General features: G+C 43.7%; 2 protein-coding genes across 5 annotated transcripts; both read right to left on the bottom strand.

Moving 5' to 3' along the window:
* Positions 1–2,929: 2,929 nt before the first annotated feature.
* Positions 2,930–8,598, bottom strand: LOC139233615 (twist-related protein 2-like). The gene is made up of 3 exons (XM_070864023.1): positions 8,548–8,598; positions 4,584–5,155; positions 2,930–3,613 (listed from the first exon to the last, which is right to left on the bottom strand). Exon 2 carries the CDS (start codon positions 5,075–5,077, stop codon positions 4,601–4,603), a length of 477 nt encoding a protein of 158 aa, XP_070720124.1. The 5' UTR covers positions 5,078–5,155; positions 8,548–8,598; the 3' UTR covers positions 2,930–3,613; positions 4,584–4,600.
* A 7,872-nt stretch (positions 8,599–16,470) lies between these two features.
* g6pc3 (glucose-6-phosphatase catalytic subunit 3) lies at positions 16,471–55,198 on the bottom strand. 4 transcript variants are annotated; one of them, XM_070864019.1, is made up of 7 exons: positions 54,864–55,198; positions 54,688–54,792; positions 39,868–39,977; positions 33,421–33,511; positions 32,273–32,391; positions 29,976–30,117; positions 16,471–17,301 (listed from the first exon to the last, which is right to left on the bottom strand). In XM_070864019.1, the coding sequence occupies exons 1-7, from the start codon at positions 55,079–55,081 to the stop codon at positions 16,938–16,940; spliced, it is 1,149 nt and encodes a 382-aa protein (XP_070720120.1). In that variant the 5' UTR covers positions 55,082–55,198; the 3' UTR covers positions 16,471–16,937. The 4 variants fall into 4 exon arrangements, with proteins under 4 accessions (XP_070720120.1, XP_070720121.1, XP_070720123.1 ...); XM_070864020.1 differs by having other exon boundaries at positions 54,885–55,198; XM_070864022.1 differs by having other exon boundaries at positions 55,180–55,194.
* Positions 55,199–72,089: the final 16,891 nt, after the last annotated feature.

Genomic DNA, 72,089 nt, shown 5'->3' with positions numbered 1-72,089 from the left:
CATTCCTGCCTACATCTCCCTTCCCTCTCGTCTCCTTCAGTAGCCCTCACTTTCTCATCTTTATCTTTGGATTAACAACTGAGTTTATTTTTCAAACTGTCTCTTCCTTCTGCTATCTACTCTCTCTGGGGTCACTGGTGGTCAAAGTCCAGCGAAAGCTGGCTATCATACTTCATAAAACTCTGAACACAAATATTGCTGTTTTAATGTATTCCCTGGATCGGAAACTGCAGGCTTTGAATTTGAAGATGTGCTGATTCCTCCGGGACATTTGAAGGGACTGAATCGGGTTCGCTCCGTTATAAATCACAACAAAGAGACGATAAAAATAAAATCTTTCCACTTGCCAGAAGGCAGCCACATGTTGGGTGGAAAGTGAAGTTTCAGATAGAACGTGACTGTCCAGTGTTTGGGGAGAATTTCCTCTCATTATCTCAACCGTTAAGAATAAACAAACCTAATCTTCTTGTAATGGCAGTTCAGTGATTCCTGTCCAGATGAATTTGATTTTAATCAGAAAGAATATCAAATCCGATAGTGATTGCAAATATCTAGAATTATACATAAGTCTCGTATACCAAATGCATATAGTGTGTGAATTTCGCGTATTTTGAGCCCGTGTGTGAATTCTGAGGATTTTGAAGTTTGTGTATGATTTCAATCAATTTTAAACCGGTCTGGGGGTTAATGTTATGGTGTATTTTGAGATTTGTGTATGTGTGTGTGTGTGTGTTTTGAAGTCTGTTTGTTTGTGTGTGTGTGTGTGTGAGATGGAATGTTTTGAAGTCTGTGTGTGAGAGAGTTTGTGTATTTTGGGTGTGTGTGTGAGATTGTGTATTTTGAGGTGTGTGTGTGAGAGAGATGGTGTATTTTGAGGTGTGTGTGTGAGAGAGAGATGGTGTATTTTGAGGTGTGTGTGAGAAAGATGGTGTGTTTTGAGGTGTGTGTGTGAGAGAGATGGTGTATTTTGAAGTGTGTGTATGAGAGATTGTGTATTTTGAGGATTGTGTGTGAGAGAGAGATTGTGTATTTTGAAGTGTGTGTGTGAGAGATTGTGTATTTTGAGGTGTGTGTGTGTGAGAGATTGTGTATTTTGAGGTGTGTGTGTGTGAGAGAGATTGTGTATTTTGAGGTGTGTGTGAGAGATTGCGTGTTTTCAGGTATGTGTGAGAAAGATGGTGTGTTTTGAGGTCTGTGTGTGAGAGAGATGGTGTATTTTGAGGTGTGTGTGTGAGAGAGATTGTGTATTGGTGTGTGTGAGAGATTGTGTATTTTGAAGTCTGTGTGTGAGAGAGATGGTGTATTTTGAAGTTTGTGTGTGAGAGAGATTGTGTGTCTTGAGGTGTGTGTGTGTGAGAGAGATGGTGTATTTTGAGGTTTGTGTGTGAGAGAGATGGTGTATTTTGAAGTCTGTGTGTGAGAGAGATTGTGTGTTTTGAGATATATGTGTGTGTGTGAGAGATATGTTGTGTTTTGAAGTCTGTGTGTGTGTTTTGAACTGTTAAGAGGATAGCGTGGTGAAGCTGGAACTACACAAAGAGGGTCAGAGAGAGAAAGCGAATCCTCTCCAGGTGAGGGCTGGGAATTTTAAGCCTTCCCACCTTACACGAAACAGCTGAACACAGAACATTTGATGCTGTCAAAGTATAACCGTTTATTAGCAAAATTGTACAAATCCCATGTTAGAACTGCACATGAGAATTTCGACTGCATTACAGTAGAATCTACTCCGATTTCCAGAACGATCGAACTCTTTATAATCATTGTGTGCAACAATATATTGCTGTAAGATACAGGATCGAGCGGTCCGTAAGCCCCGGTCAGCTGATTAACATTATTTCTGGTTTCTATCAGATAATGTGCTACTCTATTCAAAAGTAGTCATTATAGCGCCTCTTAATGCATAGCGCAATGAGTATAGACTAGAACCTGCAGGAACCGCTGAATGCACAATAAACCAATACCATTGTCCTTGTACTTTTAAAGCACTTTTCAGTTTTATTGTATTTTTAATTGTCTCGTTTCACGTTATTAAAAAACTTGCGACAAAAGTTAATCTGAGCTCCCTGTGAACATGTAAGCAATTTAAAATCGCTCGTGACTCGATTGCACTCGATAAAGCAAACGTTCGATAGGAATTGCAATTGTTTTGTACAAAGTATCCTTGACTATTTTCACGTCGCGATGATTTCAAGGTATGGTTTAATAATCAATCGATCCATAAATCCAGTTGTGTTTGAGAAGAAGATCAATTGGAAACGGGGACAATAAAAGAAACAGCCCAGTTCTCGGAAACAAATCTACCCGGTTTCTATCACTGTCCGTCTCCTTCTCTCACTGGCAAACCAAACCGCTGACTTTCATTTTGTTCTGGGTAATTTCCATTTCATTCTTTCCGCATAGTAATCTCATGTCCTTCCTTCTCTCTCACTGTTTATTCTCTTTAGTGAATTTCAGTGTAAACCCCGTCTACACCTGCACCAGAGAATGGGTACGGGTGTTTTTGAACTATAAATCGACGTGATCTAACTAATGAAGTTTTCTAAAAGTGTGCTTGGAAAAGACAGATTTAGAAAAATGAAAGATGTTCTGATAAAACATCAAGTAATACTTTCAAAGTACACCAGAGTTTCGTAAAACGAATTTCTAACAAAGCCTGGCTTTGTGTTTGCTGAGAACTGCAAATCAGACCTGAACATTCTGCTAACTGTCTGCAGGACTGAAGGGCAGCTAACAGCAAATAGAAATGAAACACTCGACATCCTGCCTGGCTCCTTTGATTAAAGGTGAGATTTTCTGCTCCCGAATATCTAACTTAAATTAACTTTAAAAAAAACCAGACTTAAATTGTTGTAAATGATTCGGAATCTTACTTCCGAAAGTACACAGCATTGCATGTAATATTGTTTATTCAATCAGAACCGGAGCATTTAAAAGCTTTGAAACTACACTTCATGTACAGATTGTTTTAACATATCTTTTAACCGTATAGTATATTTGGCTCTTTATATATAGAGAGGTCACCACGTTAAATATATAGAAAATTGATTTTACTCGAAGGTTATTGTTAAGCATCTGACTTCTGTTTGAGAAGCAGATTATTTATTTTACTATCAAAGGCCTCACTGCTCCCCAGGGAGCTGTAAATTCACCCAAAACACACACAAACTTGGTAAAACTGTACGCAATGTGCGTTTATTACAAAACACAGGACGCCATATAGCTTTTCTTCAAATAATAAGGCGGTTCACAACATTCAGAGCTCAATCTCCAGAAATAAAGTTCAGTTTCCGATTAAAATATCAAAAATAATATTTCACAACAAAGCTCCGTGTTTATAGCTCTGAGTCCGCCGGTTGCTTCCTTTAAAAAAAACATTTTCCCAGTCCCGCCACTCGATATACGGTGGAATCGAAGCTTTGCAGAAGACATGCAAATAAATAGATAACATTGGATCCACAGACTAACGCTGTCTGATGTCCCAGTATATTTCTAGGTATCTCCACAGCCCCAGCCTGATATTTAAGTGCTCTTGACTTTCGGTTACGTTAGTTCATCTTTAAAATGTTCCTGTGGCACTGGTGCAGAGATCCCACGTAGCATATTAATGTGCCTGTAAGTCAAAGGGAGAATGTTTTCAATCATTTGGAAATGGAAAAAAAAATACCTCAAGTAAATTCCAACTTCCAGCCTGTGACTGGGCGCCTTTGAAGAGTTCCAGACCCTTTCAGTAATAAACCCGAATGCGGAAGTTTTGCTTTTACAAGTTCCACGTAAACTTGGAAAAAAAAATGAGCCTGAAACCCAACAACCGGCCGTGACTTGGAGCCATTTCTTGTGGTTAAAGTCAAAAAACAGTTAAACACAAGTATTGTTAAAAATATTTCTTGACGTTTTATTGAACTGGAAGTTTTGTAAGTGAGTGGACGTGTTACTCGGACTCTGGAAGTTTTGAGTTTCGCAGAGTTTGCACGGCAGACTGGTCTGGATCCGCGGTGGCTGTAAAAGTTTACATTTGCTGATGGTTGAAGTCGAGGTGCCAGTCAGAAATGGTTGCATTTCTGCTCTGTGTGTTTGCTTAAACTTTCCTTCACGCTACAGGGCCAGAGCCAATAAATACTCGGGAGCAGGCAAAGGGGGTTACAGCCCAGATCGTGGCCCACTTGTTGACTTTCACAACTTGAAAGTGTTGACGGATCAAACAAGTTATCATTCAAAGCCTGTTCCATACAGACAGGGGGTGGGAATAGAAGAAAGAAAGACACACATACAAAAGGGAGAAATGTTACACAGAAAAGGGAAAAGAAACATTCCAGGGAGCGAAGGAAAATATACAGCTTCCAATGGGATATGAGGGAAATGAAAGAGTAATGCAGCTGAAAAAGTATCATCTGGCAACGCTTGAAGCGGAGATGAAAGAAGCTCATTATTGCGAGGTGTTTGTTTAAGCCCTTTTACATTGCACCATTTATACATGTCGCTGTCTGCCTCTCCGTGCCGCTGCCTATCTCGGTTTATATATTATTGGAAACAAGGGCCTGTTTTGAAAACACCTCGATGACAATAAGCCCCCTCACATTTACCTGATAGCCAGCAGATGCTAGGGTCCAGCAGACAAGGGCCAGGATTCTTCCATCCTCCAGACAGAAAATGCATAACTGAGTCTTTCGTGTGACAGATAACTGCAGCTCGTCACCTTACTATCCATCTCGTCGTTCTGCAGCACCTGGTAGAGGAAGTCGATGTACCTGGTGGCCAGTTTCAGGATCTGGATCTTACTGAGTTTATCTGAAGGCAGGGTGGGGATGATTTTGCGCAGGGTTGCGAAAGCATCATTCAGGGACTGTGTCCTCTGACGCTCCCTCACGTTAGCCACCACTCTCTGGGTCTGAATATCCTCCAAGCTCTGGGCCAGGGGAGAAATCTTCATCCCTTTCTTCCCGGTGCTGGAAGACCTTTGAGACCTTTGGCCTGAGCGCCTCTTTCTGCCATTTCTCTTCTGCTGAGAGTCCGGTTCCTCCTCGCTGTTGCTCGAACTGTCCACAGGAGAAAACGGGGAATTGGAATCCTCCTGCATGTTGCCTTCAGCCAAACTTTTAAGGGCTGTCGTCAGCAAAGAGGGGGGGAAGGGGGAGGATAACAAAATCTCTGCAAACTGAAATAATGAATTTGTGAAAATAAACAAACTTACAGATGTGCCTTAGCAACTTTACTCCCAGTGGTCCCTAATTCTTCTTTCTATCTTTCAGTGTTTTCGTGGGGGTTTTAGCTTTGGAAAACCAGGAGAGGGCCCACATCCTGGGGAAGCTCCGAACTGATTGGGCCACATTCCCTCTAATGAGTGGGAGGATTCTGTTGGCAAACGATGCAGAAAACACCCACTAACATCTGTATAAAATCAGCCTGCGGATCAACTCCCATTTTTTTCCAAAGAGAAAAATTGATCTTAAAGGATATCTAGTGGAATCCAGGCGGATATAAAGCGTTTCATGTAACGAGAATTAACCATACCGGTGCTGGCTAAACCGGGAAGAAATCACGATTTGGCAAAAAAAGGAATGGTTACTTTATCAGTATTCATAAATTCGGATTGTGAAGTATATTTCTAGTTAAATCTTAACCGTTTTAATAGGCTGGTTGCAATAAGAATTTTTTTAAAAGTTTTCAATGATTTCAGGGGCAGTGATCTGAAGATGTGACGTTGAAAGATTTCCAGACAGTCATGAACTGCTCGATTTATAATGTTCCGGTGACTCTAAATATCTGTGTGAGTTATGTTCATAGAGTTAATTGTGCATTATTCCTGAATGAATCTTACATTTGGTCAAAAAGAGGCTCCCACGAAAGTGCTGTATGCTGGACCGGCTCCCTGTTGCAAACTGTGATTTCATGGATTTCATTTTTTTCTGTTGCTCGCTAATCTCTGTGGGCAGCCAACGCAGTCTGAATGGAATATGCAAATTAACACTCAGACCGTGATTTTTTTTTCAGTCACATACTCCAATTATTAAAGTGTACGTAACTCTAAAACTGCAGTTAATCCCGTTTTGCAGTGCTGCAGATTTAGAGTACTAAACGGCTTGTCATTTCTGTGCGCTCTTCTTCACCATCGTACATTCCCGGGCCATCGGGGAATCGGCCCGCGGATGAAGTTAGTGGAGGAGCCGGGAACTGGGTCAAAACTTCTTTAAAAAATATCAATTTAAGTATCCCCCCCCCCTCCATCCGCCTTCGTCTCAATTTGTTTTACTGGAGAAAATCTTCGTTGCAAAAACAAAATGGCAATGATGTTGTTTATGAAATTCTAGAGGAAGGTATGATTTTTTTTAGGCACTGGACGCAGTTTGGGATTGTACAAAGGAAAGTTTAGCCAGCACATTTTGTGATGTGTAACTATTAATGTTTGTCCGTGCCCCCTAGCGTCACTCAGGGGATAAGCTGCATCTGGGAACCAGAAGGTCGAGATCCGAAAGGTGAAGACTTGCATTTATATTGTCTTTATATCACTTCTCAAAGCCGCCTTATACAATTAACAACCTTGCAGTAGTCACTTATATAATCAAACATATCAGCCATGTTGTGCACAGCAAGCTCCCACAAATAGCAAAAGGTAAATTTGTTTTTTTGGTGATGTTGGCTGAGTGAGAACAGCCTGTTCTTCAAATAGTGCCATTGGGATCTTTAATGGTCACTATAGCCACTGGAATAGGCAGGTGGTGTTGGTTTAATGTATTATTACGGGTGAGTAGTGGGTGTTGCCTCACCAGTGTCGCCCACATCCCAGGAACAACTGTAAAAAAATGCTGGGTTCATATAGGCTGCGTGCAAAGTTTTAACTGGTTCCAAAAAAGGCGAGCAATTTCTCTTATCAAAGTAAAGCTCAAGACTTGAGGTGGGTTGGCCAGACCAACTGAGCTTTGTTTAGCAATACCTCCCAAAAGTTTTGCTCGAAAATGTTGTTCGAAGAATTGTTAACTTTACCTCCTGACACTCTGTAAGGATTAACTACACACCTTTTATTGGTTTGAGTTTAAATAATCCATTAATATTTATCCCTCAATCAACATCACTAAAACAGACTATCTGGTCATTATCACATTGCTGTTTGTGGGAGCTTGCTGTGCGTAAATTGGCTGCTGTGTTTCTTACATTACAACAGTGACTGTACTTCAAAAGTACTTCATTGACTGTAATGCATTTTGGGATGTCCTGAAGCCTGAAAGGCATTATATAATTGCATGTCTTTTTATTTGAAGGACAGAAATCCAACAGCACCTCTGATTCTGCTACATCATTACTGCACTGGTGTATCAGCCATGTTTGTGTCTTCAAGTCGAGTAGGGTTTGAATCCACAACCTTCTGACTCACAGATGAAAGGACATAGTGTCTCTTCTTTTCTGAACCTTGAATATTGACGTAGATTCTAGAAATTGAATTCTTTCCCCACTAATTGTTCATTTGCTCCAATTGCAGATTAAAGCTTCTATATGTTGTCTCGAGTGGAGAAAACATAATTAATTAATGGTATGATTAATACCTTTGAGGGCTGCAATTACGTTTCTGAATAGAAAAATGTAATCAAAAATCAAACTTTTAAATATTTCAAGGATATTATAAATTACCCTTATGTTACAGGTAATTGCAGGAAATCTTTGCTTTCCCTACACATCCAGAAACCAAAATATAACATCTAAACAATGAAAATAGAAGTCAGCATGGATTTCAAAAGGGAAGATCATGCTGGACCAACCTTATTGAATTGTTTGAAGAAGTAACAGAAAGAGTAGACAAGGATAATGGAGTAGATGTAATATATTTGGATTTTCAAAAGTCCTTCGATAAATTATTGCATCGTAGAGCATGTGGAGTCAGGAGACAAGTAGCAGATTGGATAGCAACCTGACCACAAAACAAAAACAGAGTAGGAGTTAGGGATAGCTACTCAGCCTTGCAAAAGGTGGGAAATAGTGTGCTGCAGGGATCAGTATTGGGACCACTATTGTTCACAATTTAGGTAAATGAGTTGGACTCTGGGATTGGAAGTAAAATTTCAAAATTGGCGGATGACACCAAAATGGGGGATGTAGGTAATAATTAGGAAGAATGCAACAGAATACAAGAAGACATTAATAAACTTGCAGAATGGGCATGTAATTGGCAATTTTATTTCAATATAGATAAGTGTGAAGTGGTGCATTTTGATAGGAAGAATAAGGAGGTCACTTACTGCTTGGATAATAAGGGTCTAAATGGATAGAGGAGCAATGGGATCTAGGGCTACAGATACACAAATCACTAGAAGTAGTGACGCAGGTTGATAAGGCGATTTAAAAAAAAAGCAAACCAAGAACTGGGGTTCATTTCTGGAGGGATAGAATTGAAAAACAGAGAAGTTATGTTAAACTTGTATCCAACCTTGGTTAGACCACACTTGGAGTACTGAGCACAGTTCTGGTCCCCATATTATAAAAAAAGGATATAGAGGCACTGGAGAAGGTGCAAGAAAGATTCATAAGGATGATACTTACCAGGAAAGATATACTTACCAGGAAAGGATGAACAGCTGTGCTCCTTTCTTTAGAAAAGAGAAGGTTCAATGGTGACCTGATAGAGGTCTTTAAGATTATGAAAGGGTTTGATAGTTAGAAGTAGAGAAAATGTTTCCACCTGTGGGGGGAGTCCAAAACTAGAGGTTATTTGAGATAGTCACGAATAAATCCAATACAGAATTCAGGAGAATCCGCTTTACCTAAAGAGTGGTTAGAATGTGGAACTTACTACCACAAGGAGTAGTTGAGGCAAATAGTATAGCTGTATTAGAACATAAGAAATAGGAGCAGGAGTAGACCATTTGGCCCCTTGAGCCTACTCCGCCATTCAATAAGATCATGGCTGATCTGATCACAGGCTCAGCTCCACTTCCCTGTCCGCTCCCCTTAATACTTTACTCCCTTATCACTCAAAAAACTATCTCCGCTTTAAATATATTCAATGACCCAACCTCCACAGCTTTCTGGGGCAGAGAATTCTACAAATTTACAACCCTCTGAGAGAAGAAATTCCTCATCTCAGTTTTAAATGGGTGACCCCTTATTCTAAAACTATGTCCCCTAGTTCTAGATTCCCCCATGAGTGGATACATCCTCTCTGCATCTACCTTGTCGAGCCCCCTCATTATCTTATATGTCTCTATAAGATCACCTCTCATTCTTCTGAACTCCAATGAGTACAGCCCCAACCTCTCATCATAAGTCATCCCCTTCATCTCAGGATTCAACCTAGTGAACCTTTTCTGAACTGCTTCCAATGCAAGATAAGCACATGAGGTTGAATGAAATAGAAGGATATTCTGATAGGGTTGGATGAAGAGGGGTTGGAGAAGACTTGTGTGGAGCATAAATGCCGGCATAGACCAGAATGACCTGTTTCTGTGCTAGTCTCTATGGCTGGAATTTTAAGTTTTTGACTCCAGGTTTCCCCGCATGCTATAGAGTTTTAACTCCACAGCGGCGTGTGACGTCACGGAGAGGTTCCCTACCAGGAAGTCAGCCTGATTGATAGACTGGCTTCCAGTTGGACGGGGAACGCCAGGCAAGAGGCCGCAACCACAGGTAGGTGTGAGCCTTGATCCAGGGGTGGGGAGCCAATCCAATCCTTGGCGCAGGGGGGGGTTCCAATCCCCAACTCTGGGGGTTCCGATCACAGGGGGTCCGATCGTCAAACCAGGGAGGTGGGGGAGCTTGGAGGGGGGGGGGGACAGGGAGGAAGTGCTCCTGCTCCTCCTTGCCCACAAGGCGTGCTCTCCGAGGCTGTCCTTGCCTTGCCTTGCTGCCAAGAATCCAAAGGCCTGGGAATCCCAGCTGGCCAGTTAAATCAGAGGTTTCCAGCCTCAATGGCCCTGAAATTCCGGTAGAGGTCTTCCCACGGGCAAACGAAAGAAAAAGAGAAAAAAGATGTGCATTTACCTGTTGCTGCGGCGCTTGTTGGAACTTCCGAGCCTGAGGCCTCCGGTGACTGCGTGTCGCAGTGCGTGCACATGCGCAGGCCGGGAGCTGGAGACAGCAGCGAATCAGGTGCAGTATAGATTCTCATTCATAGTAATAGGAGTTCCGTAAGTAATAGGAGAACCCCCACCACCACCACCACCAAACACAATAAAAAATAGAAAATAAACTACATATTTAACATTCATTTAAATTAAAGTTGTTATAAAAAAATATTTTCCCGACTTTCTAAAGTTTTTTTAATTAAGTCTCAAAATAAACTTATCTTAGTGGGGAGGGTTTTTAACAATAAAATGTGTTTTTATAAACTTTATTTTAAAATGTTTCTGTGTATTTTTAAACACTTGCGCCTGTAAAAGTAGGCTATATGCCTGTTTTTTCAGGCGCAAGATTTTAAAGGAGATTTGCTGGGCAAGATATTCGTAAATATCGGAAATCTTGCCCCTGCAAGTGTCCTCGCTCCCGATATGCGCGAGATCTGTCAATCCAGAAAATTGGCAGATCGGAAAAGCCGGTTTTCAGCACATGCGCATTGTGCGCTGAAAACCGGCTTTTCCGATGCCTTCCCGGGTCGGTAGAAACTTCGTACGGACCCGGGACATTGGAATTTGGGGGCCATTATATTTTAAAAATGGCAACTTGCCTCCCGTCCCACCTCCGTTAAACCCGAAAATGGGTGGTTTGGGGTTCATTTTTATTACTGTAACCTCCCACCCGACCCCAACCCACTCGTTTTCTGTGTGTTAAATCTCCCCCCCCCAATGGGTGGCTGCAGTTTTCATCCCACATACTGTAAGAATAAAATAAACCAATATTACAGTAATAAAGCTATTGACAGCCAGGGTAGCTGTACTAGACAATAGACTCTGCTGACTTGCCACAGATGAGGAAAGTGCAAGCCCCCAGACTAGGCAGTTTGAGCACTATTTATTGATCAATTATGAAGTGTTTACATGTTGTTGTTGAAGTTGGAGGCCTTTCACTCACCTCCACCCTCTGGCTGGAGTGAGGAGTTTTATTGTTGGGTGGGGTGGGTGTGGTTCAGTTATAGTGTGTCTCCTGTGGCTGAATTTTCTTGGGAGGAGAGGCTAGAGCCAAGGTTTATCTTTTCATAGAACGCTATTGATCAGAAGTCAATAAAACAGACATTTAGCCAATCAAAAGAAGAAAATTACAGGCACCGGAGATGTTGGGCTCAATTTCCCCAATGACGTTTTTTGCCGTACTTGAAGAGTTATGCCTGTTTTTTTGGGGCCCAACTATGCCAGAAAAATCATCCAACTTTTTCCGTTTGAATTGTTGATTTTGGCGCCGCCTAGCCTATCCTTTAGCTTTGGGGGTGGAGTCTATGATCTGCGCCAAAAAGATCGGGTTGCCAGGGTAACGAGGGACACACTGCGGGCTGAGGCTGGAAAGTGAAACATACAACACATTCTGGTCAGCTCATAACAACCTGCACAAGCACATTGCAGCAACTTACCAACATTAAATTATTAAAGAGTTTATGCCAAAAGTCTATCACCCCCTCCCTCGCGGTGCTGCTCCTAACCCTGGCCGAAAGGCCTCCACCCCTCTCCCGTTCCCCCCTCTCTGCTGCTGCTGTCCGGGCCCTGGAACTGCATCTCCTGAGCTGATTCTCTTACCTGTGCCGATTTTGTTAATTGCCCAGAAGGTTTTTTTCAGAGTGGTCACATACGCCGTCCTAAGAAAAATTGGAGTAAATCGGAGTTGGCCAAACTTGCCAGAATTGAGGTAGAAAAAAATCGTACCCTAAAAAAAATCCTACCTAAGTGAATTACACTGGCGCAGAAACTTTGGGGGATCTTTGAGATTTGAATTTATTCCAAAAAAAAACAGTGCACGCCAAAAAAGGGGCACAGATAATTGGGGAAAATTGAGCCCCTAAACATTTTATTATACAGAGTGCACCTTTCTGTGCTAGTAACCTGATGAAGTTCATCTTGCATTGATGCTGGTCACTTTCTCAATAACCACCTCTTTTCTAAGTGCACATTTTACAATGGGCTTTTGCAGATCATGAAACATAGAAACATAGAAACATAGAAAATAGGTGCAGGAGTAGGCCATTCGGCCCTTCTAGCCTGCACCGCCATTCAATGAGTTCATGGCTGAACATGCAACTTCAGTACCCCATTCCTGCTTTCTCACCATACCCCTTGATTCCCCTAGTAGTAAGGACTTCATCTAACTCCTTTTTGAATATATTTAGTGAATTGGCCTCAACAACTTTCTGTGGTAGAGAATTCCACAGGTTCACCACTCTCTGGATGAAGAAATTCCTCCTCATCTCGGTCCTAAATGGCTTCCCCCTTATCCTTAGACTGTGTCCCCTGGTTCTGGACTTCCCCAACATTGGGAACATTCTTCCTGCATCTAACCTGTCTAACCCCGTCAGAATTTTAAACGTTTCTATGAGGTCCCCTCTCATTCTTCTGAACTCCAGTGAATACAAGCCCAGTTGATCCAGTCTTTCTTGATAGGTCAGTCCCGCCATCCTGGGAATCAGTCTGGTGAACCTTCGCTGCACTCCCTCAATAGCAAGAATGTCCTTCTTCAGGTTAGGAGACCAAAACTGTACACAGTACTCCAGGTGTGGCCTCACCAAGACCCTGTACAACTGTAGCAACACCTCCCTGCCCCTGTACTCAAATCCCCTCGCTATGAAGGCCAACATGCCATTTGCTTTCTTAACCGCCTGCTGTACCTGCATGCCAACCTTCAATGACTGATGTACCATGACACCCAGGTCTCTTTGCACCTCCCCTTTTCCTAATCTGTCACCATTCAGATAATAGTCTGTCTCTGTTTTTACCACCAAAGTGGATAACCTCACATTTATCCACATTATACTTCATCTGTCGTGCATTTGCCCACTCACCTAACCTATCCAAGTCGCTCTGCAGCCTCATAGCATCCTCCTCGCAGCTCACACTGCCACCCAACTTAGTGTCATCCGCAAATTTGGAGATACTACATTTAATCCCCTCGTCTAAATCATTAATGTACAGTGTAAACAGCTGGGGCCCCAGCACAGAACCTTGCGGTACCCCACTAGTCACTGCCTGCCATTCTGAAAAGTACCCATTTACTCCTACTCTTTGCTTCCTGTCTGACAACCAGTTCTCAATCCATGTCAGCACACTACCCCCAATCCCATGTGCTTTAACTTTGCACATTAATCTCTTGTGTGGGACCTTGTCGAAAGCCTTCTGAAAGTCCAAATATACCACATCAACTGGTTCTCCCTTGTCCACTTTACTGGAAACATCCTCAAAAAATTCCAGAAGATTTGTCAAGCATGATTTCCCTTTCACAAATCCATGCTGACTTGGACCTATCATATCACCTCTTTCCAAATGCACTGCTATGACATCCTTAATAATTGATTCCATCATTTTACCCACTACCGATGTCAGGCTGACCGGTCTATAATTCCCTGTTTTCTCTCTCCCTCCTTTTTTAACAAGTGGGGTTACATTGGCTACCCTCCACTCGATAGGAACTGATCCAGAGTCAATGGAATGTTGGAAAATGACTGTCAATGCATCCACTATTTCCAAGGCCACCTCCTTAAGTACTCTGGGATACAGTCCATCAGGCCCTGGGGATTTATCGGCCTTCAATCCCATCAATTTCCCCAACACAATTTCCCGACTAATAAGGATTTCCCTCAGTTCCTCCTCCTTACTAGACCCTCCGACCCCTTTTATATCCGGAAGGTTGTTTGTGTCCTCCTCAGTGAATACCGAAGCAAAGTACTTGTTCAATTGGTCCGCCATTTCTTTGTTCCCCGTTATGACTTCCCCTGATTCTGACTGCAGGGGACCTACGTTTGTCTTTACTAACCTTTTTCTCTTTACATATCTATAGAAACTTTTGCAATCCGTCTTAATGTTCCCTGCAAGCTTCTTCTCGTACTCCATTTTCCCTGCCCTAATCAAACCCTTTGTCCTCCTCTGCTGAGTTCTAAATTTCTCCCAGTCCCCGGGTTCGCTGCTATTTCTGGCCAATTTGTATGCCACTTCCTTGGCTTTAATACTATCCCTGATTTCCCTTGATAGCCACGGTTGAGCCACCTTTCCTGCTGAAGGGTGTTTTACAGATGTAACACATCTCAAGAGGGAGCCTTCTAAGATTATGATGTTTTAAAACAAAATACATGCTTTTCACATGTGACAAGATTTTCACACTACTTTATTATAGTTATGTAACATGTACAAAGTGCAATTCTAGTCACATGAGTTGATCACAGGGGCCTATTGTTGCTATTTGACATGATGTCCCACTGCTAAACAACTGAATATTTCAAAATGGTATAGAATTGTATCCACAAACTCTGCCACTGTATATTCTATAGTCTAAAGCATGCTGAAGGGTGTTTTACAGATGTAACACATCTCAAGATTCAGAGGATATAGATTCTAAAAATGACTAAAGCTGCTGTAAGGATTTGCATCATGTGAGGTCCTTAGTGTGTTACCGCCTTCTAACTCACTCCAATTTGTGTGTTGTTTACTCATCTGCACTGGTTCTCATTTTATGGTCAACCATGATTACAACATAACCATTAACACTGCACTTGGGATATCACCATACATCAGCTACCTGGACTACAATGGACAACAATGACCATCTGATGTTCCAATTTCACAATGTTCTTTTCATTTTCCATAGAATCAAATCTCACTAAGAGATCACAACTTCGAGAGGGGGGGGATTTAATGGTGTTTTTAAAAAAAAGCAGATTTGTTTTGTCATCTTCGTGAAATACCGACAGAACACTTTATGCCAATATTAAAAGGGTTGACATAGTCTAGCTATCAGGCAATGTTTTTAATGTTTGCCAGAATTCTGAATTACATAAAACTTACGGCAATGTAAAGCGATTTTTGCTTCACATCAGCACAAAACATTCAGTGCAACAGGATCACATGACAGGATCTGTAATGTTACCAGTTTATCGATTTGTAGATTGCAGGAAATTCACTTAGAGTATACATTGAATACAACTGTGCTGACTTGCAGATTAAATCACTAATAATCAATGTTAATTGGATTATGACAACCCACTTCAAAATCAGGTACAGGAGATATTCATGAAGTCCTTTCTTCATTAAGCACTGCCAAATGTCATGTTTGCTGTGACCTTGTGCAACATTATTCTGTACTTTGATTCATATCTGGCCTGAGGTCAGCATGCCCTAGCATTTTGCTTGTAGTAATGACAGGTTGACCGTTCCACTGTAAAGCTGAGCAGTTTTACTAAACTCAAGTTTACAGTAATACGTTTACTATGATCTTTTTAAAAAATGGTGTTGCTGGGAGGATGAACTCCTTTGGTTGCATTGAAAAGTGTGTACACCACGTCAGAATCGGAGCAATTCTTCCCTCCCAATTAAAAAAAAAATTCTGATAATACAGAGGCTAAGATACGTCCTCTTGCAAGTAGACTCAAAGTAAATCACAGACTTTAAGGAATACAATGGCAGGGGAATAATGATACGACACAATGAAATCCAGGGACAGCGGCTAAAATAAATAAAACAGAACCTATTAGCGACTGAAGGTAAAACTTGAGCTTGGTTCCCCCAGAACTGACAAACATCTCTACGTGGCTATTGTAAGCCTGAGAGTAAACATTTAGTTTTGTTATACATGGGACAGTAATCGCCATAGGAACAAGAGTAGGCCATTCAGCTCCTAGAGCCTGTTTTGCCATTCAATTAGATCATGGCTGATCTTTAACTCAAATCCATCTACCCGCCCTGGCTCCATAACCCTCAAATACCCCACCACCGAACAAAAATGAAGATATAAACATAATGTGTATGATTGGTATAAAGTTACAAAGGGGTAGGGAAAAAAACAGCTAGAAGTTTTTATTAATTATTCACACTTTTATTTTAAATGTAAACTTCCAGTTGCCTCTTTGCTGGCCAGATTAAATGGGCAAGTGCAGTTTGCATTTCTACAGCACCTTTAATGTAATAAAACATCTCAAGGTGCTTCACCCAGGAACGATAAGATTGAGCAGGAGAGGGTCTCGGAGAGTGAGCCAGTCATCGTCAGAAAGGTCAGTTTTGAAGAGGTTTTTAAAAGTAGAGAAGGAAGTAGGAAGGCATTCAGCGGGGTTGGGGTAGGGAAAAGGGTTAAACAATAGCCAACTGCACCTGACCAGTGGAAGGCCTTCAAACGTGATCTACATTAGCCAACTACGATGACACCCCATATTTAACTCCATGGGAAAGTGCCCAGGTAGGTGCCCCTCTGATGATTTAATTCAGAGCAGGAACTCAAGTGTTGAACTGTGGACACAAACCTGCCTGCTACCACTTTGCAGTACGGCATGTTAGGATATTGTCTGACTAAACCTACCCAGCCACCACCATTCTGTTAAAGGCCGACGCCAGCAAGGCTGCAGGAAAACAAGTATTATTTCAGCGATTCAAACACAAATTGCACTTTATTCACAGCACAGTGACAAACCACGACACAAACAAGCTACAGCTGTCGACATGGTAGCAGTCACAGGACAGTGGAAGGTGAACTTGATGGATCTTGGTCTGTTTTTGTCTGGCAATTCGTGAGTTCCTATAGCACAGAGTTTGTAGAGCAGGTTTGTCCCTGTGTGTGTGTGTTCCTGACACACACAGACAGATCCATATGGATGACACCTTGGAATATAAAAAGTAATTTTGGCAAATTTTAAAGAAGCCAACATGTCTTTATTTTGAAGGATTAAATAGAGATTTAGAGGTATGGGATAGGTTGCTGCTACTTTTCAATGTCTTTGGAGACGGTTCTGGACAGGGAATAGCAATGCAATTACAGTACTTTAGCAGTATGTTGTATTTCTGAATAGTGCCTCAGGATATGATGAAGCCATTTTTAAATACGTACTATCATTGGTGTTACTGTTGCTTCCGAGACGGCTGAGTTACAAAAATGGAATGCACCAGCCAGGGGATAATAGCAATCACCAAAACAGGAACAAATGCATTCTTCAGGTAAAACAGAACATAAAAGAGGATACTGGAGTATTTTGACAGTGGGACTTGATCCATTATCTCAATGATGAGCACAGAGAGCACGATGCAGAGTGTTTTCAGCTTCCATGTCATTTTCCATCCCTGTGTGCTGGCATACATTGGTGAGGACAACCCGAGCCCGAGCCCTAGGACTGTCCCTGCATCCCTGCTTAGTGAAGAAAATGGTGCTGTCTCTGGTCGAATCCATTCAGGCTTAGCACACCACTTTGTAGCAAGGGAAATTGTCCTGGAACATACAATAGTGAATTAGTTTCATATGTAGCAATGTTCCTTTTAAGCTGCATGGCCACACAGCGCTCTGCAGCTCCTGCGCAGCCAGCTCACTGGCTTTTAAATAGGAGAAACCGCGCATGCAAATATTTTGAGGGGCTGCGCAGTCCCTTAAAGGGGCCTCGCACCCAAAAAAAAAATGAAAGGCAACATTGATATGTGCTATAATTGAGGTTGCCAAATTTGGTTGGACATATTCGTGGAGGTTTCATCGCATGACTTCCCCCCTCCAGCTGCCTCATCCAGTCAAATAGCCAAACCCCCCCCCCCTGTAATGTATGCACTACAGGTTTGTAGAGCTGTTACACGCCATGGCGCACCATCTTGCCATCCAGAAGAGGCGGGGGACCCCAATGGAGTGCTATCTATGCGGGAGTCCTCCCCTTATTTATTGGGAACTTGGCTTGGAGGCTGTTGCATGGAGCAGTCCCGTGCAATAAGTTTTTAAGTCGATTCATGGGCTCCCAGGCCGCCTGTAATTTCTGCGGTCAAGAGTCCGTGTTCCACATTTTTATGGAATATGCAAGGTTGCAGCCCCTAATCCATTATTTGAAGGGGCTGCTCCTAAAATTCTGGTTGCACTTCAGTCCCACACTCCTGATCTTTGGGCACCCTGTGCGGAGGGGAGCAGGCAGGTCGGAAGGCCACCTCGCAGAACTGTTGCTGGGCAAGGGCAAGGGGGGCCATCAGCTGGTCCAGGCAGCGGGCGGTCGAGGGGGTTGTTCAGCCCAACTGCCTGCCTCTCTTCCGCAGTTACAGCCGGGCCAGGGTGTCTCTGGAGATGGAGCACACGGTGTCCACGGTACGCTTGCGGTCTTCCGCGAGAGGTGGGCGCCGGAGGGACTGGAGTGCATCATCACTCCCGGCAACCAAATTCTAATTTGATGTTAATGTCCAAAGCTTAATTTGTTTAAGTTTGTCGTTTTTGGTGCCTTCCACCTTTTAGCCAGGGGGCACTTGTATAATTTGTGTTTTGGTGCCCTCAGAAAAAAAAAAGAAAAAAAGAAAAAAAACAAGGGGCACCTGAAAAGCTTTTGGAGTGTGCCCCCGCCCCTCCCCCCTTTAATCAGGGGGCACTTGATTACTGATTACATCAAAATAGTTGTAGAGCTGTTGCACATCAAGGCGCACCTTCTTGCCATCCAGAGGAGGCAGGCGTCCCCAATGGAGTGCTCTCTACGGGGGAGTCCTTCCTTTATTTATTGGGGACTTGTCCTGGAGGGTGTTGCACGGAGCAGTCCCGTGCAATAAGTTTTTAAGTCGGTTCACGGGCTTCCAGGCCACCTGTAATTTCTGCGGGCTAGAGGAGTCCGTGTTCCATGTCGATGTTGAGTGTGCGAGGTTGCAGCCCCCCTTCCATTATTTGAAGGGGCTGCTCCTCAAATTCTGGTTACACTTCTGGCTACACACGCCTGATCTTTGGGCACCCTGTGCGGGGGGGAGCGGGCAGGTCGGAAGGCCTCCTCGTAGGACTGCTCCTGGGCACGGCCAAGGTGGCCATCAACTGGTCCAGGCACCGGGCAGTCGAGAGGATTGTTCAGCCCGACTGCCTGCCTCTCTTCCGTGGTTACATTCGAGCCAGCGTGTCCCTGGAGATGAAGCACGCGGTGTCCACCGGTACGCTCGCGGCCTTCCGTGAGAGGTGGGCACAGGAGGGACTGGAGTGCATCATCACCCCCGGCAACCAAATTTTGATTTGAATTAAGTTTACTGCCAAAAGTTAATTTGTTTATTGTGTCGGTTTTAGTGCTCCCCCCTCCCCTTTTAACCAGGGGGCACTTGATTTACTCGATTTATTTGAGTTACTTGATTTACAGGTGCAACTTAAAATAGTTGTAGAGCTGTTGCATTGTGAATGGCATAACCAGTCACGTAATGTGCACAAGACGCAATAAAACCCCAGTCAGTTTAGTCTAGGTCATCCACAATGAGGAATGCAGTTGTGAGCCTAGTGGATGAATTGTAATGCGTAGTGTGATTGTTAAACCTTTGTTAATAAACTAACTAGTTCTTAATAGCAATGTGTTGCAATGAATTTTTAAGCAAAGGACCCATGAAGCAAATACATTATACCCTCCATCTCTAATATTTTTTATAACTAATGAACAAAAGTGTTCAACTCAACTGGAAAGAAAACACGTTTGTTTTTAAATGCCCGACTGTTTTTCTCGCAGGTTGCTTGCACCAATGACCAGGAGATTGATTGCTAATTCCTGGAGACTCCAGGACATTCCTGGAGAGTTGGCAACACTAACTACAATAATTTGCTCTGCAACAAGGCAATTGTATATATTTGTCAAAAAGAACATCAGACTAACCATCACTTCTGCCTGCATGGAAGGTTTCATTAGATTGGCATCGAACCATATGATAAGAATTTCCAATTATTTTGCAAAGCAAAACCTTGCCCACTCCCAAGGCGTACTGTATGTTCTTAACTGCTAAAACTATGAATGTGTCAACTATTCAAAAGAAAGCATTTCTATCACTGCAGAAAGTATTGTTCTTATTACCACACAGCAAAGGCAATAATGTGTTGGTAAGTTAGCAACTGCAGAAATAAATAGAAAACAAAGTTATTGTGCACTGTGCTCGTGGAGCGTGGTAAACTCAGCCCCAGATCGATAGAAAATACTCGGATTACCTCACAAACCCCCTGTGATTAACCCCTTCACCAAACCTGGTTTGGAAACTTATGCTGTAAAGTAATTTTTCTTTTGATTTCATGAAATATTATACATTTTCACTACTAAAGAAATATTTTTTTTCTTCCTGTCCCTGGCCGAGAAGGTAAGCTGCTGCCTGGCCTGCTCGTGCTTAGTTGCCTAAAGATGTCTTATGTTGCTCCTTCACTGTGGGGCAAGTGCCTAGCACCTATCCCGAGTAAAATAAAGCACTTGGTGTGTGGAATTGTAGGCACAAATCTAATAAACATACGATGATGTATTCATTATAAATTTGAGGGATAAGCCACAACTATTACAGGTACAACCTCCGAAATCCGGAAACCTCGGGACCGAGGCCATTTAGTTTTTTCCGGATTTCGGAACAGAAATCCGACGTCCCGAATCCGGAAACCACTGGGCCGAGTTTCGGGTATTTCTGGATTTCGGAGACGGGGACAATGGCTGTGGGTGATTCAAAATCGGATAATGGCAGGGACAGCGACTGCAGGGGTGATTAAAAATAAATTGTTTTATTATGCTTGTTTTGGATTACTATTGATTCGGAGAAGTCTTGCGGCGGCAGTTTTTAAGTACCGCTGGGGAGCGGACTGCCGGCGTGCAAGACTCGAAATAGCGCTTTCGTCAAAAATTTGGCTCACAGCGCACCCGTAGTTCAGAAGAAAAAAAAACGCCCGAGAAAAACCTGCATTGCAGCCCTTGGAACAGCGGTAGGTATGAAGACCTGCAAAAAAGGTAAGTTAAAGTTTTTATTTTTTAATTCTTTTGTAGCGATTTGATAGTTAAGTGTCTTGTGAATGCTTTGTGATTTTTATTTTTTGTTTTTTTACAATTTTTTTTGATGTGTGTTTATGTCTGTCTGTGCGTGTGTGGGGAGGGCGGGGGGGAGGAAGGTTGGATTATTTACAGAATACTGATCAGAATACCAAATATCCATTTCTGAAATTTTAGTACTTTCATTTTATGCCGTTTATATCGCTGTTGTGAAAAAAATGTCTGGTTTTCTGAACAGATTTCCGGATTCCAGACATCGACCTGTGCGATCTGCACAATGTCCGGTTTTTGGAACTCCGGATTTCGGATGCTCTATCTGTAATTGGTAAGTAGTAGTCAATGTTTTTAGGTGGCTCCATTTCATTCAGTATACTTAACTGACTGGATAATTACTGGCATGTGATTTACTCACAGGCTGGTTCTTCACAAAACCTCTGTGCTGACCTACTTAGGAACTTTGCAGTTGCTTCACTCAATTAGAAATTGCTTTATTCGGATTATCTTATAAACTGAAGTTTTTTTGAGCAAAAAACCAACTTCAAAAAAGGAATTGGATAAATACTTGAAAGAGAAAATAATTGCTGGGATGTGAGGAAAGAGCGGGGACTAACTGGATCGCTTTTCGATCAAGCCGGCGCAGACTCGATGGGCCAAATGGCCCCCTTCTGTGATGTACAGTTCTATGATTCTGTGAACTTTGAATTAACATGAGTGGACTGTCATTTTTCTGCTCCTGCTCCATTTCGTTCTTTTTGTGTATCAGATCGACTGCCTTAAACCAAAATAGTGGCAAAAAATGTCCGGGGGTCGAGAAGTCTGTGAGGGCTCCAGACCCGGAGATCAAAAATGAATTAGTTGCGTTGCAGGTATAATCAATTAAATTGTCTGCGCCAATTCATCTTTTGGCTACATGAACATAAGTAATTACTTGAGTGAGACTACTTGACCTGTTGCTCAAAAATTAAATAAATAAAAATAAATAAATAAATGTACAGTAGTTCATCAAATCCTACAGGCCTTATTCCTTTGTTGGTTGAATGCGTTTCAACGCAGTCTATGTGCAATAAATTAAAATAAATCATTCAGTAAGCCTGCTGGCTGAAAAGTAACTGAAAAGATATGTTGCAGGTACAAGTCAATTCATTAAACCTTCCAGCTTCAATTCACCTGTTAGCTGCAAGCTCTGTTTTATATTCTTTCTGAAATATTTTATTTCTCTCAAAACTAATGAGCTGCTGGACATTTGAGTCTGGCAGGAAATTAATTAACTGAGATTGCCCCCCCTCTACTGATTTAAAGATTGATGTAACTAAATTATGAAGCAGCATCGATGATGCATTTTAAATGAGTATAGCTCTTGACTCACTCTGTGAAATGCTGTTTGCATGCACTTCCTGGCTACAAAACCTTTTTTCCTGTTGCCTTTTTTGTCACATGTGTGTCAACTTTTTCCATTACAGATTTCTATGTCTACATTTAAAATGGAAAATCCCCAAGTCAACTGTTTACTGTCATAACATAATTACAGGTTATGGCCACTAGATGGCACTTTCCCCCAGTAACTGCTCCAAATGCTTTCCGAAATATTTTCATTGGCCCTTTTATTCCTCAGTAACTGAGATTTCTAATGTCCAAACTAAAATGTAATTAAAAAAAACCACATTTCACATATTTGAAAGCCTCAGCCTCCAAAAGCCTGGCCTTTAATTTGACATTTCGGCGCAGGGTTATGATGTTGTTAACAGAATGCATGTCCTGCGGTTTCAGCATGTACGCTGTACGCTGTATACTTTCCCAGGATGCATCACTTAAGATAGCCAAACAATAGAAAAAGGAAAATATTTAGAGAACAGCTGAATACAATTTGTTAAAATCATTTCCAGAAGAGCTTGTGGATAAATTTCAGAAGCTTTACCAGGGTAAATTTTATATTCAGTGTTCCCTCTTAAACTAAAAGGTATGTCAGAGAGCAAGAGATAGAGAGAAAATTATAGTGTACAGATTACATAACTTTTTTAAAAAATTCTTTCCGGGATGTGGGTGCACTGGCAAGGCCAGCATTTATTGCCGACCCCTAATGTGTTCCATAAACTACAGAACGTGTATTAAGCTGAGAGGGAGACACAATGTCTTTCTTTATCGCAATTTTTATTTATTTTCAAAAAAGTATTGCATTTTGAAGCAAGCAGAAAGCTTCTAGTTATTTCACCTTTTTTGGTCGTAGTTAGAAAATGTAGTTCTTCTAATTGCTGACGTGTGTGCGTGTGTGCGCGTCTTAACAAATCCAGAGGCAGACAAGGTGTCTTTCCTCATCCTAATTTGATTTTTTTAAATTTAAAAGTTAGTTGAATTTTGAATGCAAACAAAACCATTTTGAGGAAAATGGATAGCAGAGGAGAAGATAAATAGGGTGAAGGGGCCTCTTGCTACCCATTATTGGGAGTTAATGTAGGATTAAAAGATGGGGTGAGTGAAAGCAGAGTGAGGGAGGGGTTATGATATAATGTTTGAGCGGATAGTCTAAATGGGATGAGGGGATTGGGTTTGCAGCAAGATCAGGTGGTGGTAGTAAGGGGACTGGGTAGTTGAAAAGCAAGGGAATACGAGGGGTTGGGGGGGAAAGCATGTAATAGGAGGAGGAGAGGATGCAAAGGCAGCTACTGAGGCACAGAGAGGGAAGCAAAAAAAACTGCAAAAAAGAGAGAAAGAAGAAGACAGAAGCAGAAGAGGAGAGAGAGAAAAAGAGCAATGCAAAGATAATAGAGACCGGCTAAAAATGTGGGCAGTTTTTGTTTTTCTGTGCTCAAAGGATGTCTATGTCGGGGTTTTATAAATGTCCACCTTTTGCATCCAGCACCAGCAACCACTCTTAAATCAAATATAACACAAAATGTTCATTCAAGAAACACTCCTCTGCGCTGACCGCTTTTTAAAATGAATAAACCAATGTGCCAATGGGTGACTACTGGCTCAGGTTATAGGCATTATTCAGTGTTTCCCAGATCCTGCTGAAGAGTTTTTCCTCCAGATGTTGCATTTTCCCTCATATTTTCCTTTTTGCTCAATGTTCTCCCCATTTATTTTCCTATATGCACACATGGATGAGAATGCATCAAGAAATGGATGGAAATGTTTAAACTGTTGAGATATTTTGTCCTAAGGTGTGTGTGTGTAGAGGAAAGTCACAGGAATACATGTGTCAAGGGATGTGCCAAATACAGTCCATCAATCATCTGCAGTGGTGAGTCCTGGCAATCTAGCCTACAAGGCCAGGCAAGTTCACCTCTATTCATGCTTCTATCTTGTACACGTGGGGTTTTCCTGTTTGAATGTCATGGGCCTGGAGGTTTGTTTGTAAGCGTTTTTGCCTCACTGGTGGCCAGGCCAACATCCCCAGCATTGAAGCACTGACCACACTCGATCAGCTCCACTGGGAAGGCCACATTATTTGCTGGCCTGACGCAAGCCTCTACTCGGAACGCCTTCATGACAAACGAGCCAAAGGTGGGCAGAGGAAACGTTTCAAGGACACCCTCAAAGCCTCCCTGATAAAGTGCAACATCCCCACCGACACCTGTGAGTCCCTGGCCAAAGACCGCTCTAAGTGGAGGAAGTGCATCCGGGAGGGCGCTGAGCACCTCGAGTCTCATTGCCGAGAGCATGCAGAAATCAAGCGCAGGCAGCGGAAAGAGCGTGCGGCAAACCAGTCCCACCCACCCTTTCCCTCAACGACTGTTTGTCCCACCTGTGACAGGGATTGTGGTTCTCGTATTGGACTGTTCAGTCACCTAAGGACTAATTTTTAAAGAGTGGAAGCAAGTCTTTCTTGATTCCAAGGGACTGCCCACGATGATGATGGATAAATCTTAAATCAGAACACCAAGATCTGCTGGAATCCACAGCTTGAGATATATGTAAATTCATGGAACATTGATTAAAACTTTATATGTGGCCCACTGGTGCACACAACAATTTGTATTTATATAGCGCCTTTAACGTAGTAAAACATCCCAGAGCACCTCATAGAAATGTTATTTTAAAAATTGGTTGAAGAGGTAGGCTTTAAGGAGCATCTTAATGGAGGAAAGAGAGGTAAAGAGATGGAGAGGTTTAGGGAGGGTATTCCAAAGCTTTGGGTCCTCCCAGCTAAAGGCACGACCGCTTATGTTGGAACGACTGAAATCGGGGATGCTCAAGAGGCCAGAATTAGAGGAGCGCAGATATCTTGGAGGGTTGTGAGGCTGGAGGAGATTAGAGTTAGGGAGGGGCGAGACCTTGAAGGGATTTGAAAACAAGGATGAGAACTTTAAAATTGAGGCATTGCTCAACGGGGAGCCAATGTAGATCAGCGAGCACAGGGGCAATAGGTGAACGGGACTTGGTGCGAATTAGGACACGGGCTGCCGAGCTTTGAATTACATAAGAACATAAAGATCATAAGATCATGGCTGATCTGGCCGTGGACTCAGCTCCACTTACCCGCCCTCTCCCCGTAACCCTTAATTCCCTTATTGGTTAAAAATCTATCTATCTGTGACTTGAATACATTCAATGAGCTAGCCTCAACTGCTTCCTTGGGCAGAGAATTCCACAGATTCACAGCCCTCTGGGAGAAGAAATTCCTTCTCAACTCTGTTTTAAATTGGCTCCCCCGTATTTTGAGGCTGTGCCCCCTAGTTCTAGTCTCCCCTACCAGTGGAAACAACCTCTCTGCCTCTATCTTGTCTATCCCTTTCATGATTTTAAATGTTTCTACAAGATCACCCCTCATCCTTCTGAACTCTAACAAGTAAAAACCCAGTCTACTCAATCTATCATCATAAGGTAACCCCCCTCATCTCCAGAATCAGCCTAGTGAATCGTCTCTGTACCCCCTCCAAAGCCAGTATATCCTTCCTTAAGTAAGGTGACCAAAACTGCACGCAGTACTCCAGGTGCGGCCTTACCAATACCCTATACAATTGCAGCAGGACCTCCCTGCTTTTGTACTCCATCCCTCTCGCAATGAAGGGCAACATTCCATTCGCCTTCCTGATTACCTGCTGCACCTGCAAACTAACTTTTTGGGATTCATGCACAAGGACCCCCAGGTCCCTCTACACCTCAGCATGTTGTAATCTCTCCCCGTTCAAATAATATTCCCTTTTACTGTTTTTTTCCCCCAAGGTGGATGACCTCACACTTTCCGACATTGTACTCCATCTGCCAAACCTTAGCCCATTCGCTTAACCTATCCAAATCTCTTTGCAGCCTCTCTGTGTCCTCTACACAACCCGCTTTCCCACTAATCTTTGTGTCATCTGCAAATTTTGTTACACTACACTCTGTCCCCTCCTCCAGGTCATCTATGTATATTGTAACAGTTGTGGTCCCAGCACCGATCCCCGTGGCACACCACTAACCACCGATTTCCAACCTAAAAAGGACCCATTTATTCCGACTCTCTGCTTTCTGTTCGCCAGCCAATTCTCTATCTATGCTAATACATTTCCTCTGACTCCGCGTCCCTCTATCTTCTGTAGTAACCTTTTGTGTGGCACCTTATCGAATGCCTTTTGGAAGTCTAAATACACCACATCCATCGGTACACCTCTATCCACCATGCTCGTTATATCCTCAAAGAATTCCAGTAAATTAATTAAACACGATTTCCCCTTCATGAATCCATGCTGCGTCTGCTTGATTGCACTATTCCTATCTAGATGTCCCGCTATTTCTTCCTTAATGATAGTTTCAAGCATTTTCCCCACTACAAATGTTAAACTAACCAGCCTATAGTTACCTGCCTTTTGTCTGCTCCCTTTTTTTAAACAGAGGCGTTACATTAGTTGCTTTTCAATCCGCTGGTACCTCCCCAGAGTCCAGAGAATTTTGGTAGATTATAACGAATGCATCTGCTATAACTTCCGCCATCTCTTTTAATATCCTGGGATGCATTTCATCAGGACCAGGGGACTTGTCTACCTTGAGTCCCATTAGCCTGTCCAGCACTACCCCCCGATTGTCTCAAGGTCCTCCCCACATTCCTATGACCAGCAATTTTTGGCATGGTTTTTGTGTCTTCCACTGTGAAGACCGAAGCAAAATAATTGTTTTAGGTCTCAGCCATTTCCACATTTCCCATTATTAAATCCCCCTTCTCATCTTCTAAGGGACCAACATTTACTTTAGTCACTCTTTTCCGTTTTATATATCTGTAAAAGCTTTTACTATCTGTTTTTACGTTTTGCGCAAGTTTACCTTCGTAATCTATCTTTCCTTCCTTTATTGCTTTTTTAGTCATTCTTTGCTGTTGTTTAAAATTTTCCCAATCCTCTAGTTTCCCACTAATCTTGGCCACCTTATACGCATTGGTCTTTGATTTGATACTCTCCTTTATTTCCTTGGTTATCCATGGCTGGTTATCCCTTCTCTTACCGCCCTTCTTTTTCACTGGAATATATTTTTGTTGCGCACCATGAAAGAGCTCCTTAAAAGTCCTCCACTGTTCCTCAATTGTGCCACCGTTTAGTCTGTGTTTCCAGTCTACTTTAGCCAACTCTGCCCTCATCCCACTGTAGCCCCCTTTGTTTAAGCATAGTACGCTCGTTTCTGACACAACTTCCTCACCCTCAATCTGTATTACAAATTCAACCATACTGTGATCACTCATTCCGAGAGGATCTTTTACTAGGAGATTGTTTATTTTTCCTGTCTCATTACACAGGACCAGATCTAAGATAGCTTGCTCCCTTGTAGGTTCTGTTACATACTGTTCTAAGAAACAATCCCGTATGCATTCTATGAATTCCTCCTCCAGGCTACCCCGTGCGATTTGAGTTGACCAATCGATATGTTGGTTAAAATCCCCCATGACTACTGCCGTTCCTTTTTCACATGCCTCCATTATTCCCTTGATTATTGCCCGCCCCACTGTGAAGTTATTATTTGGGGGCCTATAAACTATGCCCACCAGTGACTTTTTCCCCTTACTATCTCTAATCTCCACCCACAATGATTCAACATTTTGTTCATTAGAGCCAATATCGTCTCTCACAACTGCCCTGATATCATCCTTTATTAACAGAGCTACCCCACCTCCTTTTCCTTCTTGCCTGTCTTTCCGAATCGTCAGATACCCCTGTATGTTTAATTCCCAGTCTTGGCTACCCTGCAACCATGTTTCTGTAATGGTCACCAAATCATACCCATTTGTAATGATTTGTGCCGTCAACTCATTTACTTTATTTCGAATGCTGCGTGCGTTTATAGGTAGAGTGTTTTAATCCTAGTTTTGACCCCTCCTGCAGCCCCTTTATATTCAGTGTCCCTTTTTGTTTTTTGCCTTGGGTTTCTCTGCCCTCCACTTTTACTCATCTCCTTTCTGTCTTTTGCTTTTGTCTCCTTTTTGTTTCCTTCTGTCTCCCTGCATTACCTTAAGTTTATGGAGGGTAGAATGTGGGAGGCCAGCCAGGAGTGTGTTGGAATAGTCAAGTCTAGAAAATAAGCAGTTTGGACATCACTGACGTGCGTAGTGTAAAGAAACATTTTATTGATAAATTTTGCTTTTCTTTCATATCTTTGCTTTATTTTTGTTTCACTCTTAGTCCGTTAATTATATCTCCTCCACCTCCTCCCTTTCTGACTGTCTGCTCTCCACTGTTTTTTCACCCTTCTCACTTTCTCTGTATCTAAATTAAGGATGGAATTTCTGACCAACCACAGTGTCAACATAGTTGCTGGTTATTCAGGCTACTGTGTGCAGAACTGTATCTTTTGGAATACAGGGGAAAAAAAAAGAACAGAATCTGAAATCCTTGTATATTAATTAGGCTTGCAGTTTTTCTGTCGAGATCTCGATTCACATACGTTAAATACAGGACTGGAAAACCCAGGCGGAACACACTTAATAAAAATGCTTTGTGGAGTGCAAGTGAGGACTAGCTGTAGAAAACGCCCAAGTCCAGCATACTTCAGAGGTCCCACTTTGGTACTGATGCAAACAAGCTTTAAAAAAAAGCATTCAAAAGAAAACTGGTAATCAGTCATTTCCTGCTGCTGCCAATCTACAGAAAACCCATCGTTTTCTAATTGATCTCAGAATGAGCTTATTTACAGCAATTAGACCTGTGGCCAGGTTAACAAACATGCACCTCAACAGTGAAAAATACCCATTACATAACACCCCTGTCCTTATAAACACATCCTCTAGCTTACCCTGAGCAACACCACAGGAGATCCCTCAGTATTTGGGGGAAAAAGATCCCTACAGCTAAACTGTACCACTATCGTAAAAATAAGGTAGTCCTGCTACAACTCTACCACACCTGGAGTGCTGCATACAGTTTTGGCCTCCTTATATAAGGAGGGTTATACTTGCATTGGAGGCAGTTCATGAGATTGATTCCTGAGATGAAGGGGTTGCCTTATGAAGAAAGGTTGAGCAGGTTGGGCCTATACTCACTGGAGTTTAGAAGAATGAGAGGTGATCTTCTTGAAACATATAAGATTCTGAGGGGGCTTGACAAGGTGGATGCAGAGAGGATGTTTCCCCTCGTGGGGGAATCTAGAACTAGGGGACATAGTTTCAGAATAAGGGGTCCCCCATTTAAAACAGAAATGAGGAGGAATTTCTTCTCTCAGAGGGTCGGAAATCTCCAGAGAGCTATGGAGGCTGGGTCATCGAATATAGTTAAGGTGGAGATAAACAGATTTTTGAATGATAAGGGAGTCAGGGGTTATGGGGAGCAGGCAGGGAAGTGGAGCTGAGGCCAAGATCAGATCAGCCATGATCTTATTGAATGGCGGGGCAGGCTCGAGGGGCCGTATGGCCGACTCCTGCTCCTATTTCTTATGTTATGTTCTATCGCAGCATCCATCATCCAGTAATTTAGAAGCATATTTTCTTTTTCAAAACAATGAAGCTGTTTTGCATTTTACTCCCTCTACATCTGCCATGTGCACACATGCACTTTCCAACAGGAATCAGTGGGTAGGAGGTGAGCACATGAACTCTGGTTGATTTATTCCTCCCCCGTTTCCCCTTTCTAACTTGTCTCCCATGGTTATTCCTATGTGTTTCCGTATAAGACATGTGATACGTAAACACACAGGAATCTTTCAAAGACAAACAGACCTCACACAACAGGTGTTAGCTGCCAGAAAGTGAAAGTGTGAACATTGCGAAACTTACCAGGAAACATCGACACCAAGGAAATGTAATCCCCAGTACAAGCACACAGAACACAGCAGCAGTCCGATTGAGGTAGCTACACAATGGATGAGTTTGATATTCTCAGGTACATGCTTGCCCAGCAGATAGCCAAGTACAGCACCTGAAATTACAAGAGAGGATTATTAATGTACTATTTATTTTGATGGGCTTACAGATTAGGAGTGTTTACGCTCTCCTTCAGGTTTTACAGATAATCCTTAAATGGTTCGGTCATGCCATGAAGGAGGCGGGGCATGTTAAAATGCCACTGTACTCCACCAGAGTGGTGCGATGTGGGTAGACACAATTTCCCAATCGGCACTCTCTTGCCACGGAGCAATGACGAGCAAGTGTTTTACCACTCAAAGGGAAAAAAATTAGGACCAAACCAGTCCTGGATCAGTCTCTATCCGTGGCCTTTAGTGACCCGGTTAAGCAACGCCTTGATTTCAAAATTCTCATCCTTATTTACAAATCCCTCCATGGCCTCAACCCTCCCTATCTCTGTAATCTCCTTCAGTCTCACAAGCCCATGAGATGTCTGCGCTCCTCAAATTTTGCCCTCTTGAGCATCCCTCATTATAATGGTTCAACCATCGGTGACTGTGTCTTCAGCTGCTTGGGCTCCAAGCTCTGGAACTCCCTCTCTAAACCTCTCAGCCTCTCTTTCCTCCTTTAAGACGGCTCCTTAAAACCTACCTCTTTAACCAAGCTTTTGCTCATCTGCTGTAATTTCTTCTTATGTGGCTCGATGTCGAATTTATCTGCTATGTAATATAACACTCTTGCGAAGCGCCTTGGGATGTTATACTACGTTAAAGGCACAATGTAAATAAAAGTTGTTGTTATTGTTTTCACCCCGAGGGGCAGCAATGGTGGCGGTGAACTCTTCTGGGCAGGCAGCCAGCTTCCAGCGCCCCGCCGGGGTTTTCCGGGCCGGTCTCGGCAGGGCGCGGAGCATTACCACCCGGAAGAGGTGAATCGGTGTGCAACGTTCCTGGTTGCGACACTGGCTCAATTTTTGAGTCCCGCCCGACCCGTAGCACCACATAGTGCACCCTGCTGGGACCGCCGGTGAAAACGGACAGTCCGACCTATACCGGCTGCAGTGAGGTAAGTAATGTCCACCTCAGCTAAGTGTGATTGTTTACTCTTTTCTTTTTTTTTGCGATTTATGTGGTGGTGGCGTGGGCTATGTATTGGGAATGTTTTTGGTGTTTTTTTTCCAGGTTTTTTTGTTTATCCCCAGGCCTCTCAAAGCACTCCCAGGCTGGCTGTTTAGTTCGGGATTTTTGCATGCTCAGCTGGCCTAGGAGAGGTGTGCCACGCCTCCCTTACCGCTCTGCCCCATACTCGGGGCCCAGCTGCCCAATTTTGTTGACTGAGGCGCGAACTTTTTCCAGGCGGTATCAAGACTGCCCCACCGTCATTACCGCCCCAAAATCCTAAAAGCCGATAGCCCGGAGACGTGCACTGTCATAATTCCTTGCTTCAATTTCAGATTCATTATTAAAAGCACTGGGAGGCAACATTCATTAGTACAAAGCATAACATCAGCCGAGTCATTTATATATCTTTGGACATTATGCATGTATGTTTGACAATGTGTTCCCCCAGTTTTGAGTGTACTCGTTTCTACTCTGCAATGAAAGATTTATTAACACTTCACTAGGTTGAGTAGGAAGGACACAGGTCTCATTTGACAAATTGTGTACAATCCTCCAAAGGGTCTACATCTTCCTAAAAAAGTATTCCTAGGTTCCTCTAATCAGGTATTAAGTACTTCTGTCTGTAGTTGTTATAACAACACACTAAACATCTGTTGACATTCAGTACAGCTACACAAACTATTCCCTCCTGAAGACTATGCCATGAAGAGGATAGAAAGTACAATATCTATTTGAATTCATTTTGAAGAAAAATAATAAAATACTGTTGGCTCTAGCTGCACTGTTATAGATGGAGTCATGGCTAATGACCTGAGAGTGACTGGGCACAAGTTTACGTTAGCTTCTTATCTTGGCTATGGCACTGGTGGAGGCGCTGACATTAATTGCTCGCCTACAGCCGGTTCTGGCAGACAGTGGCAGCTGCTTGGGACAGGCTGGTTTGCCACCACGTCAGTGGTATGGGCAAATACCTCGGAGAACAAGGAGGAAGGAAATTTCAAATGAAAACTAAATACAAATATCAGGAGTATCGGCACAGCTATTTTAGTTACAGAATCTCTCAGCCATCCATTGGTCAATTGAACACATTGTGATTAAAGCACTAACCTGTAACTATTCCAGCAAGTACTTGATGAGGAAAATGAGCCAAAATGAATATTCTGGAGATGCCGATTGCCAGCAGCATAACAATGTACAATACTACGGGTGTGTTCTTTGCCAGTGAGCTTAAAATACATGAAAAATTTGATGTTAGTGATAACAATATATAACTGTTAAAACTTCAAAAGGTATAGCTTTGGTGAATTCTGTGAGGTTTTGGGGAATGGGGCACTTTCAGTTTTAGCATCCAGTGTCAACATAAGAATTAAAAGGAGTCGGCCATTCGGCCCCTCGAGCCTACTCCAACATTCAACAAGATCATGGCTGATCTTCTACCTCAACTCCACTTTCCTGCACTATCCCCATAATTGCTTGATTCCCTTAATATCCAAAAAGCTATCGCTCTCTGTCTTGAATATACTCAACGACTGAGCCTCCACAGCCCTCTGGGGTGGAGAATTCCAAAGATTCACCACCCTCTGAGCGAAAAAGTTTCTCCTCATCGCAGTCCTAAATGGCCGACCCCTTATTCTGAGATTGTGACCCTTGGTTCTAGACTCCTTAGCCAGGGAAAACATTCTCCCTGCATCTACCCTGTCAAGCCCTGTAAGAATTTTGTATGTTTCAATGAGATCATCTCTCATTCTTCTAAACTCTAGAGAACATAGGGCTAGTCTACGCAATCTCTCCTCATAGGACAATCCCCAAAATCCCAGAAAGCAACCGCAGCAAAGTTAAATATGGTTCTGGCAAAAATATATCTTAACCCAATCTCAGAAGAGCACTGCCTATTCTAATCAGATCATTAGGCCGTGTCGATTTACAGCTACTAACTGGTGACACTTGCCAAAAGTGCGCATGTTTTGAGATTGGGCGAGGACAGAATCAGCTTGCCTATTATGATCTCTGTGATCAAATAGCTTACCGATGCTCACGGTCAGGTTTACACATGAAGAATGCCCAATCGGGTGAGATAATAGAGGGCAACTGGTGCCCATGCAAACCATATCCAAATGAGAGTCAGCTCCTTCAGCAACGGAGGAGAAGATTCTCGGTAAGAGAGGGGGTGTAGATCTACATTTAGGAAACCTGGATTTAAATGGTGAATAATTATCTGATCATTTTGACATTTAAACAGTTCAAGTTGCACCAACCTTCGAGTGTGATTGTAAATGAACGCAGAAAGACTTGTCATCATAACCCACCAGGATGCACCTGTAATCATGGCGTGACCTGAAGGGCTGCCTAAAGTAAGACAAACACAGCAAGAAAACTAGTGCTTTATTTCCCAAGTCACATAAAAGTTTTAATACAAGGACGAATCAAGGAGTTGAATTGGAGCTGCCCTAATGGCACAGTGGGTAGGTGCATATTATGGTGACTAAGTAGACACACCAGGGCAGTTCATAGCATTTCAGTCTTAATCATGAAAATCTTTATGTACATGAGAGAGTATAGTGTGAATCATCATGATATTGTACCTTTGAATGTGTGCCTCCTGTGACTAACCCACTACCGTTTTTTATGAATGATGAAAAGGGAAAAAAATCTAATGAAAGAGCCTGGGAGGAATCACAGAAAAAGATCTGCATCACTTGTTAGTTCTGGGCTTACATGTACATTAGCAGTAGAGGCCTGACTGAAAATTCAACTTGGACTGCATACATTTCTCTCAATATTCATCGAGTCAATAGTAACCAATAACATATTATTTCATCATAATGAACTGTAGATGAAATTCCATGGGCCCGAAATTGATCAACTTACCGCCCACTGTTGCCGATATTCCTCTGCAAGATCCGCCCAGTGCCACTTTCGAGGGGAGAACCGCCCGCTGATGGCCGCGTGGCGCAACTGAGCTCCCGCCCGCCGAGCTCCCATATTCATGTGGGAGGGAGTTGGCGCCAGAACGGGGGTGGACTGTTGGTTGGGGGCTGGTCTGTCCCAGACAGTAAATCTGAAGATTCTGAAAAAAAGGTTACTGAACATTTTTTTCCCCATAGCGACTTACCTGGATGGGGTTCCCTGAAGGTATTCCCATAGTTTTAAACATTTCTTTCCTGATGATTTTTATTTTCAGCTGCTCGACCCTCCGTGGGCCCGACTCCATCCTCGGTGGCATTAGAGCGGTAAGCGCCTTTGCTGCCGAGAATGGGAGCTCCCGCTGACTGCCACCCAGATTGGCAGCATAAGTCCCTCATTTGCCGCCCACTGACCTTCGAGGGACCTTGTTGATAAATATCCCGCCCAAGGAACCATCAGATATCTCGGCAACCATCGGCGGACGGGGGCCTTCACCAATTTCAGGCCCATATATTTGCAGTGATTGTTTGACAGATTAAGGGGCTGAAATTGGTCAAGGGCAAGGGCCGCCCAAAGGACTGCCGAGATACCCGGCCGAACTCTGGGCGGGGTTTTCGGCAAAAAAGTCCTTGAAAGGGCGACCGGCGGCAAAAGAGGGACTTACACCGTCAATCTGGGCGGCAGCGGGCGGGAGCTCTCATTCTTGGTGGCAAAGGGGCTTGTCGCCCAAGTGCCGCCGAGGATGGAGTCGGGCTCATGGAGGGTCGAAGAGCTGCAAATAAAAAGCATTAAAAAAATATGTCGGAGGAGCTTTAGGGGGCGCCATCCAAGGTAAGTTGCTGTAAAGAAAAATTTAAAAATTGTTTGCTAACCTTTTTTTTTCAGCTCTTCATATCTACCGTCGGAGACAGACCAGCCTCCTCCCAGCGGTCCACCCCCTTTCTGGCACCGACTCTCGCCCGCACCAATCTGGCATTTCGGCAGGCGGGAGTCCACTTATGACGTCAGTGGGTGGTTCCCGGTGGCTGTCCCCTCCCGCCTGCTCCAGGCCAAATCGAAACTGGCACAACACGCAACTCGAGGAGGAATGTGGGCGGTAAGGCCATCAATTTTGGCCCCTTAGTCCTTCAGTGAGGATCTCTTTGCTGATTAACTGAATGGAACATAAGAAATAGGAGCAGGTGTAGGCCATTTGACCCCTCATGCCTGCTCCGCCATTTAATAAGATCATGGCTGATCTGATCATGGACTCAGCTCCACTTCCCGGCCCGCTCCCAATAACCCTTTATTCCCTTATTGCTCAAAAATCTGTCTATCTCTGCCTTAAATCTATTCAATGACCCAGCCTCCACAGCTCTCTGGGGCAGAGAATTCCACAGATTTACGACCCTCAGAGAAAAAATTCCTCCTCATCTCCATTGTAAATGGGCAACCCTTATTTGGAAACTATGCCCCCTAGTTCTAGATTCCCCCAAGAGGGGAAAGATCCTCTCTGCATCTGTCTTGTTGAGCCCCCTCAGTATATTACATTTCAATAAGATCACCTCTCATTCTTCTAAACTCCAATGAGTATAGGCCCAACCTGCTCAACCTGTCTTCATAAGTTAACCCCTTCATCTCAGGAATCAATCTAGTGAACCTTCTCTGAACTACCTCCAATGCAAGTATATCCTTCCTTAAATACGGAGACCAAAACTGTACGCATACTCTAGGTGTGGCCTCACCAATACCCTGTACAGTTGTAGCAGGACTTCCCTGTTTTTATACTCTATCCCTCTTGCAATAAAGGCCAACATTCCATTTGCCTTCCTGATTACTTGCTGTACCTGCAAGTAACTTTTTGTGTTTGATACACAAGACCCCGAAGTCCCTCTGTACTGCAGCATTTTGTAATTACTCTCCATTTAAATAATAATTAGCTTTTTTATTTTTTCTGCCAAAGTGGATAACCTCACATTTTCCCATATTATACTCCATCTGCCAAATTTTTGCCCACTCGCTTAGCCTGTCTATACCCCTTTGTAGATTTTTTAGTGACCTCCTCACAATTTGCTTTTCCCCCCCATCTTTATATCATCAGCAAACTTGGCTACATTACACTCAGTTCCTTCATCCAAGTCATTAATGTAGATTGCAAATAGTTGGGGTCCCAGCACCGATCCCTGCGGCACCCCACTAGTCACTGTTTGCCAACAGGAAAATGATTCATTTATCCTGACTCTCTGTTTTCTGTTAGTTAGCCAATCCTCTAACCATGTTAATATATTACACCCAACCCCGTGAACTTTTATTTTGTGCAGTGACCTTCTGGAAATCCAAATACACCACATCCACTGATTCCTCCTTATCCACCCTGCTCATTACATCCTCAAAGAACTCGAGCAAATTTATCAAACATGACTTTCCTTTCATAAAACCATGCTGACTCTGCTTGATTGAATTAAGCTTTTCCAAATGTCTCGCTCCTACTTCTTTAATAATGGACTCCAGCATTTTCCCAACGACAGATGTTGAGCTAACTGGTCTATAGTTTCCTGCTTTTTGTCTGCCTCCTTTTTTAAATAGGGACGTTACCTTTGCGGTTTTTCAATCTGCTGGGATCGCCCCAGAATCCAGGGAAGTTTGGTAGATTATAACCAATGCATCCACTATCTCTGCAGCCACTTCCTTTAAGACCCTAGGATGTAAGCCATCAGGTCCAGGGGACTTGTCTGCCTTTAATCCCATTATTTTAGCAAGTACTACTTCATTAGTGATAGTGATTGCATTAAGTTCTTCCCTCCCTATAGCCCCTTGATTATCCACTATTGGGATATTTTTCGTATCTTCTACCGTGAAGACCGAAACAAAATATTTGTTCAACGTCTCTGCCATTTCCCTGTTCTCCATTATTAATTCCCCAGTCTCATCCTCCAGGGGACCAATATTTACTTTAGCCACTCTTTTCCTTTTTATGTACCTATAGAAACTCTTACTATCTGTTTTTATATTTCGTGCTAGTTTACTTTCATAATCTATCTTCCCTCTCTATCATGTTTTTAGTCGTTCTTTGCTGGCTCTTAACAGTTTCCCAATCCTCTGGCCTTCCACTAGTCTTGGCCACGTTGTATGCCCTTGTTTTCAATTTGATACCATCCCTTATTTCCTTAGTTAGCGGATGGTTATCCTTTCTCTTACAGTCTTTCCTTCTCAATGGGATATATTTTTGCGAGTTATGAAATATCTCCTTAAATATCTGCCACTGCTCATCAACCGTCGCATTCTTTAATCTATTTTCCCAGTTCACTTTAGTCAACTCTGCCCGCATATCTTTGTACTCTCCTTTATTTAAGCTTAGGACCCTTGTTTGACAACCAACTTTCTTACCCTCCAATTGATTGAAATTCAACCATGTTATGTTCACTTATTCCTCGAGGATCATTCAGGCGGAAGGTGTCATCACTCCTCAGCCAGATTTCCAACAGTGCCACGATGATGATGCAATCATTCACAATAAGCTCATGGGTGGCAAGGGCCATGTTGACAAGTGAACGAACATTCAAGAGGGAGATGCGGAGAGGGTCGGTGATGGCCGATCCGTTGCCAGGATCCACAGGGGCAGTTCTGAGAGGGGTGAGTGGGACAGGAAGGAGGTTGGCAAGATTAGCCCCCAGCTGGGTGGGGAGGTCGACGAGAGAGTAGGATGGGGCAGTTGGGGTTGCTGCTCGTAAGGAGGCAGCGACGAGTGCCTCGATGGGCCCTTCGGAGGATGCCAAGAGAGGCACAGAGGGAAGCTGTAGGCTTACCTAAGAGGGGGTCAAGCCTAGGAGGCAGAAGAGTAGGAAGGTCCAAGAGTGCTGAAGGGTTGGGGGTAGGGATTTTGGAGGACAGAGTAGCCGATAGGAGAAAAATGAAAGGAAGCATGATGACTGGATAAAGAGACCTTGGAGGGGTAAACAGAAGGAAAAAAGGAAGAGAAAAGGGGAAATGGGCTCGGGTCCAGAGTGGCAGCCAAAATGCACACACACACAGGGAAACTCAAGTTACATGTGCGTGGATACATAGGCATGGAAGATAAGGATAGATATGCCTTGGTAATAAATGGGGAATATGGATTCGGAGACAGGTGTGGAGGACGAATGAGTCCAAAGGTTACTCAAAGGGCAGAGCATGGAGGAAGCGTTGCTGGAGGTATTTCCATGGAGAGCCAGGTGTGTAGGATCGATCCCTGGGCATAAAAATCAGCCACGAATTCTGCTACTGATCTGAGTAAATCAAAGAGCCTGAAGGCCAGCACTCAACTCCACAATGTTTAAACGTTACATTTAAACAGAATGAATAGGTGGGGGTGACCATGAAAATAATCTCACACTGGGTTCAGATACCGACCCACACAATCTTCACTCTCACGAACATCTGAATCCTTTAATTAGATTATTTTCCTTGAGCGCACCCACATACTAATTCTGCTTCTACATAATACAGTTCCTAGCTACCGATAACTCTATTGATATACAAACAAATAGCTCCAAGGTGCATGGGTACTTGACTAGAGACTGATCTGGAATATTCTTCTAATTGAGAACAGAATTAACCAGGAGTAGTGTCCAACTGAACAGTGGGTCACTGTACTGCTTAAAAATAACCAACTGTGTTTACAGAGTGACTAATTTTCAATATTGGATTGCTAATTATCAATAAAAATCTGATTTGAAAGTGGCAGATTCAAGTTACATAGGATATACGGCACAGAAATAGGCCATTCGGCCCAACCAGTTTATGCTCCACTCGAGCCTCCTCCAGTCTTTTCTCATCTAAATCTATCCGCAAAACCGTCTATTCATGTTCCCCTCATGTTTATCTAGCCTCCCCTTAAATGCATCGATACTATTTGCTTCAAACTACTCCCTGTGATAGCGAGTTCCATTCTCACCACTCTTTGGGTAAAGAATTTTATTCTGAATTCCCTATTGGATTTCTTGGTGCCTATCTTATATTGATGGCCTCTAGTTATGCTCTTCCCCACAAGTGGAAACATTCTCTCTGTATCCACTCTATCAAAACCTTTCATAATTTTAAAGACCTCTATTAGGTCACCCCTCGGCCTTTTTCAAGAGAAATGAGACCCAGCCTGTTCATCCTTTCCTGATATGTATACTCACATTTCTGTATCATCCTTGTAAATCTTCTCTGCACATGCTCCAGTACCTCCATATCCTTTTTATAATATGACAACCAGAACTGTACACAGTACTCCATGTATGGTCTAACCAAGGTTCGACACAAGTTTAGCGTAACTTCCCTACTTTTCAATTCTATACCTCTAGAAATAAACCCTAGTGCTTGGTTTGCTTTTTGTAAATGCCTTGCTAACCTGTGTCGCAACTTTTAATGATTTGTGTATTTGTACTCCGAGATCCCTTTGTGCCTCTACCCCACCTGGACTTGCACGCTCCAGGTAATAAGTGACCTCCCTATTCTTCCTACCAAAACGTAATACCTGAATTAGTTCAGATCTGATAAAGTCAACAAAATGTGGTCTTGAATTGATAAATTTACAGCAACTAATTCCCTTCAGACTGACATTCTGACCACATATATGAAATTTAAAATGGGTCTTAAACAAGAGAGAAAAGTGTATTGAGAAATTGAAGGAAAGTCTGTGATTTTTTTTTAAAGCTGAAACTTAATTCTAAGAAATAAAATTTAGAAATTTAAAATAGTGTCAATTTAAGTGATTGATTTGACAGAAAATACAGATTAAAAACAGCCAGCCAGTGTATAGTCTAAAATTCACACAGCACTCAATTTGAACAAACCTGGACCAGTTTCACAGGAGCAGAAAAACTGCTTTAGCTTGGGTAGCTGCTGCTCACTATAGAGCCCTGATTCATGAATCCACCAAAACGGACGCTCGCCAAACAGCAACCTATTAGAAATGTAAGAGACAACCCTTTTAGGGAGTACAAAATAAACATTAGATCGAGTGCCCCCCGATCTGGGGGACACTCCAGACACTTATAACTACCCACTTTTTTTTTGTTTTTTTGGGTTTTTTTTTCCTTTGTGATTTTTTTTGGGGGGCATTAAAATCATATAATTATAGAAACATAGAAAATAGGTGCAGGAGTAGGCCATTCGGCCCTTCTAGCCTGCACCGCCATTCAATGAGTTCATGGCTGAACATTCAACTTCAGTACCCCATTCCTGCTTTCTCGCCATACCCCTTGATCCCCCTAGTAGTAAGGACCTCATTATGTAAGAGACAATCAGAGTTGAGCTGCACAAGTGTGATGTCTGATAGATTTGTCAGTGTCAGCTGTAGCTCAGTGGGTAGCACTCGAGGTGGGAGGGGCTAGGAGTGAGCAGGTGCTGCTGATTACTGCAGGAGTTGGAGTGAGTTTGTAAAAAGTTGGTAGTGGGTTTTTGAGTTGTTTTTCTTCAAATTTTAGGTCCTTTTTGGCCCATAAACATCAGCCAGATGGCTGCTGAGGAGCCTGAAGTGTCGTGCCCCTCCGAGGACAATGCTCCCAGTGTGAATTTAATCAGGGGAGAGAATTGTCTTGAGAAGGGAGAATAAAAGGCCCAAAGACCCCAGGAGGTTTGGAAAAGAAAACATGATGGTGGTTCACTGCCTGGATAAGGAGATGTGAGCTTGGGGTATTATCCAGGTAGTACATGAGGACTGCGGTGAGGGAAGTTGCTTTGCTTGCCGACCAAAGCCAAATATTGGATTCGAATTTACGGTCAGTGGCCGAGAGGAGGTGGAAAAACTTTTACTGAGCCTGAAGGTTGGTGAAAGGTACTTGGATGTATCTTTGCTGCATTCCAAAGAGGTGGTAGTTTCATTCTTAAACCTGCCGGTTTATGTTGAGGACGATGTGTTGATAAAAAAGTTGGAGTCATGGTACGCTAAACTTTGCTTAGTAATAAAGAGGAGATACTATCCTGGAACCCAGGTAGCCGATGGAACCCGTTATGTAAAAGTGTGGTTCCTAGAGGGGGTGAAGTTATTACCCTACAGCATGAAATTCGAGACAATGGAGGGAGTGCAGTACTTCCGGGTTCTGCGTGATAACCAGGTGAAGGTTTGCTATTACTGTCTTGGACACGACCATTTAATAAGATGCTGTCCAGACCTGTACTGTTATAACTGTGGCAAGTCTGGACACATCGCTCGGAACTGCAAGGCAGAGAGCTGTGCGGTTTGTCGCAAAGACCCAAACCGCTGTGAGTGCGAGGCAGAAGGAAGCTCTTTGAGTGATGAGGAGATGGGAGAAGGAGCAGGAGATGTGAGTGCAGTGGCCAGAAGAGCGGAGCAGGTGGAGGACACAGCCGGCGAATGGAATGAGGAAAGAGTGCAAGAGGAGGTGGTGGAAAACACACCAAGTATGGTGGAAAAGGACAAAGTCAGCGGAGGACATCAGGGACAGAGTCAAGCCATAATATGGCTCACCTTCAGGTGTCCGTGGAGGAAGCAGAGGCAGGTGTGAGGTGCGGGGTAAGTGTAAGTACTCCAAAGAGAGACGGGGAGTTGTACATCTTGGGGAGCAGGAGGGGTTAAGACCAGCAAAGGGTGCAAGAAGCAGGAGCTTTGAAGAGGCAGCAGGACGAGAGCGGGGAGACAAAGACGGCAAAAGGGAGCAAGATGGGTGGAGATGCACCATTGTCCCAGAGAGAGAAGCAACGGGGAGCAAGGGTCAGCGGTGGAGGTGAAGCCAATGGGAGTGGCAATGTTGGAGAAACCAGGTTAGCAGGAGGACTCTCTCGGGGAGATTCTGTATCTGACGTGGAACAGGGATGGGAAATTACAGAAGAGCTCGAGAGTGAGGAGTCAGAGGGGGATGGAGACATGGAATTAGGGTGTGGGCGGGAGGGGGCATCATGTGGAAAGGGAAAGGTTAGTGAAGGGCAGAAGGAGGGAGATGGGGCAGTTCCGCAGCCTAAATTTAATGTAAGGAAGAGGCTGAAACCGCAGGGAAAGTTCAAACAGGAAGTGAAAAAGCCGGAGGCTGCAGGAGAAAGCAACAGCTGCCCAAAAGGTTGGGACGGAGCCTGAGAGGAGGGAAGGGCCAGGGATTAAATGATGATGGGGGGATTATCAGGCACACTTCTTTTATTAGGAGCAATGATTACATTGGTCTCGATTAATGTGAACGGACTGAGGGGGGAGAAGAAATTGCAGCAGTTGTTGCAGTGTTTTAAAGGCCTGTTGTGTCTGCAAGAAACCTTTTGGGATGAGGATATCCTAGAAAGAGTTTGGAAGATTTGGAAGGGAGAAGTGTTTGCAAGTTGCGTAAATAATAACCGTAGAGGGGTGGCTGTTTGAGAGTTTGTCCATAAAAGAGAACGTTGCATTGGTGGACAAGGACACCGAGGGAAGATTTTTACAGCTAAAGGTACAAATGGATGAATTGAATTGTGATCTCTTCAATATCTATGTGCCGAATGACCATTGCAAGCATCATGAGTTTTTTCGGTAGTTATTCACAGAAATGGCAGAGGCGGAAAACTCTTGTATAGTGGGGGATTTTAATGTATTTTTATCTCGGATGGATATTTCAGCCCAGATGACCTTTAAGGATGATAACTCCAGAGAGATGATTGTAAAAATTATGGCAAATTTAAATTTGAGAGACTTTTATGGAGGGATCAGAACCCCATAAAAAGGGAGTTCTCCAGCAGAGGTTGTATGAGTGATGTTTTGAAACAGAGCTGAATAGATTTTGTGTTAATGCGGGAAGGGTTAAGTTCTGAGGTGATGGAGATTTATTATAAAAAAATATTTTTTAATGACCACTCGGCTTTGGTTCTTAAAATTAGGAACAGCAGAGTTAAAATCGGTCCAGGGGTGTGGATTTTAAACAATCAGTACCTGAAAGAAATTGCTTTTAAAGAAGGGATTTTAAATATAATAAAGAATGCTTGGAAGGAAACTTTATTCTTGAAAGAAAAAAAAGAGTTTGGTGGAACAATTTCAAATATGAGTTAAAAGTTTTTTTCGGTACGTTATGAGAAAGAAAGATCAACAGCTAACCGGCATCAAGAAGAGAATATAAACAGAAGGTTTACAGATATCTGTAAAGCAGTTGACGGAGGGAATAAAGGAGCAGAGACTAAGTGGAAGATTTTAAAGGAAGAGTGGGAATTATTGCAAGCTGAAAAATGCAAGGGGGCCATTCTCCACGCAAAGGATAAAGATGCATTGGAGGGAGAAAGATGCATTTTCTAGAGCAAGAGAAGTTGCTACAAAGGTTAGCATTAATTGAAGAGTTGGAGGATGGGGAAAAGATCATTAATGAAAGTGGGGAGATTATGGAGGCGACTAGTAGCTTTTGTCAAGAGTTATATACAAAAGAAGACATTTCTAAATTGGCAATGGAGAAGGTTAGTGCTTTTATTGAAGAGGGTTTAAAGGAGGATGAGAGAAGTATGTGTGACAAAGAAATAAGATTAGCAGAAATAAAAGTAGCAATAAGTGGAATGTGGGGGGGGGGCGTCGGTGGCGGGAACCCCAGGGTCCGATGGACTAAGTGCAGAATTTTAGAAAGAATTTTTAGAGATTTTAAGTCCATTGGTCTTAGAGGTTTTTAAGGAGATTAAAACTGAGGGAAACCTGGCCCCATTTATGAGGAGAGGTATCATAAGCTTAGCTTATAAAAATAAAGAGGATAGAGGGGGTCTGAAGAATTGGAGGCCCATCACATTATTAAATGTGGATTATAAGATCTTGGCGAAGGTTATGGCAAATCATATGAAGGAGGTGATGCCGCAGATAGTTTTGCCCTCTCAGTCCTATGGAGTCAAAGGCCGGGATATCGCTGACTCTGGTCTCAATCAGAAATGCGATAGAACTCATGGAAGAGAGTGGGAGGGAAGGTTATGTGTTAAAGATGGATCAAGAGAAAGCCTTTGAGAGAGTCTCATGAGTTTTGGGGAAAATATCATTGAGTGGATAAGGATTTTTTTATTCAAACACATTTAACTGTGTTAAATGTAATGGTTTTTTTATCCAAGTATTTTCCAATAAAGAGATCAGTGAGACAAGGTTGTCCCCTGTCCCCATTGTTGCACACATTGGTAGCAGAACCATTACGTTACATGTGAAAAGAACAAGGCATAGTCAGGATTGCGGTTCCCAGTTCCGGGCAGGTGTCGGTGATACACCAATGTGCAGACGATACGACCTTAACGTTGCGAGATGGGGAGTCAGTGAGGAAAGCTATGGGAGTAGTGAAGGATTATTGTAGAGCTTCAGGAGCCAGAGTAAATTACAGTAAATCCCAATGCCTGGTTATGGGAAGGAGTAGGTGGGAATGGTTGGAGGAAAGCCCTTTTAAGGTGGTGAAGGTTTTAGAAGTTCTGGGGGTGCATATGGTGTCCTAGAAGGATAGGGATGAAGTGGATCAACTAAATTGGGAACCGAAGGTTCTGAAAATTTTGTGAAGATGGGAAAGAAAGTGGTTGAAAGTGCAAGGAAGAGCGACAGTGGTGGCAGCTCTCCTGCTATCTAAACTATGGTACTTATTGACGGTGGAGGATGGGCGGAAAAGTCTATCCGAGAGGCTTGTGTAAAGTTTTTACGGGTTGGGAAGCCAGCCTTGGTTGTTTACAATGCAATTGGACAGAGCAATCAGTGAGGACTCAATTTCCCAGATATTGATTTGAAGAAAAAATCCTTTAGAATTAAATGGATGAAGAGATTGCTTCAAAAATCAAATACAAGTTTTTGGAAGAGTTTCCAGCATTTTTTTAAATTAAGTGGGATAGGAGGACAGGAAATATTTTATATGGAATACAACAATATGTTTTTGAAATTGATTAAACCTCTCTGTAGGTTTTATAACGGGGTTGTAGACACTTGGGCCCAATTTTTTTTAAAGTGTGAAGTTTATGCCCAAAGGTGCTGAGGAATTTTTAGAACAGCCTTTATTTTTGAACAGATGGATCAACATTGAAGGAGAGGTATTATTTAATCAAGCTTTTTATAAAATCTGGTATTATATATGTGAAAGATGTATTATTTGAGGTAATTCCAGGTTGGTTGCCGGAAGCGGTAGTGAGGGACATGGTTTGGGAGGAGGATCAGGAGGTAGAGAAAAAAGCAATTAAGGTCATGTATGAGAAGATTGTGAGGGCAATGCCATAGGATTGGATGGAAGAAATAAATACACAAATCTCCAAAGGAGGTATAATGCATCCCGCTTCTCCTAACTTTCTGCTGGAGAAAGGGGAGGAGTTGGTCCAAGTTGACAAATGTAACACTCGAGATTTCTATAGGATATTTAGAGAATGGAGATTTAAGAGTTTTGGCAGAATATAAACCCACAGCTGGACTTCAACAGTATTTGGAAAGGAGTGTGGACCAATTTTAAATGTCCAGAGTGGATTGAACTGGATTTCAAATAGGCTCATAACCAGATTTTTACCATGATAATCTTATGTAAGATTGGGTGAGTAGAGGTGGCAACTTGCCCAGTGTGTGGGACGTGGGATGAGACTCTGTCCCTTTTGCTGGTGTTGTGTCTGCAGTTAAAGGATTTTAAGTACTATGTTCGGCAGTTGTGTGACGTTTTCTTGCTGGGTGAGGACTGAAGAGCAAGAATGGAAATCCCGTGGGACTCAATTTTGAGATGAGGATTGCAGGAGAGTCTGCCCAAGACTAGCGGAGCGGCAATTAATGTAATGTTCAGTTTGGCTAGACTTGTGATTATGCAAAAAAGGAATGCTCTGTTTTTTAAAGGGGAGGAGAATAAACCTAAGAGTATTTTAAATATAAACTAAAAGATCATTATAAGGCTCTGTGGATGTTTTATTCAGAAAAGAATTTAAAGATAGTATTTTATGATCAATTTGTAAAGTACAATAGATTATTATATGTTACAGGAGACAAATTAAACTTCAGGTTTTGATATGTATTGGAGGAACGGCTGTGCAGAAGAGCGGAATGGATTTGTATGATACAATGGAATGATCACTATGTTGTAAATGTTCTTAATATATATTTTTTAACATTTTTAAAACTGGCTTCTGAGTCAGAAGGTTGAGAGTTCAAATCCCACTTCAGGGACTTGAGCACATAAATCTAGGCTGACACTGTCGGAGGTGCCGTCTTTCAGCTGAGACGTTAAACCGAGGTCCTATCTGCTCTCTCAGGTGGACGTAAAAGATTCCATGGCACTATTTCGGAGAAGAGCGGGGGAGTCATCCCCGGTGTCCTGGCCAATATTTATCCCTCAATCAACATTAAAAAAAAAAGATTATCTGGTCATTATCACATTGCTGTTTGTGGGAGCTGAGTGCAAATTGGCTGCTGCATTTCCCACATTACAACAGTGACTACACTCCAAAAGTACTTCATTGGCTGTAAAGCACTTTGAAACATCCAGTGGTCGTGAAAGGCGCTATATAAATGCAAGTCTTTCTTTAGATCGAATTAAATTGTTACTTTTCTTCGTCAGTCAAATGTTCAGCCCCAAGAGTCGTCAAACCAAGAGTATGTAGTATTTCTGTTACTTAGTGACAGGCCAGTGTAGGTTGGAGCTCCATTCCTGCAGCAACTTTCACTTTTTGCCACAACTCCGGGCTCTTTGTCCTTCTCTTCCATGCCGAAGATTTCTGAACCATGGAGAACTGTTGGATCCATCCTGTGCAACATACTCATAACCGACACTGGAACTATACTGTTATTGAAAAAAAGACCAAAATGTCCTTAGCCCCTTTTCTGCATGGTCCCAAAGGACTGTATCCACCATTGCCACCAGCCACAAATAACAATCAATGGGCTACATTATGACCTTTGAGTACCGGCCAATGGAGCCTGCCAGCCAGCGGTGAAGAGGACCGTCATTTTGAGGCCTGGGCCTAATTTTAATCCATTTGGTGAGCAGTCCTGAAACAGGTTGCTGATTTTGGGCCACAGGAATGTCTGCTAGCCGAGATGCTGGCAGCAGGTGCTGCTGGGTCCTGGGAGGGGGTGAAGCAAGACATGCCGTATCTTTGAGACCTGGAGGAGCAATCCTGCTCCGGCCGCCCAATAGTAGGCCGGGAGAAAAACTGCCACAGCCACAGTGGGTCAAGATGGCATGTCATTCCCCACCATTTTTGAGGTACTGCCATTCCGTTTCTGCCGGATTGGTAATTAGTTGGAAGGTAGGAGACAGAGTGGGGACAAAGGGTATATATCCTGATTGGCAGGACGTGCCATGTGGTGTTCCCAGGGATCTGTTCCGAGACTGCAACTTTTCACCATATTTATTAATGACTGGATGAAGGAATAGAGAGTTGTATAATCCAAGTTTGCAGATGGGAACAAAGTGAATTCAAATGCAAGTTAAAATTCCTGTTAGTGTAACCCAAGCAGAGGCTGAGAGGCTACTCACACCTGCCAGCAGGGGGCACCTGTAAATTTGTTTTCCTTCTGATACTCGGCAACCCAGTGACACCCTTGTAGGTCATTTATGGCGCCAGTCTTGGCTCAACGGTAGCACTCTCACCTCCGAGTCAGAAGGTTGTGGGTTCAAGTCCCACTCCAGAGATTTGAGCACAAAATCTAGTCTGACACTCCAGTGCAGTACTGAAGGAGTGCTGCACAGTCTTTTGGATAAGACGTTAAACTGAGGCCTGTCTGCCCTCTCGGGTAGATGTATTTCGAAGAAGAGAAGGGGAGTTTTCCCCGATGTCCTGGCTAATATTTATCTCTCATCCAACATCACTAAAACAGATTATCTGGTCATTATCTCATTGCTGTTTGTGGGGTCTTGCTGTGCGCAAATTGGTTGCTACAGTTCCCTACATTACAACAGTGACTACACTCCAAAGGTACTTCATTGGTTGTAAAGCAATTTGGGACGTACGGTGATCGTGAAAGGCAAGACTTTCTTTTTTAAAAATGACGTTAGAAATTCCACTTCAATTTAAATTTATTGTGACACAGGTCAGTGTGTTAACTTTTTTTTACATAGTTAATGATTATCCATTAAATTGATTAAATTTGAGAACTCTGCTCAGAAGAATATTTTTAATAATTGTTACAAGATGCATTTCTTCAATTAATTTCACAATACATGTCTGATAATACTGCTTCATCCACATCATCTATCCCTAAAATGATACTTCTAGCACATAGTTAATTTCCACATAAAGGAATTTGCCTAATTCAAATTCACTATTAATTAAATTATGTAAGCTTTTTACAGATTTCTTCGAGTGGATTGGTTGATATGCTACTTTATTAATTGTGGTTTGAATTTATTCATTTTAATTCAGTCAATTGCAACTTTCTTGGAAAGAAGGTGAAATCATAGAAAGCAATTTGTTTTGAATTTTCTTTTGCAATTTTCTTCTCCTCAGTCAATCAACTACAGGCTTAAAGTAAGGTTTGTAACACAAGACATAACAAATTAGATATTTCACAGTAATGTGATTAAACTTAAATATAAAATTATCTTGTGTCTTTCAATAACATTTACTTGAAAGTTGCAGCTTGTTTCAAAAGCCCGAGCTTTGACTTGGTATTTTTACCATATTGGTACACAACCATTTTTCTATCCTTTTAAGTTAATACACCCATTCTTATAAAATAATGGATCATCTGATTTACCAGTGGCTGCTCCCTGCATATCAGGAAGGTCCTGGATTTAATCTCCAGTCTGTTTAGAAGAATAAGAGGTGATTTCATTTAAACATATAAGATTCTGAGGGGGATTGATAGGATAGATGCTGAGTGATTGTTTCCCTGGCTGGAGAGTCTAGAACTAGGGGGGCATTGTCTCAGCATAAGGGGTCGGCCATTTAAGACTTAGATGAGGAGGAATTTCCTCACTCAGTGGGTTGTGAATCTTTGCAATTCTCTACCCGAAAGGGCTGTGGCTGCTGAATCATTGAGTGTATTCAAAGATGGGACAGATATGATTTGTGGACTCTAGGGGAATCAAAGGATATGAGGATCGGGCAGAAAAGTGGAGTTGTGGTCGAAAGTCAACCATGATCTTATAATGTGGCGGAGCAGGCCATATGGCCTACTGCTGTACCTAATTATGTTCTTGTGTACTGGGTTAACTCATCTCAACCATGGCAACAGAGTACTACAATTGGCTTTAATGTGCTTGAACTCAGGAGGGGAAAATCAGCCATGATATTTCCGATCACTATCGAGTGAAACCTGTTACAGGTGGATGTTGGGTGAGGACAGGTCACCATCATCAAGGTTCACGTGAATAATGGTCAACTGAGAAACGAATAAAGGATAGCCAGTGCCTGTGGATCTATACCCAGCAAATAATTAACAGCTTCAGGTCAGAAGAAATGTAAGAAAATTGGGAACAAAAATAAATTAAATATATATTTGTGTCTGTAAATATACTTAATATGATCTTATAATCATAACATTTTTTATTGTATAAATGCGGAAGCACTTTCAAGATCTTTTTTTAATTTGCTATTCTCCACCTTCCAATTTTCTCTTTCTACTTCTGTAAGTGATTTATGGTCGGATAAGATCACAAGCAGGATTTATTCGACAGCAATTATCAACTGGAATCTTTGCCAATGGTTTGTCTTTTCTGAGTCCAGCATTGTTGAGACTAATTATAGTTCCCCGACTGCCATTCTGGTCAACACTGCACAGACAAGTAATCAAACTTGGGAGCCTCCTGGTCTATATGGTTTAGTTCTCCGCTGGTACTGTACTATTTTTATCCATACAGGAATGCTTGGGGGACTCAATATGCAACGTGTAAAAGATCTGTCCATTGGGAGAGCAATATATAACACTTTTTAGTTCCATTAATCATCTAGATCAATGTTGAACTGGAACATTAGTGTCCAACGCTCCCATGTCATGTTGTGGGTTTCTGGGTATCTTTTTAAGCAATGCAGTGTTCCATAAAAGAGAATGGGAAAGTTGCAATACCACAAAGACCTGGATACTTTAGGATTATAGGATTGCCAACTCTCCAGGACTGCCCTGGAGTCTCCAGGAATTGATTAAAACAAATGTAACCCCGATATTCAGGAAAGGAGAGAAAAATCAGGGAACTATAGACCAGTTAGCCTGACATCAGTAGTAGGCAAAATGATAGAATCTATTATTAGGGACATGGTAACAGAACACTTAAAAAGTTATAATATGATTGTGCAGAGTCAACACGGATTTATGAAAGGGAAATTATGTTTGACAAATCTGTTGAGTTTTTTGAGGTTGTAACTAGCAGCGTAGATAAGGGGGAACCAATGGATGGAGTGTATTGCGACACCAATTGCCACACAAGAGGTTATTACACAAAATGAGGGCTCATAGGATTGGGGTAATATATTAGCATGGATTGAGGATTGGTTAACGGACAGAAAACAGAGAGTAGGAATAAACGGGTCATTTTTGGGTTAACAGGCTGTAACTACTGGGGTGCCGCAAGGATTGGAGCTTGTGCCTCAGCTATTCACAATCTATACTGTATTACTGACAGATGAGGGGACCGAGTAATGTATCCAAGTTTGCTGATGAACTTACCTCGTGGGAAAGTAAGTTGTGAGCAGGACACAAAGAGGCTGCAAAGGGATTTAGACAGATTAAGTGCACTAGAATATGATAGATGAAATATCATGTGGAAAAATGTGAAGTTATCCACTTTTGTAGGAAATAGAAAAGCAGAATATTTTTAAATGGTGAGAGATTTGGAAATATTGGTAATCAGAGGGACTTGGATGTCCTTGTACACGAATCACAGAAAGTTAACATGCAGGTGCAGCATGCAATTAGGAAAACAAGTGATATGTTGGCCTTTATTACAAAAGGATTGGAGTACATGAGTAAAGAAGTCTTGCTGCAATTATATAGGGCCTTGGTGAGACCACACCTGGAGTATTATGTACAGTTTTGGTCACCTCATCCATGGAACTTTATACTTGCCTTAGAGGGGTGCAACAAAGGTTCACCAGACTGATTCTTGGGATTGGGGCAAGGGATTGTTCTACAAGGAGAGATTGAGTGGACTTGGCCTATATTCCCTAGAGTTTAGAAGAATTAGAGATAATCTCATTGAAAAGTACAATATTCTTAAGGGGTTTGACTGGGTAGATGTTGGATGTTTGCCCTGGCTGGGGAATCTAAAACCAGGGGTCGCAGTCTCAGAATAAGGGGTTGGCCATTTAGGAATGAGATGAGGAGAAATGTCTTCACTCAAAGGGTTGTGACCCTTTGGAATTCTCTACCCCAGAGTGCTGTGGGTGCTCAGTCGTTGAGTATATTCAAGACAAAGATAGATTTTTGGATACTAAGGGAACCAAGGGATATGGGGCTAGTGCGGGAAGGCAGGTGAGGTAGAAGATCAGCCATGATCTCATTGAATGGCGGAGCAAGGCCGAATGGCCTACTCCTGCTTCTATTTCTTATGTTCTTGTCTCAAGGACAAAAATCATATGGGCATTAAAAAAATGTATTTCAACACTTTTGTTTATTAGTTATAAAAACGTGGTTGGGGAAGAAAAGGCTGTCTGACTTTCATCCAATCGGGTAATGAAGAATGTTCGCTTTCCAATTGGTGTGGGAAGGAGGGGTGTTACAGGGATGAGCATGTCGGGTGACCAATGGGGGCAGTGTGGAGTCAGGGCTGTTGGAGGGAGCATGTCATTTGATGAAACCTCCAGGAACACACCCAGCCAGAGTTGGCAAACTTGCAATGGGATAACATCTTGCACCAGAAAACATATAATTACAAACACAGATAGATAGGATTTAGCTTTAAGTTTTGCAATTTGAAGAACACTGAACCATTACTATAAAAGTAAAACACTGCGGATGCTGGAACCTGAAATAAAAACAGAAAATGCCGGACCTCAAAAGTAGTAATCTCAGGATTGCTACCAGTGCCACGTGCTAGTCAGAGTAGGAATCGCAGGCTAGCTCAGATGAATACGTGGCTTGAGGGGTGGTGCAGAAGGGAGGGATTCAAATTCCTGGAACATTGGAACCGGTTCTGGGGGAGGTGGGACCAGTACAAACCGGACGGTCTGCACCTGGGCAGGACTGGAACCAATGTCCTAGGGGGAGTGTTTGCTAGTGCTGTTGGGGAGGAGTTAAACTAACATGGCAGGGGGATGGGAACCTAAGCAGGGAGACAGAAGGAAATAAAATGGAGGCAGAAGCAAAAGATAGAAAGCAGAATAGTAAAAGTGGAGGGCAGATAAACCCAAGGCAAAAAACAAAAAGGGCCACATTACATCAAAATTCTAAAGGGACAAAGTGTGTTAAAAAGACAAGCCTGAAGGCTCTGTGCCTCAATGCGAGGAGTATTTGGAATAAGGTGGACGAATTAACTGCGCAGACAGCAGTTAATGGATATGATGTAATAGGCATCATGGAGACATGGCTCCAGGGTGACCAAGGCTGGGAACTCAACATCCAGCGGTATTCAACATTTAGGAAGGATAGGCAGAGTAAAAGGAGGCGGGGTGGCGTTGCTGGTTAAAGAGGAAATTAATGCAATAGTAAGGAGGGATATTAGCCTGGATGATGTGGAGTCGGTATGGGTGGAGCTGCGGAATTCCAAAGGGTAGAAAACACTAGTGGGAGTTGTGTACAGACCACCAAACAGTAGTAGTGAGGTTGGGGACAGCATCAAACAAGAAATAAGGGATGTGTGCAATAAAGGTACAGCAGTTATCATGGGCGACTTTAATCTACATATTGATTGGGCAAACCAAACTGGTAGCAATGCGGAAGAGGATTTCCTGGAGTGTATTAGGGATGGTTTTCTAGACCAATATGTCGAGTTACCAACTGGAGAGCAGGCCATCCTAGACTGGGTGATATACAGGTTAGATAGACCAGTTAGCCTGACATCAGTAGTGGGGAAAATGTTGGAATCAATCATTAAGGATGAAATAGCAGCGCATTTGGAAAGCAGTGACAGGATCGGACCAAGTCAGCATGGATTTATGAAAGGGAAATCATGCTTGACGAATCTGCTGGAATTTTATTTGAGGGTGTAACTAGTAGAGTGGACAAGGGAGAACCAGTGGATGTGGTGTATTTGGACTTTCAAAAGGCTTTTGACAAGGTCCCACACGAGATTGGTATGCAAAATTAAAGCACACGGTATTGAGGGTAAAGTATTGATGTGGGTAGAGAACTGGTTGGCAGACAGGAAGCAGAGAGTCGGGATAAACGGGTCCTTTTCAGAATGGCAGGCAGTGACTAGTGGAGTACCGCAGGGCTCAGTACTGGGACCCCAGCTCTTTACAATATATATTAACGATTTAGATGAAGGAATTGAGTATAATATCTCCAAGTTTGCGGATGACACCAAACTGGGTGGCAGTGCGAGCTGTGAGGAGGACGCCGAGAGGCTGCAGGGTGACTTGGATAGGTTAGGTGAGTGGGTAAATGCATGGCAGAGGCAGTATAATGTGAATAAATGTGAGGTTATCCATTTTGGGGGCAAAAACACAAAGGCAGATTATCATGAATGGCAGCAAATTAGGAAAAGGGGAGGTACAACGAGACCTGGGTGTCATGGTTCATCAGTCACTGAAAGTGGGCATGCAGGTACAGCAGGCGGTAAAGAAGGCAAATGGTATGTTGGCCTTCATAGCTAGGGGATTTGAGTATAGGAGCAGGGAGGTCTTATTGCAGTTGTACAGGGCCTTAGTGAGGCCTCAACTGGAATATATTGTGTTCAGTTTTGGTCTCCTAATCTGAGGAAGAACATTCTTGCTCTTGAGGGAGTGCAGCGAAGATTCACCAGACTGATTCCAGGGATGGCTGGGCTGTCATATGAGGAGACACTGGATCAACTGGGCCTTTATTCACTGGAGTTTAGAAGGATGAGAGGGGATCTCATAGAAACATATAAGATTCTGACGGGACTGGGCAGGTTAGATGTGCGAAGAATGTTCCCGATGATGGGGAAGTCCAGAACTAGGGGGCACAATCTTAGGATAAGAGGTAGGCCATTTAGAACTGAGATGAGGAGAAACTTCTTCAGAGAGTTGTTAACCTATGGAATTCCCTGCCGCAGAGAGTTGTTGATGCCAGTTCATTGGAAATATTCAAGAGGGAGTTAGATATGGCCCTTATAGCTAAGAGGATCAAGGGGTATGGAGAGAAAGGGTCAGGCAGCATCTGTGGAGAGAGAAACAAAGTTAACGTTTCGGGTCGACGACCCTTCGTCAGAACCATTACTATTTGATCTACTTCACCTATTCCTTTCAACTTTTGTCCTTCAACTGGACATCTCAAATTTTAAAAAAAATTATCCCATTGATATTTGATCATACTTGTACTTATATTGAAATATGAAGTGCTTTACACATGTTTAAATAAAATGACTTGTGTAGGCAAAGGTGGCAGCCATTTTGCAGCAGCAATGTCCCACAAGCAGCCATGAATGAATCATCAATTTGTTGGGTGAGGGAGAATGACCTCAGACGCTCGAACTTCCTTATCTTTTCCATTACTGCCGTGGCATCTTTAACATCCACCCCAACCAATGGACACAGGACACGACTGAACATTTATCTGAAGACAAGCACTTCCAAAGTTGCAGCAAATTCCCTCAGTGCTAAAAAAAAAGTTTTACCGTATTAATAAAATAAATGATACAGCAAACAGGTTACAGTGCCAACTATTTCCATGTTACCTATGAAAGCCACTTCGGTGATTCATCCGCCCGGGTGGCTGTGCCTGGATGGCGGGGAATGGAGCTGGTGGGTTGAGGGGAGAATGAGAGAAGGAAGGAGTCAGCCTGAGGAGAGAGGGAAAGATGTCGATGAGGACAAATTGGGCCAACAGTAAAAAAAGGGAGAAGGGACTCACCATTTAAAAGTTAAATTTAACCATTCGGTCAGTGCGGTAATCCACAAAACCGATATCCCGATCTTTTTGTTGAGAAAGTACGAGAGGGGGAAATAAATAAAGAAGGAGGCTTTGGGGTCGCCGATCCAACTCATAAACAGCAAGCTATTCTCCCAGGCGCCGAGCGTCTGCTGCAACACCTCAGCGAGCCGGAGCCCGTGCATGTAAAGCGGCTCCATCACAGACCGAGGATATGTGCACTGCGCTGCTCCCAGCGCTACACTGCCATTCCCGGCTTCTGGGTGTCTCTCCCGACAGCAAACCAACGCGGACAAACCTCTTCCTCTACACGGGCGATTACAGTCAAAGCAAAATCTTCAACCACATGAAGTTTCAACCCATTGACGCTGAGGTCGCTGTGCACAGTTGTAGTAGGACTTCTCTGCTTTTACTCATTTAGTCCTGGGCGGAAAAAAAACCTTTTCTTTAATGTACATGTTTGTTTCCCTTGAACGCTGCTGGGAGTGCTGGCAAAGGGATATAGACAGGCTGAGTGAGTGGGCAAAAATTTGGCAGATGGAGTGTAACGTGGGAAAATGTGAGGTTATCCACTTTGGCAGAAATAATAGAAAAGCAAATTATAATTTAAATGGAGAAAAATTGCAAAGTGCTGCAGTACAGAGGGACCTGGGGGTCCTTGTGCATGAAACATAAAAAGTTAGTATGCAGGTACAGCAAGTAATCAGGAAGACAAATGGACTGTTGGCCTTTATTGCAAGGGGGATAAAGTATAAAAGCAGAGAAGTCCTACTACAACTGTACAGGGTATTGGTGAGGCCACACCAGGAGTACTGCGTTCAGTTTTGGTCTCCTTATTTAAGGAAGGATACACTTGCATTGGAGGCAGTTCAGAGAAGGTTCACTAGGTTGATTCCTGAGATGAGGGGTTTGACTTATGAGGATAGGTTGAGTAGGTTGGGCCTATACACATTGGAGTTCAGAAGAATGAGAGGTGATCTTATTGAAACTTATAAGATAATGAGGGGGCTCGACAAGGTGGATGCAGAGAGGATATTTCCACTCATAGGGGATACTAAAACTAGGGGACATAGAATAAGGGGCCACCCATTTAAAACTGAGATGAGGAGGAATTTCTTCTCTGAGGGTTGTAAATCTATGTAATTCTCTGACCCAGAGAGCTGTGGAGGCTGGGTCATTGAATATATTTAAGACGGAGAAAGACAGATTTTTGAGTGATAATGGAGTAAAGGATTATGGGAGCGGGTAGGGAAGTGGAGCTGAGTCCATGATTAGATCAGCCATGATTTTATTGAATGGCGGAGCAGGCTCAAGGGGCCAAATGGCCTACTCCTGCTCCTATTTCTTATGTTCTTAAGTGGATGTTGGGTGAGGACAGCACCTTGCTCAGTTGTCATGATCTCGCTGCTTTAAACCTCCTGCCAATATTCACCATCGGGGTTCACATGAATAATGGCCAATTGAGAAAAGAATAAAGGATAGCCAGTGCCTGTGGATCCATATCCCAGGAAAGAGTTAACACCTTCGGGAAAGGTAGTAAATAGGGAACAAAAATGTAAATATATTTCCGTGTATGTAATGGCCTGGAATTTGCAGCAGAGATGAGGGTGAACTGGCAGCGTTCACCATCATTCCGCCTTTGAAATTGATGGCCATTTTGCCGTCCACAGGAGGCGGTGGTCCCCAATGGAGGGCTCTTTATTCGAGAGTCTTCCCTTTATCTATTGGGGACGTGACCTGGAGGGTGTTGCACAGGGCAGTCCCGTGCAATAGGTTTTTAAGTCAATTCACGAACTCCCAGGCCGCCTGCATTTTCTGCTGCCTGGAGGAGTCCCTGTTCCATGTTTTTATAGAGAGTGTGAGGTTGCAGCCCCTCTTCCATTATTTGAAGGGACTGCTCCTCAATTTCTGGTTGCACTTCAGTCCGACTCTCCTGATCTTTGGGCACCCAGTGCAGAGGGGAGCGGGCAGGTCGGAGGGCCTCCTCGTGGGACTGCTCCTGGGCCTGGTGAAGGTGGCCATTAACCGGTCCAGGCAGCGGGCGGTTGAGGGAATCATTCAACCCGACTGCCTGCCTCTCTTCTGTGGTTATGTTCGCGCCAGGGTATCCCTGGAGATAGAGCACGTGATGTCTACTGGTATGCTCGAGGCCTTCCACGACAGATGGGCACCGGAGGGACTGGAGTGCATCATCACACCTCACCCCCCCCCCCCCCCCATGGAAACCAAAATTTGAATCGATTTTTTTTAGGTTTTCTTAAACATTTTTAGTTAGTTTGCAGTTTCTAGTTGTTGTTCCCCTTTAACAAGGGGACACTTGGTTTAATTGTATAATTTTAAAGAGTTGAAACCAACCGCAACTTCGGGACTTGGTGCTTGCACAGATGGAAATCCCAAAGTTGCTATCAGTTAATGACTGCTCTGAAATTGGCTGCGTCCACAGAGCTGGCAATCTGTGAAACCTCTCAAATGATGGAAACTAACGAAATCTTCAGTTCTTGCTCAGTAAGTACGCTGTTAAATTCCCCACTAAAAGTTGGACCCAAAAGGATTAGGTGTAACTGGAGTTTTAACAGTGTATTGACTGCTAAACAAATGTTAAGAACCTGGAAAAGATAATTCTAATTTTGTGGAGTGTGAAATTTTTCAGAAACTTTCAAAAAAATGTTAATTTATTTTTCAGTTCGTTCATCTTTATTTCAGGTTTGCCTTTTGGCCATGACTGTCGGAAAACCCCATCTGATGCATTAATGTCCATTAGGGAAGGAAATCTGCCATCCTTGCCTGGTCTGCCCAATATGTGACTTTTAACTGCCCTCTGAAATGTCCTCACAAGCCACTCCGTTGTACCAAACTGCTACAACAAAGTCAGCTCTATGGGAGTTCCTCCACCACACAAACTGTAGTGGTTCAAGAAGGTGGTTCACCACCATCTTCTCAAGGTCAATTCAGGATGGGCAATAAATACAGGCTTTGCCAGCGATGCCCATATCCCGTGAACGAATACATTTTAAAAATCCATACAAAAATGCTTGGAACTCTAAATAAGATGAAAACTGTAAAAGAACTGTCCATTAGTTGCATTAATTATCAAGGTCAATGTTGAACAGGAACCTGCCATTCTGCAGGTTTACTTTCAAGCAATGCAGTATTCCATAAATGAGAATGGAATGTTGCAATACCACAAGACCTGGATACCTGGTAACATCTTGCATAATGAAAAGTATAATTACAATCACAGTTATGTCTTAGCTTAAGTTTTTAGTTTGGCAATTTTCAGATGGCGAGTGGGAAAGAACATAATGTAAGAACATAAGAATTAGGAGCAGGTGTAGGCCATTTAGCCCCTAGGGCTTGCTCCACCATTCAATGAGATCATGGCTGATCTTCTACCTCATTTTCCTGCATTATCCCCATATCCCTTGATTCCCTCAATATTCAAAAATCTATCAATCTCGGTCTTGAATATGCTCAAAGACTGAGCCTCCACAGCCCTCTGGGGTAGAGAATTCCAAAGATTCACCACCCTTTGAGTGAAGAAGTTTCTCCCCATCTCAGTCCTAAATGGCTGGCCCCTTATTCTGAGACTGTGACCCCTGGTTCTAGACTCCTCAGCCAGAGGAAACATCCTCCCTGCATCTATCCTGTCAAGCCCTGTAAGAATTTTGTATAAAAGAGGTGGCAAGTTACTGGGGATTTGGGTTGAACGATGGGGAAGCAGCGAAAGGTAGGGATGAAACAGGAAGAAAGTTAAGGATTGCAGAGTTTGGTGATGAATATGAATGACATTGGTAGGGTGAAGGGCGAGATGGAAGGAGAAACCTACGATGGTACTGAAGGAGAGAAAGATAAAGGAAGAAGTATGGAGGAAAGTAAATATATATATCTGCATGTATATATTTATTGGGGAGGGGAGTCTTTGGGTTTGGTGGGATTCTGTGAGAATTTATGAAGAGGATTTATAGGTATGGGACAAGAGGCAAAGGTGTCTATTGTTTATAGAAGGATTGGTTGGGGGTCATGGGATAGGTAAAGCAATTCAGAGTCTTGTAGTAGTGGGGTAGAGTTGTAGGATTTAGGGATATTAAAGTTGGTTTTGTGATGAGGAAGCACTGGGGAGTAGATTGTGATATCATTGAGGACCTGGAGTGTGGAATATTGGGGATGAAGGGGCACATGTTTGAAGGGGAGGTAGCATGGGATCTGTGAGGAGGCCCACAGTTATAGGATAATTGGCAGGGTAGGCACTGGATGTTGAAATAGCTGGAGTGAGGGTTCTGATATTTTGGGAGCACTTGGAAGAGGGTATTGGAATGATATACTATTTGTGAGGAATAGGGGAATATTGAGGTCTCAGAGTGCTTGAAGAGGAGTGTAAAGCACTGATAGAAATTGGTGAGTTACGGGAATGGCGAGAAACGGTTCCAAATTTTGGGAATAGTGTTTTGGCAGGGTTGGTTAAGTTGTCTAGGTTGTGGCAGTGCTGCAAGGGCAGTGCTGGGCATAATACTTGGAACTGTAAAAACTGAGGCGAGGTTCTTGGGATGTGGTACTACTGGGAGGTTTGGGTCTAGGAGCAAGGATCATGGATTGTGGGAACATCATGTTGATGACACCCAACTTTATCTCTTCACCGACATCTCAACTTCATGACTGTTACTGTGTAGTCCAACTGCCTGTCCAACCATAAGTTGTGAATGAGTTTCCTCTGGCAAGTTTGAAGCCACTCTCTTCCACTCCCACCAGACACTCTAACCTCAATTCCAGCCCTCTTCTCAGGTGCCTTGTCAGCATACAACTTGGTGTGCTGTTTGATCCTGAATGGAGATTCAAATCCTATTCATCACCAAAATCCTATTTTCACCACTGTACAAATACTCACATAGATAACAATTTTGCAAGAGGGATATTGAGTAGAGGAATAAAATCAAATGGACTACATAATAACAGGGAAAAGACTGAAGTAAAGGTTGGGGTAGCTTAAACGCAAAAAACATGGTAAAAGGAGTAGCGTTTTTTTTTAAATTAAAATATGTGTACCCTGTATTGCAATTTTTGGAGTATGGGAACTGGAAGTATCTATTTCATAGGAAGGTCTAGACTTAGTCGCATTAATAGAAACCTGACTGCAAACTGGGCAAGAAAAGAAACATATTGCAATATATTTAGGAGAGATGGATAAGGAAGTAGGAGGTGTGATAATATTGGTAAAAGAAGGAATACATGCTGTTGAGTGGGTTGATGTAGATAAGGAAAGGGTATAAACAGAGCCAATATATTTGGAGCTTAAAGATTAAAAAGGGCTTGTTACATGCTGTGGAAGGGAATGGAATTGGACATTTGCAGTCCAATTAGAGAGATGACTAAGAATAACAACATTATTTTTCTGGGAGAATGTAATTATCCATATCTTGATTGGGACAGAGGGAGAGTAAAGGGAATGGAATTCCTAAATCATGCACAGCCCTCCTTCCTCAAGAGGTATGTTAGGGTGGAGATATTGCTAGATCTGGTTATGAGTAATGAATTAGATCAGGTAGATGAGCTAAATGTGTCTGAGCATGTTGGGAGTAGTGATCACAACATGATGAGGTTAAGATCCAATGAGAAAGGGAAAAAGTCAGTGCAGAATTAGAGAAGGTTTTAGAAAGCTGAGGAGTGAGCTAGCTAAGGTGAGGTGAAGGAGAGATTGGCACACAAGATTGTAGAGTAATAGTGGAATGTTTGTAAAAAAAATTGCCGAGATACAGAATAAGTCTATTCTCATAAAAAAGCAAGTGGCTAGTAGTTTCAGGATGCCATGGATAAGAGATTAGAGACCAATTACAATAAAGATGAGAAAACTGAAAGAGAATATGAAAAAGCAGTGAGTTAAGAGCAGGATTAGGAAAGCTAAGTGGAGGTACAGGTATGTGGAAAACAGTCTAAAACCAACAAAAGCAACAGTACTTTATTTCAGAAGTATATCAGTCAAAGGAGAGTTGTTCAAAGTGAAGTGGGACCCCTGTGAGGAGAGAATTGGTAATTTGTAGTTGATAATCAAAAAATGGTAGAGACATTTTATAAGTACTTCACATTGGCCTTTTCGAAAGGGCAAAATCTTGGAGAGGAGGTGAATCTTGAAGTGGAGGAGAACAAGATGAATTATATTGTGATGAATAAAAGGAAAATTTAGGTAAGTTAGTTAAGCTAAAGGGAGACAAGATGCCAGGGCCCAATGGGATGCATCCCAAGAGACTGAGGGCGATGAGGCAGGAAATTGCCAAGGCCCTAGAAATTATATTTCAGGGTTCTATTGAGTGTGGATGCATGCTGAAGCACTGGATGCAGAATGAGCTTAAAAAAAAGTGGCAAATAATTCAATGCCAAAATGTGTGAGGTGATACATATTGGTAAGAAAAATAACAGTAATTATACTCTGAATGAAAGTAAGTTCAGGGCTGTGGAAGAACAAAGGGATTTGAGGATACAGATTAACACAACATTAAAAGCTGATAAAGCTCATGGAATTACAGATTTTATCACAAGAGGTATAGAATATGATGCGTCTATGTAAAACCATAATTAGTCCTCAGTTAGAGTACTTGTGCAGTATTGGGCGCTCCATTATAGAACGGATACTGAGATCTTTGAGAGGGTACAACATAGGTTCACTAGGCTGCTGGCTAGTATCGGGAAATACAAATACAAAAAATGACTTGAAAAACTGGGACTTTTTTCATTAGAACAGTGCAGATTATGGGGTGATATGATAAAATGATGAAATGGTGCGGCAGAATTGATAGAAGCAAACTCTTGAGCGGTCTAGAATGAGGAACCATAGTTTCAAGATAAAATGTAAGGAATTTAGAACAGAAATCAAGAGAAACTTCTTTACACAGAGGGTTGTGAGGCTGCAGAATTTAAATAGGTGGAATGAGGAAAAGGGTGGGTAAATGTGTTTCAGACTGCTGGCTTGCACAGAGGGTAAATGCTGCCTTGGACTGGTTGGGCTGGATGGTCTATTTCTGTATTGTAAATTCTATGTATTTCAATGTATCATTTGTCTCCATTTCCTATCTTACCCCACCACCACATACTCTCGTTTAGGCCTCTCTCACCGCTAGGCTCAACTTTTGCACCAGTTTCCATGCTAGCCTCCTATGTGCCATCTTGCATAAACTCCATCTCATCTAAAGCTCTTCCACCCAGGTTCTATTTCATACTAAGTCCTGCTCATATATCATCCCATTCTTATTGAAGCTCCACTGACTTCTGACCTCCAAAGCACTGTTTTCAAAATCCTTTCCTCATTTATAAATTCCTCCATGTCCTTGACCTACCCTAACTTTTAGCTTAGACTCTCTACTCTTCCAAAGCTGGATTACGAGAAAGAAAGACTTGCATTTCTATAGCGCCTTTCATGACCATCGGACGTCCCAAAGTGCTTTACAAACAATGAAGTACTTTTTGAAGTTTAGTCACTGTTGTAATACAGCAGCCAATTTGCGCACAGCAAGATTTTACAAACAGCAATATGATAATGACCAGAGCATAAACCCCACATGGGCCGCATGGCCTGTTTCTGTGCTGTACTTTATATGTAGTTCTCCTACACACAAGAACGGCGCAGCATCTATCTTTAGTTCTGGTACACTGAAGGAATTCCTACAAAATGTCTCAAACCAGACATAAGTACATAGGAACATAAGAACATAAGAAATAGGAACAGGAGTAGGCCATACGGCCCCTCAAGCCTGCTCCACCATTCAATATCATGACTGATCTGATCATGGACTCAGTTCCACTTCCCGCTCTCCCGCTGCCCATAACCCCTTATCTCCTTATCGTTTAAGAAACTGTCTATTTCTGTCTTAATTCAATGTCCCAGCTTCTACAGCTCTCCGAGGCAGCGAATTCCACAGATATGCAACCCTCTGAGAGATTAAATTTTTCCTCATCTCTGTTTTAAATGGGCGACCCCTTATTCTAAGATCATGCCCTCTAGTTCTAGTCTCCCCCATCAGTGGAAACATCCTCTCTGCATCCACCTTGTCAAGTCCCCTCATAATTTTATATGTTTCGATAAGATCACCTCTCATTCTTCTGAATTCCAATGAGTAGAGGCCCAATGTACTCAACCTTTCCTCATACGTCAACTCCCTCATCTCCAGAATCAACCTAGTGAACCTTCTCTGAACTGCCTCCAAAGCAAGTATATCCCTTCATAAATATGGAAACCAAAACTGCACGCAGTATTCCAGGTGTGGCCTCACCAATACCCTGTATAGCTGTAGCAAGACTTCCCTGCATTTATACTCCATCCCCTTTGCAATAAAGGCCAAGTACCTCACACTGGCAATTCTATTGAGGCTGCAATTTGTCAGATGTAGTGAGACTTGTTTCTATATGAAAACCTTTCTTAGCACAAGTTCTTTTCCTCTAACTTTCTTTACCTTTTCCCTCTCCTCTCCTGAAGGCACTGAATTCAACTAAGACTATCTCATCCAGGTGGTTATTCTTTCTGAGAGAGTCTGGACAGTGAGTGTCAGTCAGCGTTTAGACTAAACCTGATCTTCTTGTCACTTGATGTTGACATATATAGGGGCCGAAATTGATGGCCTTACTGCCCACTGCCGCCAACATTCCTCCTTGAGTTGCGCCCAGTGCCAGTTTTGATTTGGGCTGGAGCGGGCAGGAGGGGAGAACCGCCGGGAACCGCCCGCTGATGTCAGCGGATGGTCGAGTGGCGTAAGTGGACTCCCGCCGGCCGAGATGCCAGATTGGTGCGGGCGGGAATCGCCGCCAGAACGGGGGTGGACTGCTGCGACGAGGCTGGTCTGTCCCCGACTGTAGATATGAAGAGCTGAAAAAAAAAGGTTAGTAAACAATTTTTAAAAATTTTCTATACAGCGACTTACCTTGATGGGGGTCCCCTGAAGCTCTTCTGATGTTTTAAAAAAAAATTTTTTGATGCTTTTTATTTTCAGCTCTTCGACTCTCCGTGGGCCCGACTCCGTCCTCAGCAGCACTTGGGCGACAAGCACTTTTGCCGCCGAGAATGAGAGCTCCCGCCCGCTGCCGCCCAGATTGACAGCATAAGTCCCTCTTTTGCCGCCGACTACCCTTTCAAGGACCTTTTTGCCAAAAACCCCACCCAGAGTACCGTCAGGTATCTCGGCGGTCCTTTGGGCAGCACTTGCCCTTCACCAATTTCGGCCTCATAGACTTTCCAATAGGGGTATGTGCAAGTTGATGAACTCTGCTGATTGCCTCCTCTTCCCAATAGCCCGCTGCTAACCTGACTGAGAGGAGCAAAGTCAGCACAGACTAGCGATCAAACCAACGACTTTTAACGGTCTGAATGGCTCAGTATCTCATGAAGGGAGATTTCTTCTGCGTGGCAAGTGTAGCAAAATTGGAAACATGGGCCTGGAATTTCCTCTGTTGGGTGCAACCCAGAAGTTAGGCCCAAAAATGTGCCCAGTCCCATGGCGATTTGCCAATGTCAAGTTACATTCAAATTTCCTGCCTATCTCAATAGAATACACCTGAATGTAATCCGTATAATTGTCCAGCGTGATTCACGCATAATTGAAACCGAACCAATGGGACCTCAAGGGGCTAGGGCAGAGGAGCAAAGATGTGGGAGAAGAAAAAGTTTTCCTTCAGAGCGAGGCTGGAGATTGCATGGTGAGCAGCACACAACTCTCCGACATGACGATTTAAAAATTAATGAATTTAAATTACTCTGCAGAGAGTCATAATTGACTAAAACTTTTCCCTACACACAGGTGACAGAATCACAGCAGAAGGCTGCTGGATCGAAGACTTTCAACTTTGCCGCCTGTAAGTATTTGCTCATTTGCTTAAGAATTCATAGAAACACATTGATATTAAGAACTGGTTGGTTTATTAACAAAGGTTTAACAATCACACTACACCTTACTAGTTCATCCATTAGGCTAACAACTGCATACCTCATTGTGGATGACCTAGACCCAACTGACTGGGGTTTTAATGAGTCTTGTGAACATCATGTGACTGGCTAAGCCACTCACAATGCAACAGCTCAACAACTATTTAACGAAGAACTTTAAATTAAGTGCCCCCTTATTAAAGGGGCACTAGAACCGACAAATTAACAAATAAAACTTTTGAAAAACTACGGTCAAATTAAACTTTGGTCGCCAGGGGTGATGATAAACACCAGTCCCTCAGGTGCCCACCTCTCGCGGAAGGCCGCGAGCATACTAGTTGACACTGTGTGCTCCATTTCCAGGGACACCCTGGCGCAAATGTAGCCACGGAAGAGAGGCAGGCAATCAGGCTGAACGACCCGCTCGAATGCCCACTGCCTGGACCTATTAATGGCCACCTTGACCATGCCCAGGAGCAGCCTATGAAGAGGCCCGCTGACCTGCCCGCTCCCCTCCGCACAGGGTGCACAAAGATCAGGAGCGTGGGACTGAAGTGCAACCAGAATTTGAGGGGCAGCCCCTTCAAATATTGGAAGAGGGGCTGCAACCTGACACACTCCACATAAACATGGAACACGGACTCTTCCAGACTGCAGAAATTGCAGGCAGCCTGGGAGTCCGTGAACCGACTTAAAAACCTATTGCACGGGACTGCCCCATGCAACACCCTCCAGGCCAAGTCCCCAATAAATAAAGGGAGGACTCCCGCGTAGAGAGCACTCCATTGGGGACCCCCGCCTCGTCCGGCCGGCAAGATGGTGCGCCATGGCGTGTCCGGACGGCAGACGAGGATGGCAAGGTGGAGGGTGTGCAAGAGCAGCCCGTATAGGAGTCCCCTCTGCGCAGAACTGAAAGGCACGAAGGGGATTTCCCAGAGGAGGCTCAAGTTGTGATGCGCCATCTCCCGAGGGAGGTTTCGGGTCTTGACGCCAATGAGGATTTTCATCCGGGCGGGAGTCAGTTCTGACAGGATCGCCCCACGTGCCTGAGCATAAATCATTAACTCAAATGCCCCTGATTAAAGGGACACTAAAACACAAACTTTCAAACAAGTGCCCCCTTGCTTTTTTTTTGAGGGCACCAACACACAAATTATACAAGTGCCCCCTAGCTAAAAGGGGGGTGAGGGGGCACTAAAACCGATACAATAAACAAATTACATTTTGGACATTAAATCAAATTAAAATTTGGTTGCCGGGGGTGATGTTGCACTCCAGTCCCGGTGGACACCGCGTGTTCCATCTCCAGGGACACCCTGGCTCGGATGTATTGTGTACCCAACACAGATGAGACTGCACACAAAGAGGTTAAAGTAACAGTGACCTCAGTCTTTATTAAGACACTCCAGGGTGAGGAACAGGCCTTAGGGGGCCGGCTTATATACAGTGCTCCCAAGGGATGCTGGGATCCCTTGGGATTTCAGGGGATGTGCTCCCTGGTGGCGGAACAAGGGAGTGCATGCTTTACAGATACACAACATCACTCGCCCCGCAAAGTCAAAGTGAAAACTATTTACAAGGTGAGGCGGTCGGGAGCCTTACTGTCCCTGGTGGACCGCCTCGGTACAGATGTCTGTTCTGGTGTGTTGGCTGTGCCCTCGCTGGGCTGGCGTGTTGTTGGCCCTGCAGGGCTGCTGGGTGAGCCTGGCCTTGCTGGGCTATTGGGCATGATGGGTTCAATTTCCTGGTCCGGGGTGGTATCATTGATCCTTTGGGTGTGTGTTGTGGGCTCGAAAAAGGTGGTGTCTGCTGTGGGTTGTTCAGGGCAGTCTGTGAACCGCAGCCTCGTTTGGTCCAGGTGCTTTCTGCAAATTTGTCCATTGTCTAGTTTGACTACAAACACCCTACTCCCTTCTTTAGCTATCACCATGCCTGCGATCCACTTGGGACCATGTCCATAATTTAGCACATACACAGGGTCATTCAGATCAATTTCCCGTGACACAGTGGCGCGACCATCGTTTACATTTTGTTGCTGCCGCCTGCTCTCTACCTGATCATGCAGGTTGGGGTGAACCAGCGAGAGTCTGGTTTGAAGTGTCCTTTTCATGAGTAGCTCAGCCAGGGGCACCCCTGTGAGTGAGTGGGGTCTCGTGCGGTAGCTGAGCAGTACGCGGGACAGGCAGGATTGGAGTGAGCCTTCTGTGACTCGTTTAATGCTCTGTTTGATTGTTTGTACTGCCCGCTCTGCCTGCCCATTGGAGGCTGGTTTAAATGGGGCCGAGGTGACATGTTTGATCCCATTGCGGGTCATGAATTCTTTAAATTCGGCACTGGTGAAACATGGCCCGTTGTCACTGACCAGTATGTCAGGCAGGCCGTGGGTGGCAAACATGGCCCTCAGGCTTTCAATGGCGGCGGTGGCGGTGCTTCCCGACATTATTTCACATTCAATCCATTTTCAAAAAGCGTTCACCACCACCAGAAACATTTTATCGAGAAACGGGCCCGTATAGTCGACATGGATCCTCGACCATGGTCTGGAGGGCCAGGACCACAAACTTAGTGGTGCCTCTCTGGGCGCATTTGCTCAACTGAGCACACACGCGGCATTGTCGTACACAGGACTCTAAGTCAGAGTCGATACTGGGCCACCACACGTGGGATCTGGTTATCGCTTTCATCGTTATTATACCCGGGAGTATGCTGTGGAGATCCGAGATGAACGTCTCCCTGCCCTTTTTGGGTAGCACTACATGGTTACCCCACAAAAGGCAATCTGAATGAATGGACAACTCGTCCTTTCGCCGCTGGAACGGCTTGATTAGCTCTTGCATTTCGATGGGGATGCTGGCCCAGCTCCCATGCAGTACACAGTTTTTTTACTCGGGACAGCAGAGGATCTTGGCTGGTCCAAGTCCTGATCTGGCGGGCCGTGACAGGTGATTTATCATTTTCAAACGCTTCCATGACCATCAACAAGTCCGCGGGCTGCGCCGCCATCAACAAGTTTGCAGGCTGCGCCATTTCCACCCCCATGGTGGGCAATGGTAGCCGACTGAGAGCATCCGCACAGTTCTCGGTGCCTGGCCTGTGGCGGATGCTATAGTTATATGCTGATAGCGCGAGTGTCCACCTTTGTATGCAGGCTGAGGCATCGGTATTTATCTCCTTGTTTTCAGCGAACAGGGATATGAGGGGCTTGTGATCGGTTTCCAGCTCAAATTTGAGCCAAACAGGTACTGATGCATTTTCTTTACCCCGAACACACGCGCTAATGCCTCTTTCTCAATCATGCTGTAGGCCCTCTCGGCCTTAGACAAGCTCCTGGAGGCATAGGCGACAGGTTGCAACTTCCCCGCAACGTTAGCTTGTTGTAATACACACCTGACTCCGTACGACGATGCATCACATGCTAGCACAAGTCTTTTACACGGGTTATACAATACAAGCAGCTTGTTGGAGCATAAAATGTTTCTGGCTTTTTCAAAAGCAATTACTTGTTTTTTTCCCCCCATACCCAGTTCTCACCTTTACGCAATAACACATGTAGGGGCTCTAAGAGGGAGCTGAAACCCGGTAGGAAGTTAGCAAAATAGTTGAGGAATTCCGTGACGTTCTGTGGCCTGGGCGCATTCCTGATAGCCTCTGTCGGCGTCTGTGGGCCGAATGCTGTCCGCCGCGATCTTTCTCCCCAAAAACTCCACTTCTGTTGCCATGAAGACGCATTTCGACCTCTTCAGCTGCAGCCCTACGCGATCCAGTCGCTCGAGGACCACCTCCTGCAGGTTTTGTAGGTGCTCGACGGTGTCCCGACCTGTGACCAATATGTCGTCCTGTAAAATAACCATGCGTGGTGCCGACTTGAGTAGGTTCTCCATGTTTCTCTGGAAGATCGCTGCAGCCGACCGAATTCCAAACGGGCATCTGTTGTAGATGAACAGTCCCTTGTGCGTGTTGATGCAGGTGAGGCCCTTCGAAGACTCCTCCAGCTCCTGCGTTATGTAGGCCGAAGTCAGGTCGAGCTTGGTGAACGTCTTGCCTCCTGCCAGCGTCGCAAATAGGTTGTCTGCCTTAGATAGTGGGTATTGGTCCTGTAGCAAGAAACGATTAATCATTACTTTATAATCGCCGTAAATCCTGACCGTGCCATCACTTTTGAGTACTGGAACAATCGGGCTGGCCCACGTGCTGAATTCCACTGGGGAGATGATGTCCTTGCGTTGCAGCCTGTCCAGCTTGATTTCCACTCTCTCCCTCATCATGTGAGGTACCGCTCGCGCCTTGTGATGAATGGGTCGTGCCTCTGGGACCAAATGGATCCGCACCTTCGCCCCGGAAAAGTTTCCAATGCCTGGCTCAAAAAGGGAAGGAAATTTGTTCAGAGTACCTGGGTACATGAGGCCTCATCGACATGATAGTGCTCGGATGTCATCCCAGTTCCAGCGGATTTTTCCCAGCCAGTTCCTTCCAAGCAGTGTGGGGCCATCGCCTGGGACAATCCAGAGTGGCAGTTCATGCACCGTACCCTCGTAGGTGACCTTGACGATGGCACTGCCCAGACAGTGATGAGCTCTTTGGTGTACGTTCTCAGTTTTGTGTGGATGGGGCTCAGGACTGGTCTGAGTGCCTTGTTGCACCACAGTCTCTCAAACATCTTTTTACTCATGATGGATTGGCTAGCGCCAGTGTCCAGTTCCATGGCTATGGGTAAGCCATTCAATTTTCCATTTAGCATTATAGGTGGGCATTTCGTCGAAAATGTGTGCACCCCGTGTACTTCAGCATCTGCCTCCTCTTTCTCCGGCTCAAAATTGCTTTGATCCACCATGGACTGAGCTTCCTCTGCCACGTGGTGGTTAGCAGGTTTTGCAGAGCTTGCAGCTCATCTGCAAGCTCGTTGGAGGTGTCCCATTGTTCCACAGCTCTTGTAAACATACGCTTTGAAGTGGCATGAATAGGCTGAATGGAAACCTCCACAACGCCAACAAGGTGTCAATTGCCTTGCATTCATCCTTTGTTGCGGACTCTGAGTCATCTGGGTCACCTGAGGGCTGCTGGCAGTTGCAGACTCGTGGTTTCTGCCCTGTCCATTTCTGCTCGCAGATACAGTTCCAGTTAATTTATGAACATTGCTAGCACTTGTGTGCTGAGAGATTTGTTTGGTGTTATCACTGGTGGACATAAACGCCTGTGCTATCGCAGTGGCCTTGCTGAGGGTCAGTGTCTCTACAGTCAAAAGTTTTCGTAGGCTGGTCTCGTGGCCAATGCCCAGTACAAAAAAGTCTCTGAGCATCTGCTCCAAGTCGCCATCAAACTCACATTGTCCTGCAAGTCACCTTAGCTCGGCGACGTAGCTTGCCACTTCCTGACCTTCAGATCGCTGGCACGTGTAGAACCGATACCTCGCCATCAGCACGGTCTCCCTCGGGTTAAGATGCTCCCGAACCAGTGTACACAGCTGCTCATATGACTTATCTGTGGGTTTCACCGGAGCCAGAAGATTCTTCATGAGGCTGTAGGTCAGTGCCCCGCAGACCGTGAGGAGGACCGCTCTCCTTTTTGCAGCGCTTCCTTCTCCGTCCAGCTCGTTGGCCACAAAGTACTGGTCTAGCCATTCGACATAGGCTTAACAGTCCTCACCCTCCGAGAACTTCTCCAGGATGCCCACAGTTTGCTGCGTCTTTGCGTTGGATTCGTATATTCGTCGCCAGTTATTGTGTTCCTAGTTATTGTCTTTATTAAGACACTCCAGAGTGAGCAACAGGCCTTCGGGGACGGCTTATATACAGTGCTCCCAAGGGATCCCAGCATCCCTTGGGACTTCAGGTGATGCGCTCCCTGGTGGCGGAACATGGGAGTGCATGCTTTACAGATACACAACAGCTACTATCACTCTCGGCTGCAGTGCCAGCCTGGGCTCCGGCCTTCCAACTGCACAAGGTAGTTTTGGATCTCAATCTTGGGATTCAGGCAGCAGCAGGCCTGGTCCAGGAAAATACAGCCATCAGCATGGAGCGCCAACAGGCCTATGACTCACCAACCCGGCATTTTTCCACCTTGCCCCATGTTTCGGTGCCGAGTTTACTGGGAGACGGCGCAAGGGAGCACCTGGCCGAAGGGCTCGACTCGGCACCGGGGCAAGTGGGGTTCCGAGGGAGTAGGGGTAATTTCATTTCTGTCTCACTACCTTTTCTTTCTCCTCCTTTGTCGGGATGGAGGGAACGCTTGTCCCGCTTGTTGTTTTTGACGTGTTATTGCTGCTAAATTTTACGAAGTTTGCCAATGCTGCAACAATTTCTAAAGTTTACGTGGGTTGCTCTCAGGTTTCCAATGGTTGTAACATTTATTATTATTGATTAAAGGTATATTCTTGTAAATAGTTGTTCAAATTTCTAACATTGCAATAAAACACTTGTATTTAAAGTATGTTTCTCGGTTTTTTAATTTTTCTGAAATTTCTATGTGTAGATTAATTTTTTCAGTCAACATTTGTATTTATTTGTAACAATTTGTACTTAAAGTTCTGAAACATTTTTGTAATAAAACACTCTTTGATATCTGCATTCCTCTAATTCGGGTCTCGCAAGCATCATCGAATTTAATCGTTACAAACTTGGCGGTCATGCCTTCAGTTGCCAAGGCCCGAAGCTCTGGTATTCCCTCCCTAAACCTCTCCGCCACGCTACCTCTTTTTCCTCCTTTAAGACGCTCCTTAAAAGCGCTCATTAAAACCTACCTCTTTGACCAAGCTTTTGGTTATCTGCCCTCATACCTCCTTATGTGGCTCGGTGTCAAATTTTGTTTGTGATAACGCTCCCGTGAAGCACCTTGGGACATTTTACTATGTTAAAGGTGCTATATAAATATAAGTTTTTGTTGTTAAAGAGAGCTGTGTCTGATGATCTGGTTGTGACCTCTGCGGGGCGCTCATTGGGTAAAGGTCTGTGCCACAGCCCTGCCCCCTCAGTGCAATTGATGCCTTCTATGTACGTGCCACATCCCTTGGCTCCAGCTCCTGCTCTCGCAGCACAGGATCTTCTGCTTCAGTTGGCTCCTTTCCCGGTATGACCTTCTGTTATGGATTAGTTGTGCAGAGTGTCGAACGTAACGACAATCGTCGCTACCCTCTCTGGGTAATATTGGAGGACACCCCCAGACCAAGCACCTGAAGCAGCTCTCCTCAGTACCCTGATGGTCTTCTCAACGATCTGCCTGGTGGACGCATGTACTTGATTGTGAGATGCAAAAAGGCGTTACCAGCCACAGCAGAAGGAGGTAAGTCTTGTCACCAATTATACATCCTTCCA

The sequence above is a fragment of the Pristiophorus japonicus genome, chromosome 21 (assembly GCF_044704955.1).
Source record: "Pristiophorus japonicus isolate sPriJap1 chromosome 21, sPriJap1.hap1, whole genome shotgun sequence".
Classification (NCBI taxonomy): domain Eukaryota; kingdom Metazoa; phylum Chordata; class Chondrichthyes; family Pristiophoridae; genus Pristiophorus; species Pristiophorus japonicus.
The sequence above is the reverse complement of the archived record's forward strand: the minus strand, read 5'-3'. Positions and strand labels throughout refer to the sequence as shown.

Coding starts and splice junctions, on each gene's coding strand:
- g6pc3 (XM_070864019.1), bottom strand. CDS start 55,081: ATGGAGCCGCTTTACATGCACGGGCTCCGGCTCGCTGAGGTGTTGCAG. Junction 30,118..32,272: donor ACTTGCTGGAATAGTTACAG/GTTAGTGCTTTA, acceptor TTGTAATTTCAG/GTGCTGTACTTGGCTATCTG. Junction 17,302..29,975: donor CTTGGTGTCGATGTTTCCTG/GTAAGTTTCGCA, acceptor TGTATGTTCCAG/GACAATTTCCCTTGCTACAA.
- LOC139233615 (XM_070864023.1), bottom strand. CDS start 5,077: ATGCAGGAGGATTCCAATTCCCCGTTTTCTCCTGTGGACAGTTCGAGC.